The 69,978-nt window shown below is 43.3% G+C and overlaps 3 protein-coding genes across 3 annotated transcripts; 2 read left to right on the top strand and 1 right to left on the bottom strand.

The window, feature by feature from the left end:
• The first annotated feature begins 6,369 nt into the window (after positions 1 to 6,369).
• ACTR1A (actin related protein 1A) lies at positions 6,370 to 24,190 on the top strand. Its single transcript, XM_056849634.1, has 11 exons — positions 6,370 to 6,469; positions 13,894 to 13,958; positions 14,440 to 14,515; positions 15,624 to 15,749; positions 16,797 to 16,921; positions 17,553 to 17,769; positions 19,622 to 19,714; positions 20,845 to 21,019; positions 21,752 to 21,813; positions 22,693 to 22,733; positions 23,838 to 24,190. Exons 1-11 carry the CDS (start codon positions 6,422 to 6,424, stop codon positions 23,938 to 23,940), a joined length of 1,131 nt encoding a protein of 376 aa, XP_056705612.1. The 5' UTR covers positions 6,370 to 6,421; the 3' UTR covers positions 23,941 to 24,190.
• An 8,604-nt stretch (positions 24,191 to 32,794) lies between these two features.
• MFSD13A (major facilitator superfamily domain containing 13A) lies at positions 32,795 to 43,168 on the bottom strand. Its single transcript, XM_056849647.1, has 9 exons — positions 43,063 to 43,168; positions 41,069 to 41,340; positions 39,860 to 39,939; positions 38,585 to 39,034; positions 37,227 to 37,344; positions 35,587 to 35,683; positions 34,415 to 34,586; positions 33,697 to 33,890; positions 32,795 to 33,045 (listed from the first exon to the last, which is right to left on the bottom strand). Exons 2-9 carry the CDS (start codon positions 41,231 to 41,233, stop codon positions 32,795 to 32,797), a joined length of 1,527 nt encoding a protein of 508 aa, XP_056705625.1. The 5' UTR covers positions 41,234 to 41,340; positions 43,063 to 43,168.
• A 13,490-nt stretch (positions 43,169 to 56,658) lies between these two features.
• Positions 56,659 to 57,415, top strand: C5H10orf95 (chromosome 5 C10orf95 homolog). Its single transcript, XM_056850200.1, has one exon. It carries the CDS (start codon positions 56,746 to 56,748, stop codon positions 57,388 to 57,390), a length of 645 nt encoding a protein of 214 aa, XP_056706178.1. The 5' UTR covers positions 56,659 to 56,745; the 3' UTR covers positions 57,391 to 57,415.
• Positions 57,416 to 69,978: the final 12,563 nt, after the last annotated feature.

Raw genomic sequence — 69,978 nt, 5'->3', positions numbered from 1 at the left:
TTCAGCCACTGCTGATTTCTCAGGTTGGCCAAGTCTGCAGTATCTTTCATGTTCTTTTATCCTTGTTTGTATGCTGCGTTTTGTGGTCCCGATGTAAACTTCTCCACAGCTGCAAGGTATACGATATACTCCTGCAGAGGTGAGGGGGTCTCTTTTGTCTTTTGCTGATCGTAGCATTTGTTGTATTTTCTTGGTGGGTTTAAACACTGTTTGTAGGTTATGTTTTTTCAAAAGTTTCTCCATCCTATCAGTGACTCCTTTAATAAATGGCAAGAATACCTTTCCTATGGGAGACTGTTTTTCTTGAGTTTTCTGATTTTTGTTTGGTTTAATGGCCCTTCTGATTTCATTCTTGGAGTAGCCGTTTGCTAGCAGTGCGTGATTTAGATGATTAGTTTCTTCCTTGAGAAACTGTGGTTCACAGATCCGTCTTGCACGGTCCATTAATGTTTTGATTATTCCTCTTTTCTGTCGGGGGTGGTGGTTGGAGTTTTTGTGTAAGTAGCGATCTGTGAGAGTTGGTTTCCGGTAGACCTTGTGACCTAACTGAAGGTTTGATTTACGGATGACAAGGGTATCAAGAAATGGGAGTTTACCCTCAATTTCCTTTTCCATGGTAAACTGAATGTTTGGATGGATATTATTAAGATGGTTTAGAAAGTCCATTAATTTTTCTTCACCATGGCTCCAAATGGTAAATGTATCATCTACGAACCTGAACCAGACTGTAGGTTTGTAAGGTGCTGATTCTAATGCTGTCTTTTCAAAATATTCCATGTAAAAGTTTTACATGGAATATTTTGAAAAGACAGCATTAGAATCAGCACCTTACAAACCTACAGTCTGGTTCAGGTTCGTAGATGATACATTTACCATTTGGAGCCATGGTGAAGAAAAATTAATGGACTTTCTAAACCATCTTAATAATATCCATCCAAACATTCAGTTTACCATGGAAAAGGAAATTGAGGGTAAACTCCCATTTCTTGATACCCTTGTCATCCGTAAATCAAACCTTCAGTTAGGTCACAAGGTCTACCGGAAACCAACTCTCACAGATCGCTACTTACACAAAAACTCCAACCACCACCCCCGACAGAAAAGAGGAATAATCAAAACATTAATGGACCGTGCAAGACGGATCTGTGAACCACAGTTTCTCAAGGAAGAAACTAATCATCTAAATCACGCACTGCTAGCAAACGGCTACTCCAAGAATGAAATCAGAAGGGCCATTAAACCAAACAAAAATCAGAAAACTCAAGAAAAACAGTCTCCCATAGGAAAGGTATTCTTGCCATTTATTAAAGGAGTCACTGATAGGATGGAGAAACTTTTGAAAAAACATAACCTACAAACAGTGTTTAAACCCACCAAGAAAATACAACAAATGCTACGATCAGCAAAAGACAAAAGAGACCCCCTCACCTCTGCAGGAGTATATCGTATACCTTGCAGCTGTGGAGAAGTTTACATCGGGACCACAAAACGCAGCATACAAACAAGGATAAAAGAACATGAAAGATACTGCAGACTTGGCCAACCTGAGAAATCAGCAGTGGCTGAACATGGACTGACACAAACAGGACACAGGGTCTTATTCCAAGACACTGAAAGACTGGACAATTCTACCAACTATTTTGTCAGATTGCACAGAGAAGCCATTGAAATTCATAAACATCAGCACAACTTTAACAGAAAAGAGGAGAGTTTAAGAATGAATAAGGCTTGGCTTCCTGCCCTGAAAAACCTCCAGACAAAGACAATATTCAACAATAGCCATACAGATTAGCTTTGGATTACACACATTAACAGATCACTTCAGGATACAATGGTTCCATATTAACATACCATACCCTCATTAGCACATTATCTTGATACTTACAGGACAATACTTTTGCAGGACAATACTCAGCTCAAACCCAACCCCTTTCTGACTATATATTACTCTTCCTACACCCTTGACACTGAGAGACACTGTCCTTCAGTGTTACTACTCTGAAGATGCCTGCCACAGTTGCTGGCGAAACGTCAGGAAAGAAAATTCCAAGACCACGGTTACACAGCCCGGATAACCTACAAGAACCAAAGAATGCATTAAGTTTCAGTCGTTCAGCTTCATTCTGTGAGGATGCTAATTGGCCTAAAATACATGCAAACCAATTACCATCTACAGCAATGTTACCTATGGATGATAATTCTGATAACATGCCAGAGGTGAAACAGGAGGTGCAGTCACCAATACATGCAGACTCTGAGAGTGTGCAAAGTGCAGATCAGAGAGTAGTGCCAAGAGTGTCCTCTAGATCTACAAAAGGTATTCCACCTCAAAGGTATGCTGTAACTGCTAACCATGTGTTTGTAAAAGTTCCAACTGATTACAATGAAGTGTTAAGTCTAGCCTCAGAAGAGAGAAATGCCTGGCTGCAAGCCATGGAGGTGGAATATAACTCATTGGTGTCAAATGAAGTATTTTCCTTATCTGAATTGCCAGCAGATAAGAAAACTCTGAGTTGCCGTTGGTTGTACAGACTCAAAACCTTGCCAAATGGGAATGTTAAATATAAGGCAAGATTAGTTGCAAGGGGATTTACGCAGGTGGTCGGACAGGAAACATCTAGGCCCAATTAAGAATTACCTAGTGGTGCAAGTCTCCAGAAATGAGAATGGTTGGTGTGCACTAAGCCAGGAGACTGAAATTTTTGAATACTGAAAGGTTTCAATACTTGAAGAAATGGCTGTGTTTAACAAACGTTTGACTAGGGAGGCGTGTCAACATATGTCAAAGTTATGCCTAGTCTGCAGTTTGCTAAACAGATCATACTGATCAGAGTGACAGCTAAGTCATGTGATGAGGCTGGTCTGATCCAGTTTGTACAGCCAGGAATGGGGATTTCCAGAATGACTCATCTCAGGTGAACTGTGATTGGTCATGAATGTGTATATAAGTCTGTATAGTGAATGTAAGTTACCTATTGCCTGAATTATATATGCTGGCGGAGCATGCTGTTGCTCAGAGCTGTGAATGTTAACAGCCGAAGGACTCTGTGTAGATATTGTAAATAAACTGTACATAGCAGAACTGCGTGGTGTGAAGTTGCTACCAGTAAACTCCTGAAGTCCAGACAAGCTGTGCGCGACATGAAGCTGGGTCTTCCAGATCCTAGTCTGACAATCTAACCATGGTTCAGCACTGGCTCTTGTTCCTGGCAGCAAGCATGATGATGAAGTATATTATAGCAGTAATCTTCTGGAACTTTTTTATTGGTCTCCTTCAAGAGTCTATCCACCCCTTTCTTCAGTGTTCATATCAGACCACTCAGCAACAGAGTTGCCTCCTAGGAGTTCTTCCGTTTTGCATTCCTTGGCCTACCCACCCCCACTCTTCTAGTAATTACCTACCCCTTTCAACGGGGTAGTTCATGTTAGCTTGTTGCAGCAAACTGTGTCAATTGGAGATTGTCTCTAAATTATAAACTCTAGGTGTTTTAAATTTTGCCTTCTGCAGGTGTCAGTGTAAGATGTGGGGTCACAAACCTAGGATTCCATATCATTTTTCACTCCTCCCACATCATATCCTGTCATTTCCCCTTTTGCAACAACATAGTTCCAGCAGTTTAAGGTTTATGACAGCAGTAGTCTCCCATAAGCACATGGGTATCACTATACTAGTACTTTCTCCCCACCAGCACAACATTGTGTTCCACTAGCACCCCCTCCCACCCAGGCAGCATCATGCAAGGATAAGATTTTCCTTTTAATTAAGAGTATTGATCATGGCCCAAAGCATCTGATGTCACACACTTCTCATGCACTGCATCAGCTGTGTTCTTTGAAAGAAAAAATAGATGCAGCATTATATTATTTCAGGATTATTAGTACATTTGGCAGTCACTAAGAAACTGAGGACCTGGACTTAATTTTGGGTGTGTGATCTTGCTGGCTTAAGTTTTCCAGTAGCAGATCCATAGGGTTAAACAAGAATTTGAGCTCTTCAAAGCATATTTTCATACTATAGCAAGTTGGAAGATTTTTTGTAGAAGTTATTTCTAAATAAGTTTTTTACTATGATGCTTAGTTAACAAGTACTTTATGAAGTTGTTGACTCATCTGTTCAGTCAGGAAAGTTTTGTGAATCATGGCAGTAGGTAAGTTGGAAACTCTCTTGGAGAATCTCAAGACTTCCCGTACGACCAGGCTATTTTTCTCATCTTCAGTGGAAGATTATTTCATGATCGCTGGAATCCAAGATGCTGCCTTTCCCTTGTTGCTCCTGAATACTTTCCCTAGTATTAATTTACATAGAGCCAATGTGGTACTGAAAATGAACTTTGCCTGGGGAAGGGTTGCCTGGAGGAAACAAAATTCTGTTCCTTTAAGAGAGGTTTAACAGGACATTGTTTACTAGGTGATATTCTTTACCTCCATGCCATGAAAAGCTTCAGCAGGCCATTTCTACACATGACAGGTTTATTAAATGGCTTTTGGCAGCCCTAGCTTGAGGAGATCTAAATGTAAATACTCTTCCATAAAGCTCATTGGCAGTGCAACCCTAAGCACAGTTACACCATTGTAAGTCCACTGATATCAATGAACTTAGAAGGGTGTGATTCTGGCTGCCCTCTGTCAAATGAAAGGATTTTCCACTGTAGGATCAGGATGGCTGATAAGCACCTAGGCTTTCCTTAGGCAGTGTGAGGTTTCATTCCCCCTTCAGGATTTCCTCCTTCCCAAGAGATGCAAGCAGGGACATATTGGCTCCACCTTCTGAGGCAGCCATTTGTGGTTTGTCTCTGCCTCCCGTAGCAGCCATTTGGGGTGGAAATCACTACCTTCTTCAAAATTCCAAAGATGTCCACATGTTCAAAGTGGGACTGTTTAATCAGTTGTTATACACCTCCGTGCTATGAAAAACGTCAGCTGCCCATGTCCATACCTTAAGCCTTTACTAAAAAGACAGACAGAGCACTAGTCCTATTGGCCACTGTACTCATAAACCTGGTTCACAATGACTCCAGAGTAATATAAACAATGTGTACTTACAGTGCCCTCTAGAAACAGAGTTAGGAGTGTGGCTTGTAAGGGTTGGTAGGAGGGGCTAAACTGAGGGGTGGTGCTTATTGATTTCATTCAGGGACCCACTACCCTTTTCTCTTGTAATTCTACCACCGTCTGGTGGTGCCTCCCCCCCCCCTTAAAAAAGGTAGTGCCAGATTTATGAACTTTGATGAGAGAAGCCATCACGCCATATGACAGTGACTGGAAGAAGAGAAGGCATGGTTGAAAAGAGGGTGTTCAGTTGGGCAACAGCATCTTGCTTTATCCTTCAAATGGCTATGGCCTAGAACCTGTATCATGATTCAATGGTGGAAATGTTAAGTAATAACTGTTAATCTACAGAGGAATCACAAATAAATTTTATGCGTTCAAGGTTATGGCTAGGTGGGGGACAGAGCGAAACAGGGATGGAAACTTAAAACACCACGTTTTATTTTGGCAATTCAGATGATAAGAAGCCCTGTGGTGGGTTATAAGCACCCACTGTCAGTCAATAAACAATCAATGAGTTCATCAACAAAAGCACCTGGTTGGCCACTTTGTGAACAGACAGCTGGACCTGATGGACCTTGGTCTGATCCAGCAGGGCCTTTCTTATGTTCATAACAGTCAGTAACATAGGCCTGGCCATGAGGATAGTTTCTTATTTCACAACAGATGATACTTTTCTGCCCCCAAGCATTTCCCCTCTGCACTGATCAAGCTAATTGCTGTGCACCTTGTACCCTCGCATCCTGAGTTCCTTCTTTGCAACACCCCCTCCCTAGGCTTGCCAACCTCCAGGTGGTACATGGAGATCTCCTGCTATTACAACTAATCTCCAGATGACCAAAATTAGTTCCCCTGGAGAAAACGACTGCTTTGGAGGGTGGACTCTATGGTATGGTACCCTGCTGAGCTCCCTCCTATTCCCAATCCCCAGGCTCTACCCCCAAAATCTCCAGGTATTTCCCAACCCTAAGCTGGCAACCCTACCCCTCCCACTTTCTGACTGGGATATAAGGACTCGGAGATGTCCATTCCAACTCATATCTTACAAAGGGATCTTTGACTCTCAAAAGCTTATCCCCCCCCCCACCTTTCTGGTATCTAAGATACTACTGGACTCGAATATAAGGGGCCTGGCATAGAACGTAAGTTTCGACAAAGGAGCCCAGGCTCAACACAGCAGACAGCGGAACTACAATTCCCATAATCCACTGCCCCCCGCAACCGCCGCAAGGAACAGAAGCGGCCGAAGGCAGGGCTCTTGTTTTCTCTATAGACTCGTTTTCCCAGAGTGCCCTGCGCTACCTCTTGAGCATGCGTGCCGCAGCCTGAGCTGTCGCTTCTTTGGCGGTGACTTGAGGCGGCGGCGCTCGCCATGGAGTCCTACGATGTGATCGCGAACCAGCCGGTAGTGATCGATAACGTGAGTTCGTCCCTAATTGGGGCCCTCAGAGCTGGAGCGATGAGGTTGTGGGTTTAGGGGAGGTACAGTCGAGATCCCTGCGGGCTAAAGCCGTTTCTCCTCTTTATAATCCAGTCGGTGGTTTCTTTTGCTCAGAACTCCTTCCTGCGATTCCTTCGGCCCTTTTCCTATGCCTGCTGAGCATCGGTCTCGCTTTTCCCCATCTCGATGACCCACCCCGCGTTCTCATTGGATGACTCACTTGTCATTCCGTCGTAGAACGGCGCAGTCTGAAAACGTCACCGATAGAATTGACGGGAGTCCTGCCGGTTTAGGCGTCGTTGTTCTCTGATTGGCTATTTCTGTTGGCAATCTCAAGGGGTTATGTTGTCAGGAAGCATTTCCCCCTCCCTACGGGAGTTTGTGTGAAACTGTTGGCTTCCAGATTACCTTCCCGTTTGACCTGTTAGTTCTTCCCAGCTGTTACGCTTGTTGTGACTGGTCAGATGGAGATGGGTGAGAGGAGGTGGATCTTAGGTGTTCTTAGAGTATAGCTAATGAACGAGTCACTGGAAAAGACAATCATACTAGGAAAAGTTGAAGGCAGCAGGAAACGAGGAAGACCCAACGTGAGATGGATTGACCCTATAAAGGAAGCCACGGCCCGCAATTTGCAAGACCTGAGCAAGGCTGTTAACGATAGGACGTTTTGGAGGACATTGACTCATAGGGTCGCCATGAGTTAGAAGCGATTTGACGGCACTTAACACACACACACAATAAATTCTAGAAGTCTAGCTGTGTGAGTCTTGTGGCACCTTAAAGATTAACAAAATCTTATTTTAACATGGAGTAGATTCACGTCAGATGCATGAGGTCCTCACTTCACAGACATATACATGTGCAGACACACACACAAAATGGAGGAGAAGATCATAAGCAGCAGGGTTAAAAGGCTGTGGAATGCAAAAGTAACTTGGGTGTGACATTATTATTCAAATACAATCAAGATAGTAATAAAATGTAATAAAGTACAGTGACCAGAATAGCAGTAATTGGTGATAATGCTATTTCTCTAGCAGTGGCAAACAGATTAAGATCTAGTGGCTTCACTGATCTTTATTCAAGCCTCGGTAAACGCAGTCACATTTCTTGAAAAATTCAGTGAAACCTCTGAATTAGAGGTTATAAGTAGCTGGATTGGTCCAAAGGAAAATCCAAAACAAGACGTGCCATACCTCTTATTAAGGCCAGCCAAAGTAACACAAAAGAGTGTGCAACCTTTTGAGTCTTGCCAGAACTCTTCATCAGGCTGGACATATTAATAAGGGGGGGGGGGAGATGTTTCTGGCTCTGAACATGAGGCTTTTTGTCTATATCTGGTGCTGAATGCTCTGCAAACTTCAGTAGATGAGATGGTGCTGGATGAAGCTGGTACTGAGTTGCACTTGTAGTCTTATGGGAAGCAAATCACTGTTTGTGTTCTCCCATCATGCCTTTTCTAGAGTTAGGTGGCTGTAATGTACTCGAAATAGTTCATCTCTTGCTAGGTCCTCTTTATACTGTTTCCTGGGTGGACTTTAAACAATTGTGACTCTTCAGATCTGTGGAAGGAGTGACAGAGGTCTCTTCCTCAGCCCATGGATACTAAAGGAATATTTCAAAATGAATGATTTTCATACCAGATTATGCCTGAACTACCACCTCCTCCCCATACCTTTGGAAGAATCATGTGTGGCTATCAGTGAGCCTTTTTGGTTGCCTGCAGCTACAGAAGGGGTTTCCCCATTATTGTATGAGTATCTTATTTAAGAACAAGGCAGGCACCTTTATTCAGAAATGTAGTCAGTTCCAATCAGAGTTGCTTGCAGATATTTAGGATTGCAACTATCGTTTTCCTAACCATGCTTTATATTTGCAAAGTGGTGGATTGGCATACAGACATCTACTGTGCCTAACTGGGGAGGAGGCAGGATAGAGGCATTATGTTTTATTTCATGTGGTTTTTTTTAGTTTAGAAAATGGATATTCTGCATCTCCAGAGACCTGCTTGAGGTGGCTCACGAAAGTAAAAATACAATAAAATCCTAATTCACAGTGGGTAATAAAATCCTAAAACAGCAACAAATAGCAATCAGTTCTTGAAATTTGCTACTGTTGCAGAAAAATAGTAGAGATGGACTCAGCATCTTCAGCCAGGCAGAACTGGGAGTTTGGGTGAAAAGAAGACAGCCTGAAGTCTGGACCCTAAAGCAGGGGTGGGGAACCTCAGGCCCGGGGGCCGTATGCGGCCCCCGAGGACATTTTTTGTGGCCCTCGGGAGCTCGGGGCCGAGGAGAAACGGCACAGGGCGGCCCTCCCTGTTCCTGGGGCCACGGCTTGCAGGGGCGCTGCGGCGCCCTTTGGACCTCCTCTCGCCAACTGACAGCTGTTAGTCGGCAAGAGGAGGGGGAGGGACACTTCCCCCAATGCTGCCCCCTATAGCCGCAGCATGCAGGAATGCCGGGGCACACTGTAAGCCCCTCTTGCTGCCTGTCGGCTGTTGAGCAGCGAGAGGGAGTGGGGGGAAAGAGGCCTGCGGCTCCTGGTGGCAGAGCATGCACGCAGGAGCCGATCGGGCTTCGGGGGGCCTTTTGTGGATTCTGGGGTGGGAGGGCATGGAGCCTGGGGCCAGAGTGCGTGGGGCTGGCGGGTATGTGTGGGGGGCTCTTCTCTCTCCCTCTCTTTCTTTGTCTGTCTCCCTCCAGCCTTTTCTTTCTCCCCCTCTTTCCATTTCTTTCTCCCTCTCTCCCTTTTCCTCTTTCTCTGTTTTCCTTCCTTCCTTCCTCCCTTACTGATTGACTGTGGGCTGCGCCCCCAGCACCTCGTTTGCTCGGGTCCACCGCTGGCTGCCCTCCCTCCTGGGAGGGGGGAGGAGCGGGGGAGCCCCCAGGCCTTCTCTGCATTGTCTCCCCTGTGGTTGCCAACCTCCAGGTGGTGGCCGGAGACCTGGCAACCCTAGCCTCCCCCCCCCCGGGAGATCTACACCTGATATGGCCCCTGAATGATGTTATAAATGTGCAAATGGCCCTTGGCAGGAAAAAGGTTCCTCACCCCTGCCCTAAAGGGTGGGGGGAGAAATGGCTATGGATGATGGGTACCTGCAGTTTGACCAATTTTTGTTCCCCTGCCCCCAGGATACTTTTAGTAAGAAAAGGGGCTGCCCATTGCTGCTTAAAGAATGGGGGTGGATGTTTGGGCTTGGATAATGCACTTTCCCTGAGCCCTATTGCTCCCTTTATCTTTAAATTTTCACAACTCCTAATTTTTCTTTTCAGCTCCTCAGTGTGAAGGGTATCTTCTGAGGGCAGTTCATTATATTGCAAGTTTTCAGAACTGACTCTGTACTTGATTTGCTGCCTATTGAAGGAACCCTTTGCCAGAGAGAGTGCAGGTCAGGCTTCTCTCTCCCTCCTTGTGATCCTCCAGTGTCCTACAGCATGCCCTTTCCATTGTGGGAGGTAGTGTGTAGTTCAGTCCTTCAGATTTAAGAGCCAGGGTCCTTGTTTCTTGATTCACTTCTCTTTGGCTTTGACGATTTAGTTTCAAGATTATTTTCTTTTCCCCCAACAAGCTCAGAATGGCAATACAGTGCTACCCTTTTCCTATTTTCTTTGCTACCCTTTCCCTATTGCTAATATGGCTATTTAATCTGTATCGACCTCTGAAAACTTGGGAAGAAATGCAGTTGCTTTTATAATATGTGTGTGAATGGTTCACATGTATTCCTCCCAAGCTTTGTGAAGATGCATGCTTCATTTAGTCCACTTACTATGTATTACAATCAATTAAAATTCTTTCCCCCAAGTTCAATATCAGCGAAATATTTGAATAGTCAATTCTTGTAAGATCAGCATTTTTGCCACTGAGGAGGTCATCTGGAGGTTTGGAGCGAAGTGTCATCTTTATGCTGACAACACCCAGTTCTGTTTCTCCTTTTTAGTCAAGCCAGGTGAAGCTGTGGATGTCCACTGTTTGGAGGCAGATACAGGCTGGATGAGGACCAATAAATTGAAACACAGTCCAGGCAAGACTGAGATACTGTTGGTCAGTTGATGAAGGTTTAAAGAACTGCAGCCTGTTCTGAATGGAGTTGTGCTGCCCTGGTGGAGCTGGTTCATAGTTGGAGGGGGATGCTGTCGCATCCATGCTTAACAAAAGGAACTTTAGATCCTCTGTAAGATGTAGTGTCTTTGCCCAGCTTTGGTTGGTGGGCCAGTTGGTGCTGTTCCTTGATTGAGAGGATCTGCTCATAGTTATCCATGCTCTGATCACATCTGGATGAAACTAAGCACTGCTCTTTACCTGCGGCTGCCTTTAAAGAATGTACAAAAGCTTCTGCTGGTACAGAGTGGAGCAACAACTCTTTCCAGCTACATTGATTATCTGTGCAGTTCTGGGCACAGTTCAAAGTGCTGGATATTATCTTCAAAGTGCTAAATGAGTTAGAACCATTGTATGTAAAATCCTACTCCCACATAAGCCTGCTTAGGTCATCTAAGGGCCTTTTCTGTCATCTTCTGAAGGAAGATAAGTGGCTATACCAACAAGTTCCTTGCTGTCTGGCACCTGATCTTGTCCCTTTCCGATGCCAAGTTAAATTGTGTCTATTTAACCATACGTTTGGGTTTTTTCTCCTCCTAAATCTTGTACTTAGATGTTATTTGTTAAAATGTTTTCCGTATGCTCTTTTAAAATGTAATCCTTTTGTAATAGTTCTTAATAGTTTTGATCTCTGTTTATTGTTTTCTAATACATGAGCTTTTGGTTGAGGGGGCTGCATATCTGTTGCAGGATTTTATAAAGATTTCAGACAGAGGTTCATGCTGGGGATCAGTAGTGATATAAGCTTTCCAGAAATTTAGAACTGGAAATCTTTCAGGAAAAATATATAATACCCTAAATAAAGAGCGATCTGATTTAGTTTTTTTTAAATGATATTAAATAAACACATTTTATGTTTTAAAAGTAACAAATACTTACATGAAAATATATGATTAGGGAAAAATCAAGTGTGGTTTCAATGTATTTAAACAAATTCAAAGCTTAACGTGGACATTGTTTTTGCTGTTTAAATTTAAGGAGAAGAAAACCAAAAGCACTGAAAACAGTAGACATGCTAATTTCAGCACATCTTGAGAACAATGCTTAATATGCTGTGGAGATGGTTGGCCACATCTCTTTCAACAGAATTTAACTCTTGTCCATGGAAGTCACTGGGGCAGATCATCATTTGCATTAATTTTTTAGATCCATCTTAGATTGGTGACTGTAATATCCCTTCCACCATGTGTGAGGAGACATATAAATAAGAATTCTAGCATTGGTTTTGTACAGCCACTGAATTCATAACTTGATTATTATATATACTGGTGGCTTTATCCCCCCCCCAGTTTATAAATTAATAAAACATGCCTCTCACACAAGTGTAATGCAAAAAGCATTAATTAAAACTTTGAAACTAATATTGTGTAGGCAGTGACTTCTATTCATTGGTATAAATTGTATGAAATGACAAATTTTGAGAAATGTTTTTCACTCTACATCTCTGGTGATGTGGCTCTGCACCGGTGTGAGGAGAGATCTGGGAAAGGAGCCTCGGCAAATTAAAAGAGCTCCAAGAACAGATTGTTACTCCAGACTTCCTGTAGTTCCTTGCATGCAGGTTTTTTCCAAGAGTTTTGCCGGGTAGTTTCAGCCTGCGGGGAGAAAGGAAGCTATGAGGCTGTGCTCCATAAACTATTACGGGATGTGATCTGCTGCCTTGTGTAGATCGTACAGCTGGCCCATACATATTCCCTGGATCATGCATGTTCTTTGTCCCTCCTCAGCTACTTGTATGAGCTGAAGCAGAAGCCTCTCCTTTGTCTGTGCAGTGCTTTATGTAGATTCTTCAGTATTTTTTCCACAATAATTACCAGCTGTGTTAAAGAACTACTCTGCAAGTTTCAGGCTTAAGAAAAGAGGCAGCAGAAAATAGCATCTGCTCTCTCTAGCGATCTCTTGGAGACACTGCTATTCCAAGCACTTTTTTTGGCCTTGAAATGACTGCACTGTAACAACTTTTTATTAAGGCCAACGAAACTGCCAAGTGCAGTCATAGACAGGGGTAGAAGGTCCACAACTACCATTCCCCTACTTCCTATGCCTGACACCCTCCCACTCATCCTCCTGAGTCTCCAAAAAGACCAATACTATTAATAACAAAGACAATAAAAGCAGAAAGGTAGAGGGGTTTTGACGGGCATGGTCGCAAAACGAATGGTACAACTTTTCCCTATCCGCTCCCTCCCTTTTCCCCTTTTTCTTTTTCTTCTTTTTCCTTCTTTTAGAAAAGAAAGTAAGTAGATAACATAACCAGTTATATGAACATGTAAAATGTTTTTGAATATAATAATGAAAAGGACCAACAAGAATGCTCATCTATTGCAGACAGAATGCCTTACCCTTCCCTTTTTCTTTTCCTGTACCCCATATCTATAATGAAATAATAAAAAAAAATCTGCCACAACTTCTTGAGCGAGCTTTTGAATCCCCCAAAGTTCTTCATCGGGTTAGACATTTTATATTGGCATTGCAAAAGTAGCCATTCTTTGCTTCTCTCTTCCAGTAGCCTCTGGTTTATCTTAGGGAAGGGACGTGGCTCAGCGGTCGTGAATCTGCTTGGCATGCATAAAGTCTGAGGTTCCATCCCTGGTATCTCCAGTTAAAAGGATCAGCCAATCGGTGATGTGAAAGACCCTGGAGAGCCGCTGCCAGTCTGAGTAGAAAATACTCACGTGGATGGACCAAGGGACTAATTCAGTATAAGGCAACATCATGTGAAATCTGTTTTGTACCCAATACTATGTACTCTAATTAAGGCTGTAATCCAGCACACACTTTCCTGGGAGGAAGCCCCATTGAATAAACTTTGATTTTGTTCTGAGTAGACATGCATAGGTTTACACTGTGACTCTGCAACACTTCCTGGACTCCATTTCAAGAAGGTTATAAACTGTACATTACGGAACTTTCATGCCCAGAAGAATCTTTTTCATTTCCCCACCTTGTTTGTTTTTATTCTAAATATCTTACATGATTAAAAATTCTAGGGAACTCAAAAAAGCCCCATCACAACCATCTAGCAATTGTGTTGGTCCTAATAAATAAGGTCATTACACTTTTGTTGTTTTTTAGATTGCTTATAATGGACCATCTATCTGTTTTTCTTTTCCAAGGACAAAATTTAGTGGGGGGTTTTCTTTTGGGATTTCAGGGTGGTTAGACCTAATCCTGTATGCAAAGTTTAAGCTGCTATTCCTGTTAATTTACTGCTAGCAGAAGTACTACAGGGCCTGAAGTACTCCATGGTCCAAGTATGACTTGTTCTCACACATTTGTCTTGTGTTTGTTTTTCCCCACAGGGCTCAGGAATGATTAAAGCTGGTTTTGCAGGGGATCAAATACCCAAGTACTGTTTTCCTAACTAGTAAGTATTCTGGTATTTTAAAGGATGTTATGGTCTGTAATATTAACTATAATATATATGTGTATGTATGTGTTTAGGAGAAGATGTAAAGAACCTACATACGACCTGGGAATTAAAATGACTTTCTAATACTGGCTGTGACTAGGTTAGTTTTGACTTTAGGGATATATGGGATCAGTATTCTTTGGCATCTTTAGAATAGTTTTGAAACTATGGGGCATTCTTAAAGAGGGCAAGTAAGCTACAACCTCTTGATTCTATTTTACAACTGCAGGTTCCTTTATTCCTGCCCTGAGATTTAGAGAGAATGAATTGTCCAAGGCGAGGTCATGAGTTCACTGCTAATTTGAACTCTCATTTCCAGTGCTCTAAGTGCAGCTTGTTTTCCAGGATTTCTATAAGGGTCTCTTTCTAGTGAAATCAAAAGTCTTGAATTGTTAGGTTGTGAAAGGAGTGTTTAGCTTTGTGCAATCCATTTCAGTGTGGGCAGACCAAAGCATGTTCGTGTCATGGCCGGCGCATTGGAAGGAGACATTTTCATTGGACCAAAAGCAGAGGTAAGGAAACCATTCTTATTGGTTCTCTTGTGGTTAGATGTCTTTAGTCTGAGCACCTCACAAGAAATAGGATGCTTTGAATCCAATGCTGGCTTTTGACCTTTTTTGTTGTGTTGCTCAAATAGTCCCTTGGGCAACATCAGGGTTGAACAATTTGCTGAAAACAGTAACTTATATTAAAAATACTCCATGATGCTGAAGGCCTTCTGCTAATCTGAATGCCTCATGTATGCATGATGAGCTCGCATATAGCATGTTTGCGAGTTCATTAAATGATAGATCACCTCTTAATGGATTGTAGTACATTATTTGTGTTAGGTTACCTGTATGCAATTTCCAGTAATTTCTGTTTGTAGGGGTTTGGGGAAGTTCTTGTAGGTCAATCATGGATACATTTAAGATTAATCATGGAGTGTCTTTGCTTGCCAAAGTTCATGTTTTTCACAGGATTGATCAGACCTACCTTTTGGAGCTGATTTCTGACTGCTAGCCAAGGGTTAGGTAAACAGAGAGTAATGGACTATCATTGTGCTGGGTTTTTCTTTTCCTGGTTTGTTTTGCTTTTCTTATCTTTCCCAAGCCCGTGTAACTCAGAGGCTGCCCAGTTTGGGTGTGTGTGCGTGTGGGGGGACGACAACTAATACCAGGCAAACCCAACACATTCCCTCTCCTCAGCTTCATTCTACTGCCAGATTAGCCCCAGTGGTGTGAAAACATCTCAAGTCATATGCTCGTAACTGAAAATCAAAGAAAGAGAATGAGATTCTTATTGTTATTTGTTCATTTATTTATTACATCTGTCTTATCTCCTTTTGCTGGAACTCAAGGCAGGTTTCCAAGCTGTCTCCCATGCAGACCCAGTCGGCTTCTGCAAAGTTGTGCCTTCAGACTGTATGTTCTAACTGGAAGGAAACAGTTTGCCATCAAAGTATTTTGCCTCCTCTGTCAAAAATTCATTCCCACTTTTTTTAAAATTTAAAAACAGAAGCTGAGGGTTATTTGGTGGAATTCCTGGGGAATAGGTTGAGTGTCAGAGCTGGGATAGCCACTGAACAGGGTAGGGGGTATATGTGGCAATTCATCTGGCTGACTTGCTGTCTTGGACTAGGAGCACCGAGGCCTCCTTTCTATCCGCTATCCTATGGAGCATGGCATAGTGAAGGACTGGAATGACATGGAGCGTATCTGGCAGTACGTGTACTCAAAAGACCAGCTCCAGACTTTCTCCGAAGAGGTGAGTTGACCCACAGTCCCCAGAATACCAAACAAGATGGCGTCCCTTATTCCATTTGGCGGTGCTGCTTTGCTGTCTTGTCAGCCTCCATACCAGCACCAATGCAGTCTTTTCACAGCCTTCCTTGTGCTGAATGTTGTGCATACGGCTCTCTGCTCGCTCACCCAAATAAGTGGAGAATGGGCAGATTTTCACTGGAGCAACATGACAGTGCCAGAAGCCATGCCCAGAGATCACTGAAAAGAGTAGTTTCATGACCCTGTGGTGGAACATGAAGTGTTTTTCTTTGCCTGCTCTGTAGTTCAAATGGTTCTGCGGCATCCTTCCCCTTCCCCCTGGAAGGATCTCCCCAACACCACACTCCAGCTGAAATGCAAATTCAACCTGATGGGATGAATAAATGTCCCTGTCTTGAACCTGCCTCCCACGTAGCCCCTCGAAGGAAAAATCCACCCTCTGAATCCTTTGGCAGAGTTGCCTACTGTCTCCCTCTGTCTTCTGGGGCACTTTGCCCCTTTCTCAAAGCTGCCTCATAGTATATGATTTCTGACAACCCAGCTAATGAGACATTATTCTGCAGTTGACTAGCAGGAAGTTGGATCTGATGACCTTAGTGCATTCATACAAGGGAAGAGTTAGATGCTGTTGTGTCTATGATCCGCTCTCCCTTAGAGTGGCTGATGTGATTTCCAGATCGTTTCCCATCCAATCTCTACTCAGAGATTAGCTTACTTCTAGCTTAGCTCTAGTTTGTTGATACAGGATATCCTGTATTTTCAGATCATTCTCTGAGCCAAACTCTTTCCTCTGGATATCCAAAGTATACTCACCTGGGTACAATAGCTGCTTCCAGTTACTTCCCAAACCCATAATCCAGGGATGTTCGCTGCCACAGAGGCTGGGGGCCTGCCTGGTGCATCTGATGGTTTATTTTTTTTCTCTACTGTACAAAGTTCCTGCTGGTGTTTTTTGATCAAGGGCTGGAAAAATCTCTACAGGCCCTGGGGAGTTCTACCCAGCTGAGTCTCTTGTGTTCCTAACCGCCAGCATCCCGTGCTCCTGACAGAAGCTCCACTGAACCCCCGAAAGAACCGCGAACGAGCTGCTGAGGTTTTCTTTGAGACCTTTAACGTGCCAGCCCTCTTCATCTCCATGCAAGCTGTGCTGAGCCTGTGAGTACTTTCCTCACTTCTCACTTTTTCGAGACTTGCCTTTGGAGAGGCAGCCAGGGTCTGCAGTATAGAGCATTCGTGTTCCTGGTGGTATTTTGCTCAGAAGTAAGTCCCATGGTTCAAGAGGACTTACTCCCAGGTAAGTGTGCAGAGGGTGGTGGTCTTACAGCGCAATTCCATGCAGAGTCGCTCCAGTCAAAGCCCATTGAAATCAGTTAGGCTAAAGTAACTCTGTATGGGATCATGCTGTTAGGCTTGTAAAATATTTCTTCTTGAAGATTGTGCACTTGGGCTTTGATGACAGATATTCAGATCAGGAATTATTGTTTTACACATAGATAACAGACTGAGTTGTGACTGGTGGTTCCTGTGAGAATTCTTTGTGGGTTTAGACAGTGCCTCGCTTTTTTAAAGGATGGGTCTCTGATAGAAACCTTCCCCTTTTGCTGCTGGGTGAATGAACAATCACCGTCAGTTTTCAAAATAATCCCATAGTTATTTTGAGATAGTAAAGCAAGTTTTCTGGGAGTAATCACTGCATCGGCAACTTCTACCATGTGCCCATCAGTGTTAGTTTTTCTACAAAGTCCTTTCAGTGTTTAATATTCTGAAATGTGTTTCTTTTCTGTAGTTATGCAACAGGGCGAACCACAGGAGTTGTGTTGGACTCTGGGGATGGGGTCACCCATGCCGTTCCTATTTATGAAGGGTTTGCCATGCCACACTCCATTATGCGAATTGACATAGCCGGCCGTGATGTCTCCCGTTTCCTTCGTCTGTATCTTCGGAAGGAAGGCTACGATTTCCACACGTCATCTGAATTTGAGATTGTAAAAACCATAAAAGAGGTACCTGCACGTCCCTATCTTTGCCTCGGGGGCATTTTCTTCAGGGAACATAGTAGTGGATTAACTAGGCTGCTACCCCTAAAGTATCCTGTGGTTTCTATGGATTTTTCAGTTATGGTTACAGGAGGAATATGATGGTGGCGGGGAAGAACTACTTAAACTGGAGCTACCTTTTCAAGATGGACTTTGAGCCCTAATCTGGAGCTGCATTTTCTCAGCATCCCTCAGCTCCTACTTTGCTAGGTTGGGACCCTTCTTGCTCACATACTGGCTTTCAATAGAAAGTATTCAAACATGTGATTCTACTACTTCTGAAATGGTAGTTCCAATAAGACTTCATCACGTGGTCCTTCATAGAGTCACAACACACATCCTCTCAGAATTGGATGTGACATCATATAATCTTCCTTGTGCTGTGGACAATAAGAGGACCTCCAGTCGGTAGACCCATGTGCATAGTTATATTTTGCCTGGGTTGAGAGATCTGATATAATAACAGCAACAACAACAATAATTTATTTATATCCCACCCTCCCCCAACAGAGCCGGGTTCAGGGCAGCTAACATCAATATACATAAGCTAACATATAAAACAATGATAAATAATATAATATACATACAACTTTAAAACCATTAAGTTTAAAATAAAGCTGAATATAACAGTAGATCTACATGGTGCCATGATCGTTCCTGCAAGGAGTGATGTTATTTTGGTGGCTGTCAGTCAACCATGATGTCATGGTTTTGTCATTTTAGTCACCCCATAATGTCATGCTTCAGGGGGAAGGAGATGGATAGGAAAAATTACAGGGAATTGGAAAGGAAGAGGGGGGAAAGGGGGAAACTTTGTAACCAGGATTTTTAGGGGGGTTATAAGCAGTTGGGCAGACATGGGTGATGGATCCATTGGATCTGTTGGAGACATGCAAGATTCCATGATCCCTTCCTACCATTGTCAAAAAGACTGAATGCCCGTAATACAGACTACCGTTCTCATGGATCCCACCTAAGCAATGGCTTTGGCATTTGGGGTGGGATAATTGTCACCATGCCTTGGAGCAGCTGACCAGAACTCCCAGATTGCTTAGTGGAGAAGCCATTGGGCTGGTGACTTGACAACAGCTGCGCTTCACTCTTTGGTCTTCCCTGTGGTTCTCACCTAGACAAAACATTGTTTAGCTATTTCAGTGAGGTTTGATCCTTCTGGGATCTCTAATAACCCTGCCCTGTGCAGAGTTGTACTGAACTCCATTTAGGATTGGGCTGTTATTTTGCCATATGGCCCTGCAAAGGTCTTTAAATCAATGCCCAGCTTTTGCTCTTGGAACACTTTGTTACAGTGTAAATTTCCCAGAATCCTGCATTTCATGATCTTGCATTTTATTGAGGCTTGTAGTTGTACCAGCATGATGTAGTGCTTAAGAGCGGTGGACTGTTATCTAGAGAACTGAGTTTGATTCCCTGCTCCTCCACATAAGCGGCAGATTCTAATCGGGAGAACTAGATTAGACTCCTCCACATGCAGCCTGCTGGGTGACCTTGGGCTAGTCACAGTTCTCTCAGAACTCTCTCAACCTCACCTACCTCACAAGGTGCCTGTTGTGGGGAAGGTGACTGTAAGCCACTTTGAGACTCCTTTTGATAGAGAAAAGTGTGGTATAAAACCAATTCTTCTTCTTCTACTACTGGGGCTGAAGATGGTGACATTGCTGCCACTTCGAAGAGGGGAGTAATTCCTGTTCTCTGCTTCAAGGAGTTTGCTGATGCCTTCCTAGCAGAATATGAGCCCGGTTTGTCTTATGAAAGGACCCCTTTGACATTAACCTTGTTTGTGTTTGCCATTCTTTCACAGAGAGCTTGTTACCTGTCAATAAACCCACAGAAGGACGAGACATTAGAAACAGAGAAAGCTCAGTATTACCTTCCAGATGGAAGCACCATTGAGGTTTGTGAACAACATGGAAGCCAAATATTGTTAAATAAGCCTTAGTTATTCTCCTGCAAATCAGCAAGAAAGTTAAAGCCAGTATATTTCAAAGGTAAAGATAGTCTCATTATAGTAAGCATCAGAGCTATTTATGCAACATATCGGAGACATTCAAAATTTATACTGGTTGAGGAATAGACTTTCTTAACAAAATTAAAGAACTATGTGTTTTAAAAAGTTGAAATTTGGGTGTGTGTGTTTAAATTTGAATGCCTTTTAATGATTTTTATTTTAAAAAATCAAATAGTTCAATGGAACAACTTTTTAACATGTTACTAGTTGGAAATAACATTTTAAAATGTATTGGCACAAAAAGATGAAAGCCAAGACCCCAGGCGAGGCTGTTCTTTTGAGAGAGTTCACTGGCACCTGGAAAAATGTAAGGTTCTGACAGAGAGTACCCAAGGCTCTTAATATTGTGCAGTGCTGCACGAGCTAGCATTCAGTGTCATCCTTCGGTCTTTTGTTCTTAAGAGATTCTAGCCATTATATCTTCAAAGAGTCCCCCTTGAAAGTGTGTGGGAAGCTCCTACTGAAATCACAGAAGCTGGGGAGAAAAAGGAAGTAGGAATCCTAAGTAGGTCTACTGGGAGCCAGAGGCTTCAGCGTTGTGATTCGTCTCTTTTCATGGCCAGTGGAAAAACAATAAGAACAAGCAAAGATATACTGATGCACAGAGTGTACACTGATTATGGAACATTATTTAATGTCTAACATCAGGCTCACACATGACTTGCGAACAAGTTAATCTGACGTAAGTCACGGAGAAGGCAATACCTGACCAAGGGGGTCCTGTTGCTCTGCTTGGTCCACGGTGTTCTGTAGACCCACGTCTATTTGTCATTCAAATGCTGCTCATTCTTCAGACTCTTCATGACAGTACTGAGGTTCCCTGAGTTCCTTGTGAGGCCTTCCAGAGTGCCTCCTTGGTGTGAAAGTGTTCTTTACAGGGAATGCTACTTTGATTTTCTCCATTTGAACGTTCAATTTTTCCACTCTGAATCATGGCCGAGTAGTACTCCCTTGCTATGAATATATCAGTCTCTTCCCTTGTAACAAGAACGTTGATGCCTTTGTGCTGTTTGCAGATTGGCCCTGCCCGATTCCGGGCCCCTGAGCTGCTGTTCCGACCAGACCTGATTGGGGAGGAGTGTGAGGGGCTGCATGAAGTGCTAGTGTTTGCAATTCAGAAGTCTGATATGGACTTGAGGCGAACGTTGTTCTCCAACATTGTGCTCTCCGGAGGCTCAACACTCTTCAAAGGTTGTTGTTTTTGTTGCTTCTTTGCCCTCTGTGAGATCCTTGGTATTCTGATCTGAAAGTTTAATCTCTTTCTGGTCTTGTCATCTTGGAATCTAGCAATGCTTATGTGAGCCCCCTTGGGAGTGAGGATTGACAGGAACACCTTTCCCCTGGGAGCGGGGCAGGGGAGCTGTTAGGAAGACATTTGCTTCAGCCCAATTTGAGCCTTTATTGAAAGACTATTCTCCAAACTCTATATTTGTGAAAATGTTGTTTCTTCTGATCATACTGCTGAGACACTGCAATTATATACCCTGCTTAAATCTGTTCTTTTCTTGCATTTTGTCCTCAGTCTGATGTCTCTTCTGGCAGTACTTCACCATATACTATTCAGACATAGCCCCTCTGTTTCTGGTTTTCTTTCTGAGTTAATGCTTCTGAAGCCCTAGAAGCCTTTAATATGTCCCAGTTTGTTAGGGTTTCTTTGAATGGGAAAGAAAAGGGGAACTTAGCACTATCTAGAACAAAGGAGTCTAATGACAGCATAAAAACTAACGAAGTTTTATTCTAGCATCAGTTTTAATGGACTATCCACAAGTATTCCTTTTCACCGCCAGCAGACTGGGGGAGGGCAAAAAGTAAAGAAAGAGACCCCCCCCCCCTTCTGGTACACAGAGCCTTTGTCAGGTTGAAAACAATCAAGAATTAGAGCTCCTGCCTGGAAACTGAGATAGACTTTTATCATTTGTTCAGGTTTTGGCGATAGGCTTCTGAGTGAAGTGAAGAAATTGGCCCCCAAGGATGTCAAAATCAGGGTAGGTAGAATTCTACCTTTGTGTTCTATCTTCTTAGGGGAAGCACCAGGTTGGCTGGGCAAAACTGAGGCCCTGTGAAAGATGGGGCTACAACCTTTTCTCTGGAGTGGACATGCTAGTTTGTTTTGTGTAAGCAAACTAGGGCTTCCATTAACAGCCCTTGTTTTTAGGGTGCACTTCTCACTTTTTAAGCATCCATTTGCAGTAATGTACAGCAGTACGTAGAAAGCATTATAAGCCAAATCCACCCAAACATACCCAAAATACTGTGCTGAAGTCTACTTTTTTGCTTTTTTGGTGTTAGTCTAGTGCAGCCTTGTAGCCCTTAAAGATGAAAGCATTTATTGTGAAATAAGCTTTCATGGGCCAGAGCCTGCAGAATCGTATGGTTTCTTCTGAGAAGGCTGTATTATATTTTTAAAAGCTACCGTATATAGGATACCTCCCAATGAAAAGGATGCACTACTGACCACCTAACTCTTCCATTTCCAAAGCCTATGGACAAAGTGTGGCAGACTCAAAAGTAATCTGTTAGGGAGACAAATAGATCACAATATACATTCAGAGGTGGGGACCTGCCCTAAAGCAACATATAGTGGCAAAGTTATTGGCTGATACTGACCCAAATGTAACCCTCGCTGTGGCAAAAAATTTATCTATGGTTTTTAATCATACCTCTTTTTAACTGTACTGTTTAGATATTATATTTTTGTATGTATGGTTATTTATGTATTATGGAATGTATTGAATTTGTTTTGCTTATGACCTGTTGGTCCACAAGCATAAAGAATGGAATAAAGGAAAGGAAAGAATAATATTACGAGCCTAGCATGTGAAGAATGGGTGCTGCACCAGCTAAACCTGTCTCTTTTCTTTTAGATGTCTGCTCCTCAAGAGAGACTGTATTCTACGTGGATTGGGTATGTACAGCATGACTCCACTGCAGCAGAAATTTTAGTCCTGCTTGCCTTTTGATGGATTCTTCCAGATCAGCATCATCACGGACTTATACTGGGAGAACAGATTACTATAATTGCTATGGTGGCTCTTGGGAAGAGTCTGGAAGCCCTGGTGGAAGTCAGGTTTTCTGTCTTCCTAGAGGGGCGGGGTGGGCAGTTGAGGCTTTAGCCATGTGGTTTGCAAGCTGTCTGCCTCTTGGGAACTGCCGTCCACTAGGGAGCCAACTGCACCACTGCCACACAACCCTTCTGTGTTGTACAAAGAAGCCTTGGGATGGGTTCTGAGGCACGGACTTGGTTCATGCACAGCACTAGCCCAGCTTTTGGGGTGAATGCATCCTGGGATACACCCAACATCCACCTTCGCACACGCTTCATGAGGGAAACCTATAGAGGTGGTCAAACTGCCTTTCAGGGAGGCTTGGCTGCTATTACTGGTCTTTTACTGAAAGCCACAAAGGGGTAGCTGTGTTAGTCTGTTGTAGCACAATAACACAGAAGTCCAGTGGCACCTTGAAGACTAAGAACATTTGTCTCAGTTTGAGCTTTTGTGAATTCCCTTGGACTTTTCCCTTTCCCATTCTTGAAGAGCCTCTTGTATGCCTCAAAGGAACCTTAGGGTCCCTTGAAACACTGTAGTTAAATTTTGGAACTCCCTGCCCCAGGATGTGGTGATGGCTGCCAACTTGGAAGGCTTTAAGAGGGAAGTGGACATGTTCATTGAGGAGAGGAGTATTCGTGGCTACTAGTGAAAATGGATACTAGTCATCTTGCATACCTATTCTCTCCAGGATCAGAGGAGTATGCCGAATATATTAGGTGCTGTGGGACACAGGCAGGATGGTGCTGCTGCAGTCGTCTTGTTTGTGGGCTTCCTAGAGGCACCTGGTTGGCCTCTGTGTGAACAGACTGCTGGACTTGATGGACCTTGGTCTGATCCAGCACGGCCTTTCTTATGTCCTTATGAAAACAACTACTGTAATAGTGTAGCCTTAGGCGGAAGAGAGAAAAAGCCAGTCCCCCCACAGACTATCCAACTAACTTGCTTGCTTGGTTCCTCTTCAGTGGCTCCATCCTGGCCTCTCTGGACACCTTTAAGAAAATGTGGGTTTCCAAGAAAGAATATGAAGAAGACAGTTCCAGGGCGATCCACCGGAAAACCTTCTAACCCATGTGCATCCTGGGGTCTCCTTGGAGATTTGTTCTTGTTCTCAACTCACTTATCTGAGTCCAAGTGTCTGAGGAGCTGATCATTTGTGTGTGTGCGTATGGGTGGATGGTGCCAGCATTCTCCGGACTTTCCCAGAGCGAGAGGAAAGGCCGGCGTTTTGACTTGACTTCTGATTGCTCTTGTGGGAGGCAGATGAGAAATTGGAATGAACCTTGTTGGAACGTGTTCTTTTTCAGTTGGTCCTTGAACATTTTTTTTGAGGGGGAGCGCGTTTTCCCACTGAAGATGGGAAAAGGATGGCTTAGAAACTGACCAGCTAAGCCAGATGGGAACACGAGCATTTGTAAGCCAGTCCTTGTTTGGGCTCCTAATGGTCAATCTAGGAACATGAGCCAGGTTGAAGATCTGTCATGGAAACTCTGAGCAGAGAAACTGTCCATCACCTATCTCTGTTGCTCAGCAGTCGTTTCTTTTCTTTTTAGGTGGATCACTTTCTCCCCTATCCCTTTTTTTAAACCCAAAAGAGAATAAGCACATCCTAAGTTGTTAAAAACTCCACCTACTACTATGTGTGTGCAAGTGTGTTAAATCTTGAAGTTGGTAGGTGAGAATCTGAACTGCAATGGGATGGTTGGAGCAGTTAATTTTAGGAACTAGTTATAATGCATGGCATAGAACAGGAACACCCTCCCCTCTGGTCTATTCTGGACCATCCTTGTCTTAGCATCCTGTAGTGGAGACAGTCGCCTGTCGTGCAGCCAAGTGTTTCTTGACCCTTTTCCCTCCATCATCCTGCCTCATGAGTAGTCTAAAGATTTGATGCTTTCTCTTTATGCCTAGGCTGCGTACCCTGCACACGGGGCTATTCAACCATCCTTGCAGGGAAGCCAGGTAATGGTTTTTAGTACTACTTTATTTATTGAAAAACTTTATGGCAACTGAATTAACTAGGCCAATCATTTGTTCCCTGTTTTCTCTCACGTACAGTCCTATTATGCTATCTTCCCGCCCCTCAATACTGTTTAACACTAACACTGATATTTTAACAGTATAATTATTTAGTACTGTTGGGTCAGCCATGCAGCCTTTCCCTCTTGGAGTACCTTGTTACTGCTGGAGGAGCTGGTTTCCATGAATGTACCACAGGAGGGAACAATACTCTCTGCCGGAATCCTTCAGAAGTTGAGTAGCGACCTCCTGAGGGAGACGGCCATTCCAGAGTTGAGTTCACCCCAACTTACAGAAATGGAAACGATCATATGTCTGCTTTGAATTGCGGATTTTGTTTTTATATTTTTGTTTTGTTTTTTTACATACATATGTTTTGGTGCTTCTGATTTTAAGCTTTTTAAAAAAACACTGCTGCTAAAAACCAAATACTGTATATTGTTGGCCATTTAAGTATTAGAAAACAATGCAGCAGGATTGTCGCCTTATGACTACCTATCGCCAAATGTTGGCAAAAGAAAAAAAACCTGCAATAGGAAGCAAGAATTGAGGGACTTGATCTCCCAGATGTTGGCAAAGCATTGTCCTGTGGGCTACTGACCGTCACTGTCTTTTGGATGTGGTCTAGTTTGTCTTTTGTTTGCAAGTCTTCGTTTTTCTCTTGGAGGTCCTCACCATTCCCAGAAAACCTCCTCAGGGCTGGAATAGGCAAGCTGGACTTCAAATTGCAACCTGCCTCTGTTTCAGGTGTTGTGTGGAGGGGAAAATCTCATAGCCTGTCCTGCAGAGGCAACGCGAGCTTGTGTGTTATGCAATAGTTCTCACAGTGTTTTTAAAAAAATAAAACCCTAGACTAAGATCTTGAAAATGTGAGATTAGCAGTGCCATCCTAAATGGAGTTAGACACTTCTAAGTCCACTCAAGTCAACTGGCTGAGAAAGGTGTAACTCTGGTTTAGGATTGTACTATAAAGCTTTCCCTGTTCCCTAGGTCCTTCCTAGTATAAGAGCAGATGAACCTTAGTAGTTACTGGAAATCTTAGGTATTGTTTCAGGTTAACTAGCTGGCTCTTGGGGAAGAAAGATGGAAGATACATAGTTGAGCTGAATGAGAGATGCTGAATGATCTCACTGCAACCCATCATATTTTGTGTTTACCTAAAGGATATCTGTTTCTTCCTGGGTGCCTCTTCCTATAAGGAAGATGGTCTTAGACTGAGTAGCAATGTGCTTTTGATGAGCCATGTTACCACAGCCATTTCCCTTATTTTTATGTCTAAGTAGCATGGCCAGTCAGGAGGCTCATTGTGAAGAAGTGGGGAGACTCTGCCCAGGCAGCTAATCCCAGGGATGTATTGGCACATGATTCTGTAATAATTTTTTTTGTTCTGTAGCCATGCCTGGTGTCTGAATCTGCTGGGGAAATGAATTGCTGAAGCACTTAGAGCAGGCATGAAGCCACTCTGCAGTAACATTCTCAGACCCTCATTTGTTTTAAAAGCATACTCAGTGCTGACAGAAGTCAGATATCTGTGTTTCACCCCACCCCTTTTCCTGGTGTATTTATAATACTTTAAGTAATATGTCAGGGACTAACTCATCCCAGATGCCCCCTGGGCATCTAACAGTGCAATTCTGTGCACAGTTAGTTCAGTCCAAAGCCATTGATTTTAAAGGGCCTAGACTGGGATAACTGTGCAGAGGATTGCCCTGTAGGTAAGCTGGCATTGCCATGACAGTGTACCCTGTCTGGTGACTTTAGGAGTTGTCTACTGATCCACAGTTGTCTTATCCAGTGATTGCATGAATGCCACTTCACTTTGTTTTGTTTTAATTCAGAGTGAAATGAAGCTTCTCCTGGAATAAGCCCAGTAGTGCAAGTAATAGTGGTATCCAAACCTTACTTTAACCACTTTCAGCTGGATTTAAAGGTTTGTTATATCCTTGGCTGAGAAGCTGGTCTGCATTGGTGCTTAGAGGTTCCGCCCAGCAAGCATGCTGTTACTATGGCAGAGACTAAGGCTAGAGTGGCCAATCTGAATTTGAAGGCAGGCAGATTCTTTGCTTTGACATGTTATGTTTACCTAGCAACAGCCTGTAGCTCTTAAACTGTTTGGGGTATTTTTGCCAAGAGCACTGAATGGTAGGCCTCAGGTGACTTTCCGTGGACCAGTTACCAAGGAGATAATCCTGATTATTAGCTTGTCAGTTTATGAAACCTACAGACTGTCAGCGTCACCTGAGATGTTTTATGGAGGACCGTACTACGGCTTTCTCCCATAAGTAAGGGAGAGTGGCTTGCCTTATGATACAAGAATGTTGTGTTTTGTTTGAACTTTCTAGGTGTCTGGTATTTTAGAGGCCTTGATTTTTATCTGGAGTGTCTTTCTATGCTTTCTAGTAGTTGCATGAAAACAAAGGAATTTGTACTTTTAAAGACATTTCCAATTGTTCCCATAGGGAATAGTTACTAACAATGTGGGGCCAGTGCATGGCACCTTGTACTGGTAGAGGTGACGAGCAACTCTTGGCTTAGTGTAGTCCATGTTTAGGTTGGTAGGTATGGGAAAATAGAATATTATTAAATCTCCAAGTTGGTTCCTACCCCTCCTTTAATCCCTTGTGACTTTTTCCTTGTTTTGACATCCGTTATCAGAAGCAGCAATGTTGACAAACTGACAGGTGCTTTTTACAATCTAGCATTGGTTCTATCTGCTTGACACTGTACTTTGCACATATGTGCAAACCACTGCTGGATGCTGCCCAACATACTTAAATAAAGTTGTTAATATACAAAGTGTTATCCTGTTTATTACTAGGGTCATAGAACAGTTCCTGAAATATGAATGAATGGGACTATTGTCCTTTTTACATGAACAGTTGCTGCAATTCCTGGAGCTGATACTCTTTACAGTGAGTGCCAATACATACTTTCAGTGTACTCCTTAAGAGTTTATCCATCTATTTAGTGCTTACCCTGGGAATACAGGAAGTTGCCTTTTACTGAGTCAAACCATCAGTCTATCAGGATCAATACTATCTGCTCTGACTGTCAGTGGCTGTCCAGCCCTTCAGGTAGAGATTTCTTTCACATCACATACTACCTGATCTTTTTAACTGGAGAGGCTGGGGACTGAACCGGGGACCTTCTGAATACAAAGCGGATGCTCTCTATGCCTTAATCCAGTTATGTCTCCCATCATTTTGTAAGCCAAAAAGTACAGAACTCTAAAATAGAAATGAATAGCAATAAGGTGGTCTGAAACAGCGAACATACAGACAAATGAGCAGGAGGCTGCCTGCTTTCCTTCCTATGACCACTTTCTCTGTTTCACTATGGTTTCTTCAGGGAGAAAGTACTAACATGGATTAGTCAAAAATTCTCCTTACCTAATAGCTCCATGTTCCTTGAAGAAACTCCAAGTAGCTTGATCTGGCTTTTCTACAGCAAGAACACAATTAGTAGAGATGTAATATTTCTGGAAGTTTTAAAGCCAACCCGGGGGCAGGGGGATTTGGGGTATATGTGTGGAGGAAAACAGAAATGTTGAGGGGAAATTGAAATATATGCTATACTTACTTGCCTATCAAACCTAAATGACTTTTACTGACTGAGCAACATAACATGCGCCATTTATAATTTGGCATATACTTGTATTAATAGCATATTTATGGAATTTAAAAGTATAAATATCTTGATTTTGTATCAGGAAAATTGCAAGTATACCCAGTACTTGAGAAATAGTTGCAAACTGCTGCACCCTATGCTACCATAACACACGTATCTTTAATTTATGTCATTTTAGGGGTTACTAGGAAACATAACAAATTCTGTTGTAAAAAAAAAGAAAGTGCAGTTGGACAAACTGTGTCAAAGTCCCAATAGGTAGAACTGCCAACATTAAAACACTGAATTATTTGATAATATATTATAATTAAACACATTATTAATTGTTGCTGAAATTATTTATATTTAAATGTCTCTAATATAAGGGTTTTTTTGGAGAAAAATTGAGAATGTCCTCACTCTTTCATTCTATGAATCTGGAATGAGTAAAATATTTTGTAAGACAAGGTTTTTCTCACTCAGGAAGAAAGAATACTAATACTTTAATGATACTGCTCATTTAGCCTACAGGCCTTGAGCAATGTCACACTAGATACAACAAAAAATAATTTAAATAACCAACCATAGGAATTTTTATGTTTTCCCCAAACTTGCCAAATTTTTTGGCAGAAAAAAATTGAAAACCAAAGGGCCCTGGAAAAGAACAGAAAGGTCTTTTTTGGCCAAATGTTTCTACTCCCCCCCCCCCACAAGACTCTCACATATCGAATCAGGAGCAACAAATTTTGCCTGAGTAAATAGAATACTGATCCCTTCAGGGCATATTGTTTAAGATTATTCTTGGCAGTGGCATTTAAATAGTTCAGCTAAGTTTCAAGTGGAGATGGTGACTGCAGACCAAGTGCTGGATCTGTTATAGTCTTGTGCAAGTAGGCTACAGCTTGGTCCATAGGAGTGTTTCTGTAGACCAGAAGGGTTTCCACCTGCGCAGCATGACCTCCTCTCCTCCCATGGCAGCCCAAAATGCCCACTTGTATTTGTTCCTGGCAGACAGAGAACAGAACGGGGATATTTTCAGCTGCAGTAGGGAGAGGAGATGTTCACTCTCCATGTGGAAATGCTGTGGTGGATCCAAAAGTGTATTTAACAACATTTTATTTTCCCTGCATGCTTGGTCATAACAGTCAGTAGGAGGGAATCCCTTGCATATACAGTACCATCCACATTAAACGTTCCTGTTGTCTAGAAATATCCCCCCCAGTACATACCTGATTTATAATAGAAGCTTGAGGGATCTGAACATGATCAACAACTCCCAACCTCCAGTTGCGTACCTGGGTTCTGCTCTTACACTCTTTTTGGAATCTTCAGTATGACAGATATACAGTTGGAAGCACAGAGAGATCTTTAAAATAGCTGAGATTTACTTATTGACCATGTGAATCTACTTTACATTGCATCAGGGCATTGGTTGGTCTAGTTCAGCATTTTCTGCTCCCTCTAGCAGCAGTTCTGAAGAGGCCAAGAAGTCTCTCTCAACACCTGCTCTCTTGAGTACTCAACTGGAGATAGTATAGATTGAGGTAGGACATCCTACATGCAAAACACATGCTTTACCACTGAACTATAGCCTACCTCACTAGGTTAGATGGTAGTAAAGTAGAAAGCCAAGGCTGGGGATCATATTGGAATATGTGGGCAAAGAATCCCAAAAGCCAGACTCCAGCCTGCTTCCTGATCACCCCTGGGGAGGACTACTGGACAGTCACTCTCCTGGCTGCAGAGCCTTCTGTAGTTGACTAGGTCTTTCTGTCTGAAGAGCTTCCACTTCAGGGCTGGCTACTTTCCAGAACAGCCAGTTTTGGCATCTGCATACAGGCAGGAAGTTGAAGTGACAAAGCGACATTAGACACCAGAATGGCGGTGGAAACACTGCCACAGGGAAAGGCCCTCCACAGTGGCTTAAGGTACTGTTCATCTCTAAATCGGTTCCAGTATTCATTGCCACTTGTATTCATAAGTAAACACAGAAACAGGTTTTTTTAAAAGGAATGTATGTTTTTTATGAAATGAGGAATGATGCACATGGCTTGTTAAATTAGAATAAATTACAATGAGATCATCAAATGATACAAAAGCCTTTTGACAGTAAACATCATATTTTCTGCCACTCTAAAGGCAAAATGGCAGTTAAAAGCAGTCGGTGCTTTGGTGGCCTGTACAACACTGCAGTGGCAGCACCTGCTGCTTCAGCACCCAAAACAGCCTGCAAGTTGGACCGAGGAGCTCCATGTTGTTCCTTCTCTGCAACAGGAGCCCAAGGGAAGAGAACTCTGGCCTCACCCCCATTTCTTCCCTTCTCCACCCCAACAACCAACAGAGAAATCAGCGTGAAAGCTCCTGGGAAGTCAGCAACTGTGATTCACAAGCCTCTGCATGCACCCTTAAACATGCAGTGTTCAGTTTTACTGGATCATTGCTCGTCCAGGGCAGGATGTGGTTTCTGCTCCCTGGAGACAACGCTATGACTTCAGGGGAGCCTGGCACTGCCCCAGCTTCTCTCATGACTCATCATATCAGATGGTGGGGAACAAAGCAACAGTCTGCTTCAAGACAGCATATCATCCTGGAAGATGGAGGTATCTTTCCCATACTTTTGCTAGGTATAGTAAGCTGGCTATGCCATCGCCCTAATAAGTCGTGTGGACCAGCATTGCCTCAGATCACCATAGACGTATGGGAGGGGCAATGGACCTCTATTTTAGTCTCACAAATCAGCAGAGAGATGCCCAAAAGCTCCCACTGTTGACAAGTATGAGAAACATTGACTACATGACAGCAAGTTCCAGTTCAGCAAAAAAAAAAAAACAAACCCTAGGATGACTATCATCCAAGGAAGGATAGCACTTGCTCCATAGAAAATGATTCCAACAGCTCTTCAGGGAAGCCCCAGAACATGTTTCATCCAAAGATTGGGCCCATGGCCCTAGAAAACTTGATGTTGCCAAGTACCCCTCTTGAATCCCTCCCACTTACAGCCCTGTATCTATTTCAGGGCTTGCCCTTTTAGCACAAAAACCTACATTAACTGCCAGGATCTAGCAATGTGGTTCCATGTGCTCTTTTTTTTACAATTATTAGTATGATGATCCTCCCAATTTACAGTACAAGCTCAAGATGCAAGTCCAGTGGCACAAAGAACAAGACTTCCATGGTATAAGCTTTTGAGAGTGAAGCCTCTCTTAGTCAGTTTTGACTCTCAAAAGCTTATACCATGGATGTCTTGTTGGTCTATAAAGGTGCTACTGGACTTGAACCTTGCTCTTCTGCTACAGAGCAACACGGCTACCCACCTGAAACAAAGTACAAGCTCAGTTTCCCTACAGGGTGTGCTTATTTTGCAAGCACTGAATACCATATTCTGCCTTAGTGAAATAACAACCTTTCACTGAAAACTGGGCTGCCTTCAAGGTTCAATTTTATTCCAAGAGGGAGAGAGAAAGGGATAGTTTACTGAATAGTCAATCCACTATAAAGAGAAGGTATAGGAAAAGTAGGAAATTTTAATCTTGCCTTCTCAGTACAAGATTGTATACAAATATTTGGGAGGAGGGGAGGAAATGAGATAGGTCTCAGAATGCCTCCCTATTTTCAGTATACATGGTTTGTTCAGGCCTCAGAATGCCTCCCTATTCTTCATATACATGGTTTGTTCCCTTGCCACTGATTTTGCTATTCTTCACAATCAGTTGCAACCAGAAAAGTGTAGGAAATTTTTCACAAGGTAAGTTGCTGACTTTTTGTGGCCTAACTTCTATATATGAGCAAATTTTTAAGTTCCCAAGCATTATTTAATGCTAGATGTGTCTTACAGGAAATTCAAGACAACTCAGAAGTTTCCATTTTCTTCACTAATCACAGTTGGCTCAATTAGGTATCAATTTGCCCTTTTCCCTTTTAGGGCTAGGGTATGAAACTGTGATTGGATAACCGCCAGCTGCAATTTAGCCTCAAAAAGCAGCCTGGGGGGCTAATTTCACTGCGGAAAGGCATGGGAGGGGTGCTAATACCCTTTCCTGGTGCCATGGTCCCAATCCTCCTGCTCCATAGCTGCTTTTTGATGATCAGCTACAGACTGAGGGATAAGGTAACATCCCCACATCATCTGTAGCTTGGCCCTTACTCAAGTGCCAAAACAGCACACCACCATATACCAGTCCAGATATACGGTAACTTTATATCCCCAAGTTAGTAGCTGGATTTTCTGCCCTCTTGATGAATTTATCATGCAAATTACATATGGGGAAGTATCACTGCTGCTGACACCCCCCGGCAATTAAATTGTTTTGATCTCTTGAGACCAGTTCTCTGTTTTTTGACGCTGAGACTTCACCGTCTGGAGGCGCTTTCCATGCAGGTTGAACTGTGACCAGCTGAAGATCTGAAGTAATGCACACGTGATGGGGACAAACACAAGAAGGTAGAAGCAGCCCTGACGAAGGGTTGGTTCCCAGGCCACTTTTGAAGCCAGCTTGGGCTGAGCGCTCACCACTTTGTTCACAGGATCCTGCTGGAAAATGTCATAACCTGGGACAACAGCACCAAGATAGTAAGTGTGACCCACTTATACTGTATAAGGATTACGGTTTTGATATTTTGTTTCTAACAGCAAGATGACAATCATGATCTTTCTTCAAAACAAAAGGCATTCTACAATCTACATTAGGCCTAAATGTAATGGTCCCTTTTCATCACTTTCTATTTGCAGTCTTTTTATATTTTGCTCCTTGCAAGGAGAAAACTACAACACTTCCTCAAGGATGAAGTCCAATTGACTAGAATTTGGTCCAGAGGATTTGCTTGGGAGGAAGGATTCTACATATGAAATGTTAGGTGAAATCTTCTCCCTCAAGCAGACTCAGTATCAGGAAGGATTCCCATCCTGAAATGGCAAACTAGGACTTTAACCTGCAATTTAGGGTGGCAACCTTCCTAGTTTGCCATCTAGACAGACAAATCAAAGAACATTATGGAGAGAAGGTCCTTTAATGAAATGTTCGCTACACTCTTCCCAAGAGAAACTGCTGCTACAGCCTAACCTACAATTAAAGCAAACATAGCAATATCAGCTAGTAATATAATCAAGGATATTAATATTTTTTCAGAAGAGACAGGAGCAGCAACTGTTATATCAAGCCCTACTCAACTGCTAAAGAAAGTGCCCTGCCCATCACCTACCTGTGTAAGAGCACAGAAGCCAGGTGCCAATCAAGGGGGCAAAGGTCTGGCCAGGCTTGGTTACCAAGGCAACCATGCCAAACAAGAGGGCTGAGGCAGCCTGCTGCCTATGATTCAGCACCAAGTCTTCATCTACCAAGTCGGTGACCACGAGATTTAACAGCTTGCATGTCCCTTCAGTGAACACACGGTTACTGGTGAGAAAAACAGAAATTCCTGTCGGGATTTGCCAATAAATGCTCAGTGCAGAAAGCAAATACAGTAATGAAAGTAAAAAATAAAGAACAGAGTAACTAGGGTTTTTTTCTGTACTCAAAATAGTACCCAGAAGGAGGGACAGAGTAAGGTCCTGCCTTTGACCACCAAAATTTTCACCTGAACATCACCAGCATCCCTGGTTTCCAAATCTTCTGCATGGAATTTTACTATTCCTTTAATGCTGATTTCCCACATTCTCAAAGGCTAGATTAAAAGTGAAATAATCACTGAGTTTTTCAATATTCTGGACTCTTATGTGGCCATGCATGTATATCTAACCCCCTTCTAAATAAAAGGACTCTGATCAGTCTCCCTGGGTTTCTCTGCTGACGCAAATAGCTAAGTGCATAGCTGAGAATCAAGACTCTGGATTTTCATTTCAACACTTAGTCAAACATCCCAGTGCACTCAGCCCACATCCAGCCCTATTCCTCAGGGTCATACTAGTTAAGTGGTGTACCTAGCTATGAAGAAACAGAGGAGGTAGATCCAGTCTGGTCCAGCAAGGAGCATAATCACACTGAGTAACAGTTTCACGAAGAACAGCCCCCGCACCACAGCATACACACCCCACCTCCGGCAGAGAGACAAGAAATAGAGATTGTTGAGATGAGGGGCTACGTAGGAGACACCTGAGGAAAAAGGCAAGCAAAGAGGATTGAGCATTGCATCACTGCAGTCACAAGATAATCATGAGATACAGATCTTTACCCTTAGCAGGAAACATGGCTTCTCCAGTCAACTAGAAAATGGACTTTGAGATCATATAGTCTCACTACTTACATGCAGATGAATAATGAGTAAAAGCATCCCAGTTAGACTATAGCACAGTGGAAGCTCCTGCAGCTAGTTATTCTGTTTATATAGCAGCTGCATTTCAATTTTTCACTAGAGCTCTATGAATAAAGGCTCTCCCATCCTCTCCCAAGGAAAACCCCATCCAAATCCCCTTGGTTTCTGATCCTTCTGCAGTTCTTATGGATACATCAGCCATCTTTCATACGCAGCCAGAAACTTAACTGCAGCCACTATTATGCTACCACTGTTTAGTTCTGCTTCTCTTGGTCAGATGCAGCTCTTTCTCTCCTTATCTCCTCAATCAGCTGTAGGTCAGGCAGCCTAGCCTTCCTGATAACTGTCACACTAAACTACTGTCCCTTGTTCCACTGACCAAGACTTTTCCTAATCTGAAATGTAACCAAAAGTTTATGATAAATTTTGCTTACTCTTGTTCTTGTGTCTGAGCATATAGGGCATGTTTGTTCAACTAGACCAGCCCCCTTGATCCATGAAACTTATTTCAAAAAGACAACACACTCAGAATTCTAACAAAGTAATACATAAATACGTATGCTGTAAGTATGGCTCTGCTCTTCATCAACAAATAAGAGCTATAGTTTGTTTGCATCCCACATCCATAGCCACTGTTCCAGTGGTCTCCCCTAAGTATTATGTATAAGCCCTGTGCATGTGTGGGATTCCAGTCTAAGAAGGAAGATTGTTCCCACAAAATGGTGGGGGCAGCTGAACTGGGGATCTTGATACCTCTGCCAGTGAAGAGAAGTGCCATTCTGTAGTCACTTTCTAGAAAGCAAGAACCAGTACATCTTCAAATTCCCACCTTGGACTTACCCAGCAGAAATGATCCCATGGATAGAGAAATGCGATCCGACAGCAGATGCTCCAAAAAGAGAGGGAAGAAGTTGCTATTAAAGTGGCAGTGAAACACCTGTGAAAGATGACCCATGTGAAAATGTAACTATTAAGGAAGACAGCAGGACTACAAGCAAAATATTGAAAATAATAAAATTCCTAATATCAGTCACATGTACAAACCATATAAATGGGAGTGGTTTCATTTGGTTTATGAATGGAGGATGCAATTCTTTAATTATGTAATTTAGGCCAACAGACTATTAAGCGCTTGGTAACAGATGCCTCTGTTAACTTAGCAAGTCTTCCTGTTAAACCCAGTTAGCCAGAGGATAAATATCCAGAGCAGATCATTACATGTAATCACGTAGAATCAAATTATTTCTCAGAGAGCACTGCAGCTGAAGATGTCATGCCAAGTGGCTCAGAGGTACACAAAGACCTCCCAACAGAGCCTGTGAGTAAAGCAACTATTTAAATGGCAAGATGGAAAGCAGGAGGTTGTACATGTTTTAACCATTCTAAAATGCCATGCTGCAATAAGGTGCCAAGCACACCTAATCTGTACATACTGTATATAGCTCTTATATCTAACACTCAACTGTGTTGTCTACACTGCTACAAACTGCCTCAACATCTGAATGTAACTAAGAAGAAGAGTTGTTTTTTATATGCCAACTTTCTCTACCACTTAAGGGAGAATCAAACCGGCTTACAATCACCTTCCCTTCCCCTCCCCACAACAGACACCCTGTGAGGTAGGTGGGGCTGAGAGAGCTCTAAGAGAACTGTGACTAGCCCAAGGTCACCCAGCTGGCTTCAAGTGTAGGAGTGGGGAAACAGATCCAGTTCTCCAGATCAGACTCCACCGCTCCAAACCACTACACTACGCTGGTTCTGCTGATCACATACCACATCATTCCCAAGTTTTAAAATACTCTAATTTTTCTTCCTGCATCAGAGCTACAGGTTTAGGATCAAAAGACAGTATCAATCCATATCATCTAAAGACTTACTTTGCTGAGGCAGAGAAGACCAGGGCGTTCAAGAGGAAGTTCTCTATTTTCACAGGGGCACAACATAAAAGCCCTTCTTTGATTTTCAGGAAAATCAGAGCTAAGTTCATGGGATGGAACAAACTTAGCACGAAACTTCTAAGGCTGGTCTCATACCATGGACTGATCAGTGAAATTCATGTGTCAATTCCTGTGTGTGTGTGTGAAGTGCCGTCAAGTCACAGCCGACTTATGGCGACCCCTTTTTGGGGGGGTTTTCATGGCAAGAGACTGCACAGCAACCTCGGTATTCCTTGGTGGTCTCCCATCCAAATACTAACCAGGGCTGACCCTGCTTAGCTTCTGAGATCTGACGAGATCAGGCTAGCCTGGGCCATCCAGGTCAGGGCCTATCACCTTCTAATCTATACTGTGCCAAATGTTTACTGGACATGGTGGACAGAGCATTTGCTCCAGGACCAATAAAGGCCTATTTTGATCATGTAAGCAGGCCACCTTGACTCTATTGGGTTGGATCTCTACAGGCCAGCATGTGAGATGGCGACCTATCTAATCTCAGCAGTCAACAATATGATGTTACAGAGAACATCATGCTACACCTACCTGTATAAGGTTCATAGACACAAACCAGAGGAAGTTGCGATGCCTAGAGAGCTGTCTGAGATACTCTGCCAGAGTGATCCTTTTCTCCTGCTGCACAGAAGGTGTGTCTATGTACAGTCTGGAGGAACAAATGACAGATAGTGTGAGGATAACCTGGGGCAACTCCATGTATGGCACATTAAGGCCTCTAGCCTGTGTGGGTTTTACAAAACATTATCTTCTGTTTGTGATTGAAACAAAAACTGCTTTGAAAATAGTCATGTGTATGTTTAGGGGAAATAGATATTGCAGGGTATGGAGGAAAAGCTGAGAAATCTGTAGCTTAATTTTAAGATGTCATATAGGAGGTGTTGCAATTTGGTCCACGTCAAGTGCAGAACAAATTTCAGATGGCACAAAGGCTACTTAGTCAAAATAGCAAATGGTGGCTGTTCTTCCTTTGAAAACATAAAAACCAACAGTAATTCAGATCAGCACTAATAAATAAAAATGTAGCTCTCCTTAACTCCAGCATCACAGTTTTAGGTGGTGGACTAAATTGTCAATAGAAACCAAATTAGGTAGTAATAGCTAATGATTGGAGGGCTTGTAACCCTTCCCTCTCCCAAGCAAAGTCCGATCAGTAGGTAGTACAAAATTGTCTTCCTTCTATTTTAGGACCCTGATTATGAATAGCTACAATTGGTATTTTGGAGGGGAGGGGTGACTGGCCAAAGTTGCAAATAGTCATGCCAGTCCATTGACATGACTGCAGTTTTTATATATGTTATCTGGTAATTCTGTAGTGCAAAAGCCCTCCAATGTGAGAAATCATAATCTCTTTGCTCTCCCAACTAACAATGTACAGAACCTAACTTTATACTCAAAGGAGGAAAAGGGGGTCTCTGCACACACATTCTGGCCAAATCACTCTCTCCAAACCTTGAAGTTTTTACTCTTGCTCTATTAAAAGGTGATTGACACACCTCCATACAAATGCTGGACATACAGATGAAATTGCTGGCCTCTGCCTACAAGCCACATCCATTGGGCAATAAGAAGAAGAGTTGGTTTTTATATGCCGACTTTCTCTACCAATTAAGGGAGAATCAAACCATCTTATAATCACCTTCCCTTCCCCTCCCAACAGACACCCTGTGAGGTAGGTGGAGCTGAGAGAGTGTGACAAGCCCAAGGTTCCCCAGCTGGCTTCATGTGGAGGAGTGGGGAAACCAACCAGGTTCACCAGATTAGCCTCCGCCGCTCATGAGGAGGAGCAGGGAATCAAACACGTTTCTCCAGATCAGCTCTTAACCACTACACCACGCTGGCTCTCTGTTTAAATGAGGAAAGAAATTACACAACCAGATAGAACTCACTCTTTTAAAACTGCTCTTTCATCCCATTTCACTTGCCCTTCAGTCTGAAACCTCTGTCTCAGCAGCCATGTGGCCACAATGAATCCAACCGCTGAGCCGAGAGTCAGCACCACACAAAATATCCGGAAAGAGAAGAAGTCCTCCTTGTTCCACACAGCGTAGGACATGAAGACCGAGAGGGAGCCAATGGCACTGAAGAGCGAAGAGTAGAAGTTGAGTCCAGTCCTATCCTTTGCAGACACAGCAAGGTCAGCAAGCAAGGCATTCTGGTTGAGATCCACCATGGTGAGGAAACTATCATACAAGCAGAGGCAGATGAGGAACTGTAGACCTGGGTGGGCCCACGCAATCCAGAAAGCCAGGAATGACAAAGCAAAAAGGGGGCCATTGCGGTTTAGGGCCTTGAGTCTCTTCAATACCACTTCTGGAGCGGAGATCTCTATTCCAGACCTACAGGAGAATGAACACATGAAAATTGGTTGGATTCATTCCACAATCTGAAATATACCTGCTGCTAAAAGCCTAGTGCTTTCTCCCTTGTCAATCTGCATTTATTCTGTCCTCTCTGATGCCAGCATTATTCATCAATGTTAAGTGATCCAGTGGTGGAAAGTGCCGCCAAGTCAGAGCTGATTTATGGCAATTCCCATAGGGTTTTCAAGGCTAACAGAAGTGGTTTGCCATTGCCTCTGCTTGGGCTGAAAGGGTTCTGAGAAAACTGTGACTGGCCCAAGATCGCCCAGCAGGTTTCATGTGGAGGAGTGGGGAATTGAACCTGGTTCTCCAGATTAGAATCCACCACTCTTAACCACTACACCACACAGCTGCTACTTTATTTTTTTCTTTGCATCAAAGTTTGTGTTCTTTTATTACCAGTCCCTCTTTCCACTTTTTAAATAAATACTCAAGTTATTTGATTGCATCTATGTACATATTCACTATACTTCCTTCAGGAGAAGCTACACTTGGCTACTTCACAATCCCATCTCACTGTGGAAATTCAGCATTCTTTTAACGGAACAAAAGAACCAAGTCTTCAGTTCCCAGTGGACTCATACATACTAGAAATTCCCAAAGATTAACGTTAGAAAGAAAGGATAATACAAAAAGTGCTGGTCTTGGATGCATGTGCAACTGAAAGGGTTAAAAAGTACTAATTTCCAATATGCTTGTTTTGGTTAGTTTGCCATGCTAGTTGGCCTGTTTCTCTCAACTTTTCAAAAGCTATTAAGCTCTCAATACCTTGACCCAGGACATAAATGACACTCTGCTTACTGTTGTGTGCTAAGGAAATCCCGGTCACTCAGCCAACCAAAGAGAGGATCGTTGAGACTATTCCAGATCAGAAACACGGTCTAGAAGGAAAATATGGGATGCAAGCTGAAGACAAACGTTTCAAACATTAGAGAATGATTTGATGTTAATAATGCCCATCTTGGAGACCACCAAAAGCAATAACGGACACACTCATCAACACAAATACCCTTTCTATGCTTAACCCACTACCAAATCCCTCCATACTCAGAAGCAGTTTTATCATATGGCTAAAACTATAACAAAAAGGGGCAAAATCCACCATTATCCAAGTAGTGAGTTTGGCTTTTCAGCCATCCAAGGAGAGAAGTGCAAGAATTACAGTCAAACCCCTTTCATGTATCTGCTAAGAGAGATGTTCCATAAAGCTTTGAGGAGCATACACAAAAATATCTCTCATCAACACAAGGGAAAAAATCCACTGCCTTTCCCAGGCTTAGAGTGGAACAAAATCCCTCTGAAATATACTAGCATTGGAAGACTATTCCTACTATGCCATTTTTAAGAAAGACCATATTCCTCCCCTGCTACAATACTCTAGAGGAGAAAAGATTTATTCCACCCACCTCCACAATTACCTGCCAATCCCACTGAGGAGAAAGTGCCTTTCTGACTCTTCTGATAAATCAGCCAAATGAGGAACAGGCAATATTTGCTCTGCACATAAGATCCTCATGGGAGGACTGCATAGCATATAGACTTTTACTGGAAAACTGTTGTAGTGAGTTATCATCATGTTTGGAGTTGTAAAAGGAAAAATTTGCAACATGTCCACAAAAGTATGTGCAGGAAAGACTAAACATTTAAAGAAAGGCAGTATTGGACAAGCCCTTACCTCAGCCCTTTAATGGGAAAAATACAAGAGTATTACATTTCTAGAATGTTGTAAGTGGCGAAACTTGAGAATTGTTTGAGAATAATGCCTATGAATGCCAGCAACGTGACATGCTTGCAGTACCTCTTACGCACAGCTAGAACATGCACATTTCTTGCACCCCTCTAGTTTATCATCACCTCAAAATTAGACACAAGGCATGAGATTCCCACCCATTCAAGAGAATACCCTTCTTCAGTTCTTCAACAGCAGACCACTAGCCTATTAACAGCCACAGACTTCATCTTGCTGCGTAGCTCTGACAAACACATTAACTCTCAAAGTTCAAAACCTACCTCTCCAATCCAAAAGGAAAGTTTATCAATCTTGTAAACAGAAACAAAGGTGTCCACGTAGTAGAGGAGAAACACGTTGTGCAAAATGGAAATAAAGAGCGACAGGGATCCATAGACCACTGCGATGGGCAGGCGGGAGAGACAGGCCAACAGCTGGGGAGCCATGGTGGTACACTCAGAGCCCTTCGGCTGCCCTCATCACCTCCAGTTCCAGTGGGGCCTCTCCCTCCAGCACCTACTATTTCGTTGTTGGGTCCAAACCATCATCATTTCTGTCAGAAAGGTAACAAAGTCAAATAGTTCATGTGCATTTTTCTCCTGAAGAAACAGGTCCATTTAGTCTCCAATAAGAAATGCTACTGTAGACAGTTCTGTGGTTCAAAAAGAGGACCACTAATAGGATTGGAAAGGCTCAGGCTATCTTAGGGTGGTAAAGTAGCATTGTTAAGCCAAAGCATCATATGGCAAACAGCCTTCTGACCAGACACAGAGCTCTCCAAGATATCTGTTCACACGGAGAAGTACTTAGTGTATTTTTATAACATGCTTTTAATGCTTAATCGCCAACTAGAAATAAATGACCAGTATTGATATATGGACATTTCCCAGGGCATCTAGTTCCATCAAGACAACATATCCCTTCCCAAGACAAGGGTGCTTTCCCAATGAAGTTTTCAAATTGCAAGTCCCTCCAAAGAAGTCTAGCTGTATGGACAAATTGCAGGCTATAGGTTGACCCTTAAGATACCAAGGTGCTTAAAGACACCCCTTTTCTTTTGTCAGATTACAACCATTTTTTCACATTTCCTTCATTCTGCTTAAATCTAAGTTCCTGCATTAGATGTTATATAAAGTACACCATACACCTCCAGCAGAGTTTCTCACTGTTTCTAACATTATGTTTCCCTTCTAAATTTAGTATATCTTTCATCCTCCACTCCCCCTACCCTACTGTAGGCAGCAGAGGATAGGACTCACACTAATGGGTTTAAATTATGGGCAGAAAGGTTATCAGCTGGATACTAGGGGGAAATCTTTTACAGTAAGAGCTGTTCAGCAGTGAAATCAGCTGCCTAGGGAGGTGGTGAGCTCCCCCTCACTGGCAGTCTTCAAGCAGCAGCTGGACGAATACTTGTCAGGGAAGCTTTATGCCTGGGGTGTCAAACTCATTGGTTACAAGGTTGTTTGAAAAACATGAGGGCATTTTCAGCACATACAAATAATTCACTTAAGTCTCCCCCTTTTACACCCCCAATCCCTAGAAGCTGGGGGAGGGGGTCAGATGGCATTAGCAGAGTGCTATTTCTCTGCCACAAAGCATTAATGAAAGCTGTCCCCTTCTCCCTTCCAGATAAAGGCTTTAACTCTGGGAGGGCAAAAGAAGTTCAGCACTCAGAGCCTGACCATCACTATGGAGATTGAGCACTGGCTCTCACAGAAAGTACCTAGAAGCCTAGCTCATTTGCTCAGGTGATGGTATTGGCTTTGCCTGGCTTGACACTCTCCAAAACAAAGAAAGAAAGGAGGAGACTAGCTCTGCTTAATTTGCCTGATTAGGCAAGCACAGAAGAGTAAGATTCTGCTTTTCTTTCCACTCCTCTGCTAGGGAGAGAGGAGTCAGTCTATCCAGCTGCAGAATCTCCCTCCAGATGTTGCCCTATTATATATAGCTCTACTCTGTAGGAGTCTCAACCTTTCTTCTCCCTCTCCCCTCTTCAAAACAGAGACAGAGCGCACAGCAGGCAGTTTTCTGAGGCAAGCCTTCTTTATTTTGAAGAGAGCACATATAGATGTGCTATCCCCTTCTATAAAGTGAAGGGAAAGCCAGCAGCACCATAACATGACTTCCAGAATTATAAAGCAACTGAACACATACCTGATCACTTGGGAGGCAATTTCTGCTTGTCCCAGGCAACCCAGCCAACAGTGGCTTCCTTTCACAACAGCACACTCATGTCTAAAGAAATCAGTGAACATGTAATGTTCTACAATACCTTGTAGAGAAGACACACTGAGAGGAAAATGCTTGAAGCAGTTCCACTGGTACATCTGTAAGGTCACTGTCTTAAGCTGAAGGCATTAGCAGGTACCATCACTAAAAAAAAAAATGAAAAAAAAATCCCTATAATGCACTTTTGGGATATTCAGATACTTACCTATTCCTATCATCATGGCTTGAATGGGGTTACTAAAATTAGTTAAAAATAAGAATTCAAGGACAGGGTTCAAGGCTGTATTATTTATTATTTAAGAACAGGAGACAAAGAACTTTCCAGACACATTTAGAGAACTATGAGCAACTAGATTTTTCATACATTCGCTGACTTGAGACTACAATTTAAAAATACCACCATTGTAAACTGTTCCATGAAGGATTTACTGAGAGAGGCCACACACTGAAACAAATAGAAAGTTGTCCTCACATTTCAGCAATATCACCTGATATACTTTAACATATTTGTAATCATTTCCTCATGCAAGGAAGTACAGTCATAGCACTGACCAATACTACAGACAGACTTTTAGATCTATGCAACCACTACTCAAAATGTATCTAAGAGAACAATCCTAATCAGGTCTGCTCAGAATCCTGTTCGGGGTTCCTCCCTGCAAAGTGTTCTTAGATTTGTTCTGAAAGCCACTGCTGAGAAACTATGTTTCCACATAATAGAAAAAGGAATCCCAACCTCAGACCCCGAGAGCTGTTGCATTTTATGAATATAGTAGGAAGAATGTGGCACTCTTTGCTGTGTGACATTAGTGTGAATGCTGGAGATAATGAAGAATCTGAATGTAGACGCCCACCTCAAGAAAAAAAGCACTTTACTGCAAAAAAACAGGATGCTGTTTCTCGTTCTATTGCTAGCAAATCATTGGGGGTTACCGCACTTGCATTCCCAGCGATGTATTAAGAGTTTGAAAACGTTATAAAAAATACTGTTTGCACTTTCTGTGTATTCCCACCGATGTATTAAGAGTTTGAAAACATTATAAAAAATACTGCTTGTACTTTGTTTGGCCAGTGCCTTCCTCTGCACAGCAACCCTGGCCTTCCTTGGGGGTCTCCCATCCAAACACTAACCCAGGCTGACCCAGCTTAGCTTCTGAGATCTGCCGAGATCAGGCTAGCCTGGGCCATCCAGGTCAGGGTCTCCCTCTATATATACATATAATCTTTAAATGCCAATAAAGGTTCTGTATTCTACATAAGAGAGAGAGCAGACCCGGGCTCCCCGCAGAAACCTAAAAGAGACCCATGCGTATTAATAGGGGGGAGTGGTCACCAGTGAAAAGGAAGCCAGCCTCCAGTCCAGCTGTGCGTACAACTGGAAACTAGACAAGCGGAAGTGGAAACGGCTTCCATTATCGTGAAGGAACTGACTGTCGAGGGGCGAAATCCTTCCTTAAGCAGGCAACAGGAAGACACCCTAAGCGGTTGACGAGCGGAGGAAAGAGGAGAACAATAAGCCACAGAGGAAGAGAAACGATTCAGAATAAAAGTCTATAATGCCCAGAGGATAATCGGGGGCGGGGGGGGGGAGCTAGGCGAGAGCCGCGGCGCGCACCCACCTACCGACCCTTTCTTACCTGTAGCCCCCGCCCGGCTTCAGCCTTGAATCAGCTGGCGCAGGCGCGCTGCGCTTTCGACGGTCTCATCCGCCCACAAAGCGTCAGGTGACGCCCATTTCTGGCACCGAACGCCTACGTCTTTGGACGCCATCTTGGATGTGGGCACTGAGGGAAATTATAGCAACTGGCCAATCATTGTGCCGCTTTCTATGGGAAAGGGAGGGGGAGTTGGAGTAGCTGCTGGAAGCTTCCCAGTTCGGCTGACGACAGGCTAGTTGGTTGGGTTTGCGTCCTTGCGCTTTGTTTCATTCTCAGCCTTCAGTAATACATTGTATCGCCCTTGAAAATATGTTAATCCGAAACGTTTCCTTCAAAGAATACATCTTACCAACGTTTCAAAAATAAACATCATGGAATACAAACAAGATCCCACAACTTCAAACAGGGTTAGACAAGTCCCTAGAATATATTACTATGGCACAATTTACAGAATACATGAAAGGTAATACACGAGAACCGAATCATGAGAGAGGGAAATCTTTTTATGAATGTATTAAAAGCACCAGACAAAAGAGCTAGTCAGATCAAATTGCTATTAAGTTAAGAAAATATGGAAGACGGTATTATAAAGAGGGGTAGAGATTGTTAGATACCAACAAAACGACATGTAAATAATATTATTTTCCCTTTCCCTATTTTTCCCCTCTGTATATCTACTTATTAATGAAAAAATAAAAAATATGTAATAAAAAAAATAAATATATTGGAGGCTGTCATGCATATTGGGAGTACAGTGGAATTGTGTCTGTGCATTTAATACAAAATAATCATTTAGGTTCAGGAATCTATTAAATTGGGCTAGGTTCAGTTGTAGCAGGGGCCCCCCATAAAGCAGGACAATTTTACTGACATGTAGCTTCAAACACAAGTCCTAGCTAACTCTGAAACTTTAAAAACTCCTAAAATCACAATACATTCACCAGATCCTGGATCAGTATTTCGATCCTCTGTATATTTCAGTTTGTTTATTGATTGGGCTTTGTTGGGGCTGCTGAATGTTGCCAGTTATTGTTCACAAATAAATGTTGCTATGGAATCTAAGCTGCAGTCCTGAATCTCAGTTCCATTCTGATGAGATCCCATTTCTTAATGTTACAAGGCTATGTCTCAACACCAGAATAATCTAAAAAGAATGTGAGACATAAAGGAAATAACAGCGGTCAGACAATTCTTTAACATGCTTGTTAACACTTCTTGAGAACTCAGCATCATAGGTGAGTCATAGAAAGCCAGTTGTTAAGTTCCCCTTCATATACTCTTCCCACATTCCTGCAAACATGCTAGGGCCTAAGTGTGAGTTTCCCTTACAAGAAAAGAGCTTTGTTTACTGTCATCTGTGCTAATACTCCAGGTGTATTACATTACATAAAAAGACTGAAATACAACATAGAAGAATTCCAACAAATTTAAAAGTAGTCATAGAAGGGTCACAGCCTAGTGAAATCCTAGAATTCTGTCTTTATATTTTACTTGCATATTAATCAGTGCCTTCTTTTCCTAATCAGGGATTTCTCAATTATCTCAGGTGTTTAACATAATGATTGATACAATTAGTTAATGGAAGCCACTTAGCTGCCAAATATATAAATCTGCAGTCAGCAGAAGAAAGAAGTGGATGTAAGTTACAGTTATTCAAGTGTGAAGCAGAAGTGGAAAGTGGGGTTTTGTTTGTTTGTTTGTTGGGATAGAAAAATTGGGTTATAAAAGGTAATTAGTTTTTTTAAAATAGTAATGGTGTTGATCAAGTTGTTGTACAGTTCTTTTAGTCAAAACTTATATATAAATAATCAATTACTTTAGGTATTAGTAAATGTATATTGTACTATTATTTCTGACTTCCTGTGGTGCCCTTTGCAGATATACATGATGAGTTCCTTATGAACAGAAAGGTGTTGCTAAAAGAGGTTTGCTCACTCTTGTCTTGCAAGAATGATGCTAAGTTTAATTTTGTAATATAGCTGGTGAGCTGTGACCAATGGATAGTACTAATTCTGAAGATATTTGTTTTGTTAGGCTGTTGTACATTTAACAGCTCTGCCAGAACAAAAACATTCATCATGTGTGACTTTCCTTGTTATGCAGTTAGTAGAGTGGATCTGTCAATCATGTGACTATTAAAGATACTAAACTTTAACCAGGGGGTAAAATTGGCACCTGTAAACATATTAAGGGTGTTAATTACAGTCTTTAAAGCACTTTATGGTCTAGGACTTGCATATATGAATGCAGGAGTTAATTTTGACAAATTATTTGCTCCTCCCAGGAACTGTGACATAACTAATCTTTTCCATATTGCTACACTGTTAACAGAAATCTTTAGGAGGTGTTGTAAGGCTTTATTTTCTTTTTCTTTTTTTTTTGCTAGTGCTTTTAATGGGATTTGGGCTTTAGGATTGTTCTTTGGAGAAGCAAGATGCAGCTTTTTGTTGTAGTCTTTATTCTGTTTTAGAATTGTATGCTAAGTTGAGCTACAAGGGAAAAATGGGGATAGCTGCTGTAATAAATAGCACTGAATCATGTTAACTAAATGTTTTAAATGAGCTGTTTCTTCTTAGTAATAATTCTAAAATGCAAGGGATTTCTTTTTCTGAGAGGCAAGTTGCATATTTCTTTAATTAATCTGTACCCCATGTTTTTTCCTAGTGGGGACCCAAACTAGCTTTACATTGCTATTCTTGCCTCCATTTTATCCTCACAACAACCCTGTGAGGTTGGTTAGGCTGAGAGAATGTGACTGGCTTGAGTTGACCACTGTTAGGGTTGTCAGGTCCCTCTTTGCCACTGGCGGGATATTTTTTTGGATGGAACCTGAGGAGGGTGGGGTTTGAGGAGGGCTGGGTTTGGGGAGGGACTTCAATGCCATAGAGTCCAATTGCCAAAGCAGCCATTTTCTTCAGGTGAAGAAGATCTCTATCGGCTGGAGATCAGTTGTAATAGCATGAGATCTCCAGCTATTACCTGGAGGTTGGCAACCCTACTTCATGCCCTAACTACTGTGGATTATCCCATTGTATATGACAAAAGGAATGGTAATGTGTCTCTACAATATAGATATCTCCTTTGTGAGCCTTAAGAAGAACAGTTGGTTTTTATATGCTGACTTTCTCTACCACTTAAGGAAGAATCAAACCAGCTTACAATCACCTTCCCCTTCCCACAACAGACACCCTGTGAGGTAAGTGAGGCTGAAAGTCATGAGCGAACTGTGACTTGCCCAAGGTCACCCAGCTGGCTTCATGTGGAGGAGTGGGGAAACCAACCCAGTTCACCAGATTAGCGACCGCCACTCATGTGGAGGAGTGGGGATTCAAACCTGGTTCTCCAGATTAGAGTCCAGTCCACTGCTCCAAACCACTGCTCTTAACCACTACACTATGCTGGCTCTTATAGATGGCTCTGGGCAGCTGCCCAAGAGGTGATCCCCCTATCGGCTGCAGGGAGGAGGTAGGTATGTGTCCCCATGAAAAGAGAGTGCAGTTCAGATTCTAAAAGTTGCAGCGATAGTGCTATGCTTTGGCTGAAACGCCCTGAGGATGCAGGACTGCTGGGGATTACCTAAGGGTTAGAGGACATGCTGCCCTGGAGGAGCGCATCTTTGTTCTAGTTTTATATTTGTAAATAAAGTGTACAAAAATACCATGTGTATCTCCTCCAAAGGAAACCAATTCAGGTAAATCCTACTGCTGGAACTTCTCAGTGGTCAGGGAAGTGGAATGTGTATAGCTTAGCGTCGCAGTGGGGGGGGGATGAGTATAGCTGGAAGTTAAGCTCTTCTGAGAAAAAGGCATGGTCTGTTTGGGGAGGCGAAAATGTTGCTGTGTACATAGGTATTTATCAGCCAGAGCTTTGGCCACAAGACTCTCGTTTTTGTTAAGATTGGATTCCATCTTTTGTTTCCTTTGGCTTTGAATAAGGCTTCTTGCGCGCTGCTCATGCTGTGGCTTGTTTGGTCAGTTATTCCTCTGACAAGCCATGGTTTGAAAATTGTTTCTGGAAACCATTCAACTGTGTAATCCAACCACTTAGCTCACTTAGGTGCCATACAGTGCTTTTGTCTGTGTGCTGTTCATCTCGGGTTATCTTTTAACCCGCTTTCTGTCACTCCAACTTCAAAACAACAGTCCTGAGGCTCAGCTTGCAGACAAGTGTTTTCTCAGCTTTTGGGAATAACTACAGAGTTGATGCATTTGTTTGCAATGCATGATCATATCAAGCAACTGAAAAGTTATCTTGGTGAGAACTCTGTGGTGACTCTACTGAAATCCAGAAGAAAACACTTTATCAACCCAAGCTTGATTATTGGGTAACGTTTGTATGGATGCTTTTTTAAATGCTTGCGTGGCAGATCAATTTTTTTATTCATGTAGGTGGAAGCTGAGACTGGTGCCATCAGCTATCATGACCAGGCAGTGGCAGCAGGAGAAGGTGATAATGGGCTTGCAAGCTTGACAGACCTTGCTAGTTACCTGCTGTGTGAAAGGTAACATAGCCAGCTGCCTGTTTCAGTAAAGCCACACACAATACCTCTGGCTATGAAAGATGGGATAGTGGACTACCTCTTACTTGGCCGTGGATCCTCTGCTGAATGTGTCTTTGGCCATATTATCATGGCTACTAGGTAGAGTTGTCAGCTCTGAGTTGGGAAATTCCTGGAGATTTTAGGGGTGGAGCCTGGGGAGGGCGGGATTTGGGGAGGTACAGGACCTTAGCAGGATATAATACCATAGGGTCCACTTTCCAAAGCAGTCAGTTTTTCCAGTGGAACTGATCTGTTGCTTGGAAACCGTTTGTAATGCTAGGAGATCTCCAGCCACCACCTGGATACTGGCAACCCTAGTTAGGGTTGCCAACCTCCAGGTAGTGGCTAGAGATCTCCCACTATTACAACGGATCTTCAGGCGACAGATCAGTTCCCCTGAAGAAAATGGCATTTCCCAACCCGGAGCTGGCAACCCTAACCCTAGTGCATAATTCCTCTGGTAGGTAAATGGCCAGGTAATGCCTCAGGATGTTTGCTTGCTGATTCATCAGCTTGGGTTAGAAGACAGCTGTGGAGCAGTTCCCCACTTTGTTGTATGGCAGACCCATTGGAGCTTCATGAAGATGACACCCTTCCGGCTGAACAACAAAAACGGCAGTTTGCAGGTGTGAACTGAAAGGAGAGCTGAGGGCTGGCTGGAGGGCATCTCTAGATGCAGAAGTAGCTCCTGTTCTGTCAGCTCACAGTATGCTGTGTGCTGTGTGCTGTGACTTAATATGTGTAACTGCTACAGAGATGGTGTAGTTCCATTTGGATGAGAGTACTGGAGCCTTAAACCCTGCCCATTAAATGTTTCACTGCTTGGGAAAATGGAGAGTCATTAATAATGTTGCCTCTGAGAGCCAGCGTGGTATAGTGGTTAAGAGCGGTGGTTTGGAGCGGTGGACTCCGATCTGGAGAACCAGGTTTGATTCCCCATTCTTCCACATGAGCTGCAGAGGCTAATCTGGTAAACTGGATTTGTTTCCCCACTCCTACACATGAAGCCAGCTGGGTGACCTTAAGCAAGTTACAGCTCTGTTAGAGCTCTCTCAGCCCCACCTACCTCACAGGGTGTCTGTTGTGGGGAAGGGAAGGTGATTGTAAGCTGGTTTGAGTCTCCTTTAAGTAGTAGAGAAAGTTGGCATATAACAACCAACTCTTCTGATACTGCTGGATTCTTGGCTGATGTATATGTGGGTGAGGGCAAATTCATCACACACACCCTGCCCTTAGTAGGCATTCGTGCACCACCATCTTCCTGTGCTGTGCTCATTCCTCTTCGTCCCTCCCTTTCCCCCTATCCATTCTCTCCAACACACACAGGGTTGATGGCAAGGCTTCATGGCCATAATAAGCCTTTTTACCTTTTTACCTTTTATCCCTTAGAAGCTCCTTGATCAATTGATCTTGAGCAGCAAGGCCATAATAAGCAGGGCCAGTTCTAGATTTTGGTGGTTGGGTAAGTTACCATTGGGTGGCCTCCTTCTCAGTGGCTACCCAGCCCCATAGGTTTTCAGGAGCCAGATGAGTGGCCATCATGGATGCTCTACTACTACTTAGCCTCCCCTCAGTTAAGGAACAGCTGCCACTACTTCATAGAAAAAGGAAGGGTAAAATACTGGGGGAGCATCACAATGGCTGCAGTAGTAATTAGCAGCTGGAGAGGGGCCATGGCTCAGTGGTAGAGCATCTGCTTTGCATGCAGAAGGTCCCACGTTCTGTCCCTAGCATCTCCTGCTGCTTTTTCAACTGGTGGTTGATGATGTGAAAGACTTCTACCTGAGATCCTGGAGAACCACTGGCAGTGTGAGTAGACGTTACTGGCCATGATAGACCAATTGCCTGACCTGGTGTAAGGCAACTTCATGTACACCACCACTTCCAGAAGAAGTGACCCAGCTGGTAGGTGGTCAGGGGTACTCTGATGAAGGTGAAGAAACATGATTCCTCCTCTACCAGAGTGCTAAGGTAAGCAATGGTGCCAGCTATATGTTCACCACTGTTGGTTGTAGTGGCAAGTTGAGGATGGGCTTGGTTAGAGTAGGCCCCGAGCCCTCATAGCTATCCGGTCTTGACAACAACCCTGCCCATACGTGTAATTCAGTATAAGATGGCAATGATGCCTATGCTTCAAACCCTAGAAAGAAGGGTTCCAGAACAAACAGCATCACTTCTAGGCAAGGTTCGACTCTGGAACTTTTTATTTAAGCACTGGTGCACAGTACATGTAATCTTAACTTCTGCCTACATCCCCACCCTGCCCACATCTGTGTGCTTCCTGTAGATGTCCTCTTACTCTTCTGCCCTGACTGCACTGTTTCCCCTCAGAGGTGGACTTCTCACATGGTTACAGAGTAGGGTTGCCAACCTCCAGGTACTAGCTGGAGATTTCTTGCTATTTCAACTGATCTCCAGCCGATAGAGATCAGTTCACCTGGAGAAAATGGCCACTCTGCAATAGGACTCTATGGCATTGAAGTCCCTCCCCTCCTGAAACCCCACCCTCCTCAGACTCAGCCCCAAAAACCTCTCACCAGTGGCAAAGAGGGACCTGGCAACTCTATTACAGAGGCTGCTGGAGCAGAACTCTGGAAGGGCCAACAGCAGCTGCTAATGAAGTAGCATGCAAAGTGACGGTTGCACCTTCTGGATCTTTTGCAGCTCCATAAAGAATATTGTGATGCTCCTGTCGCTTCCCCAAATATTGCTTGTTGGTGGGATCACTTCAGGGATAAAAGAGTTTTTCGGAGGTGAGGCTAAGTGGAGGCCTGGCTCTGTGTTCCTGCAGCCCAAACCCGCCCCTCCCATCACTACTTTGAAGGGGGATGGGGTGGTCTTCTGAGTTTATCTCCTGGGGAAATGACAGACTGAGAAATGGAGCAAGTGGGATGCCTTTTGTTGGGGCAACTTACTTGACTTTGAACCTGTATGTTCCTGGCTGTTCAGAGCAAAAATTAAAGGAATGAATAGTGTTTCTCATAGGAAATGTGTGTGCTTTCAGGTTGTTTGTCTGAAAGAGATCACTAGAGGAAACCTTAATGGGGAAACAGCAGATCTAACTTTTCCTGCACATACCTCAGCAGGCTTGTGGCTGTTGCTCTTTGTTTAGAAACCACATTTCCTTGGAACACGGGAGGAGTCACTACACTAGAGCCACCCTCTTCTTTGGGAGGTTTTCTACATCAAGGATGCAAGCTGCTTTTTTGAGAAGCAAAGCAGCCAGAGCCCTTGAGACTCCTCCAGCTGGATTTTCACTCCCCCACCCCATCCTTTAAGAGGCTGTGCCTGGTTGCTAACCATTTCCTTGTCCTTTGCTTCTGTCAACAATGCTTGAAACCTGAGCTCAGGAAGAGAACTGTTCAGGCAGGTGATTGGGTTTCCTTGACTACTTTTTGTGTTGGGGTGGTGACTTTTTTATCAGTGGTTGCTGGCTTACCATCGCTGCAGGTGCCAAGTATGGTGGGGGAAGTAATATGAGGAATTGGGAAGGGGGGAAACTGGGTGTCAGACAACTGGAGGGGGAGGGCTAGGGTTGCCCGGTCCCTCTTCACTAGTGGCAGGAGGTTTTTGGGATGGAGCCTGAGGAGGGCAGGGCTTGGGGAGGGACTTCAATGCCATAGAGTCAAATTGTCAGAGTGGCCATTTTCTCCAGGTGAACTGATCTCAATCGGTTGGAGATATAGCAGGAGATCTCCATCTAGTACCTGGAGGTTGGCAACCCTATGGAGGGCATGGTCTGATAGTAGAGAAGTGTGCTCAGATATTAGCCCTCCCTGCTCCCAGCGGTGGCCAGGAAGGACCTGGCAACCCTACTGGGATCTTGGCTGTAGGTCTCAGTGTTGAATTTATCTGTCTTCCATCATGTAGTAGACTGGAATTTGTAATCTAAGTAACTGTAGAGTCAGAAGGTGTCTCTTACCATGTCCTTCCTCAGAAATACGGTGGTGGACTGACATGGGAAGGATACAGTTTTGTTAAGCTGTGCTATTCCTGCCCCCCCCCCCATGGGAATGTTGCACTCTCCTCTGCCTGACATAACTATTGCTAGCATGCTACCTGCTCCCTTCTGTTGGCCACCCTCGTTTCCACTTGGAGATGGAGTTGGTATTCACAGTCTCATACAATCAAGGACTGACTTTACCACAGTAAGATAGGATTGTAAAGTCAACGCGAGTTATCAGTAATATCCTGGGGATGCTTCAGCACATGCCTGGGTGATTTGCTGGGCCGTAGCCTATCTACTCTAGAGTATAGAATGTAGGTATCTATTTGCATTGAGTCAGAGCACTCCTTGTGCCCTGGCAAAGTAGATTAGTGTAAATAGATTGCTTTGTAGAAAATGTTCCTTTGAAAGTGGAAACCAGCATGCTTATCAGTGGTTGGGGAAGGCAAGGCTTGTCCCAGCGAGTTCCAGTGCCATTTGATTATGGCCTGTACTAGCGCATCTGAAGCACACGTGGTTGTGCGAGCTTTCTTTGTGAGAGGACTCTGAGCCATTTGTGGTTGGGCATGTGATAAGCTTCTGGTATGCATCTTAGCACAACAGTAAGGCTTGGCTGTTCAAGGTCTCTGAGTGTAGAGAGTGTGCTGGCTGGATATGAAACTCCAGGTCTGCCTTCGTAAGTATGCCTTAACTCTGTAGGACTTGTTGAGGAATGTACAAATGATAATTGGACTTCTTGACTAGGGGCTGGTTCACATATAACACCAAACCATGGTTTGGCAATGTGTGACTAACTCTTGGTCCTGTGGATACTTCCACCTTCCCCCCACTCAACTTAGTTCCTATTTAGAGCATACTGTAGCTTACTAGCTCAGAAGAAAAGTAGAAACAAGTAACCAAAGCACGTAAGCGGAGATAGAGCATGTGAGTCTGAGGTTCAGGCATGTGATATCAAGCTATGGTTTAGTGCTGTGTGTGAACAGATGCTAGTTAATGTGCATGGTGTATGTACATTGGGAACCTATGGCTTGTCAGGGCTTCCTTGCACATTTGGGTTTTTTTGACTTAAAGTATGTACCAACATCTGTGATGACAAAACACATGAATTATATGTTGCTATTTATTCTGAAGCACATTTTGTATGTGCTTAATGTGCACATTGTGTACAGGGTTAGCCTGGTGCAGAATTCTCATGTTAGCACCCATGCTGCACCAACACAAGCTGGATTGTGCAAATTAAGCAAATACACATACTTCTGGCATAATTCTGCTTGAATCCCCACTGTGGCATGGAAGTGACCTTGGGCCAGTTGCAGAGTCTCAGTTTAACCTACCTCACTGGATTGTTGTAAGCATAAAACAGAGGAGAAGAGAAGGATGTATGCTGCTTTGGGTCCCCATGGGGGAAGTCAAGGTGTAAATGAAGCAAATAAATAAACCCTAATCCAAAGCAGGACTACAGCTGAACATAAAGAAGACAAAAGTAATAACTACAGGAGAATTACACAACTTTAAGGTTGACAAGGGAGAAATTGAAATTGTTGAAGACTTTCTATTCCTTGGCTCCATCAACCGAAAGGGAGACTGCAGCCAAGAAATCAGAAGGAGATTGAGACTGGGAAGGGCAACCATGAAGGAGCTAGAAAAGATTCTGAAGTGTAAGGATGTGTCACTGGCCACCAAGATTAGGTTAATTCATGCCATCGAATTCCCTATTACTATGTATGGGTGTGAAAGCTGGACAATGAAGAAAGCTGACAGGAAGAAAGTAGACTCCTTTGAAATGTGGTGTTGGAGGAGAGTGTTACGGATTTCATGGACTGCCAAAAAAACAAATCAGTGGGTTATAGATCAAATCAAGTCTGAACTGACCCTAGAAGCTAAAATGGCTAAACTGAGGCTATCATATTTTGGTCACATTATGAGAAGGCAAGAGTCACTAGAAAAGACAGTCATGCTAGGAAAAGTTGAGGGCAGCAGGAAAAGAGGAAGACCCAACAAGAGATGGATTGACTCAATAAAGGAAACCACAGTCCTCAATTTGCGAGATCTGAGCAAGGCTGCCAAAGATAGGATATTGATTCATAGGGTCGCCATGAGTCGGAAGTGACTTGATGGTACTTAACACACACACAGTTACACAGCAATTCATTTACCAGGAACCAAAATTCATTTGCCGATAACCAGAATAAACTAGTGTGGGTTTGAGATAAATCTGCTTTTATGCCATAGTACTCCAGTTATCACACAGGGCTGATCTTTTGCTGAGCTGAAGTTTGTACTGAACTTGGAAATCAAAGTTGCTCTATACCTAGCAAACCAAACGTACCTTATAGAAGACTTTCTGGCACTGTAGAAACTTGCATACTGATGATTGGGTAGCTGCTGGCTCAGTAGTAGAGCATCTGCTTGGCATGCAGAAGGTCCCAGGTTCAATCCCCGGCATCTCCAGACAAGTAGGCAATGTTTAAGACCTCTGCCTGAGACCCTGGAGTGCCGCTGCCGGTCTGAGTAGACAATACTGACTTTGATGGACCAAGGGTCTGATTCAGTATAAGGCAGCTTCATGTGTTCATGTGTTGATACGTTTAGTCTCTGAAGTCCCCCCAGATAGAAGCAGCTTTTGTTCTACAAGAGCTGAAGTATCCTTTTTCTTATTACCTAATACTTTCCATTCTTGTCATGTGTTGTGTGCGTATTTTATTTTATTACAAAAATCTTCAAATGTTGGAAAAATGTAAATGTTGTCTCAGATAAACTTGGGAAAACGCTGTTCCATGCAGCTTGTTCCAAATTGCATTCAACTCACATTTGTATCAAATATACACTTGGAATTCTGTGCGTCCCAGAAATTCAGGCTCACCCAATTCTGATCATAACTGTGGTATGGTTGAAGAAGGAGCATCAGCCTTCTCCTTATGCTGTGTTTGCCTTTTGAAACTGCCTTGGGGAGCCATTGTGTGCTCCATTGCATGGCCCCCAGTCCCTGGGACAGTTTCAGAACTCAAAAATAGCAAGGGGAGAAGCTGGCTCTATCTACACAATGGTAACAATCATAACTGGGCCCACACATGTCTGGAAGGTATAGAGTTCCCATTAGGGCTTGCCAACCTCCAGGTGGCACCTGGAGATCTCCCAGTATTATAACTGGTTTTTAGACTACAAAGATCAGTTTCCCTGGAGAAAATGGCTGCTTTGGAGGGTGGACTATGGCCTTACATCCTGCTAAGTTTCCTCCCCTCCCCAAACCCCACCCTCCCTAGGCTCCACCCCCTATCTCCAGTATTTTCCAACCTGGAGCTGGCAACCCTACTAACGTGTACAGGGCTTGGCTCCTGGATGCAAAACTAGTCATCTCCTGTGAACAAATCCTACAACAATTACTTGGTTTTTGTTGCACATAAAGGAGTAATTCCTTGGTTTTAAGATTTAGTATGTTCTTCTATAAATAGGCTATTGCATATGTACCTTCAAGTCCAGAATTTCACTGTCTCCACAGCTTTGGAAAGCACCAGGTGAAGTACTACGTGGGATACGGCTAACTTGCCTGAGGAGAAGCTGTCTTATGTACCATATGCCACTATGGCTTTATACTATCCAAACATGATGCAGACCTCCCCTTATACCTACCTTCCCTTTGGACCAAATCGTGTGCTTGAAACACAACCCACCGGCATGTTATCCCATGTTCAGATGCAGAACTTCTACAGCAGGCCTCTCGGTGTAATCATGGACCGTAACAATGCTTACAGTGATAATTCTGCAAACCAAATGGAGTACCATCACATCTATGGTGCCAATCCTTACCTCCACCCTTACCCTTACTGGCACTTCCCACAGATGAGCCCTCTTTCTCTGTACAACCCCTATGCAAACTATCGTCCTTGTGCAGCTTACCAGAGACCTGGCTGGGATTTATGGCCTGAGGGATTCACCCTGAGAGGGGAGCTCCGTTGGGGTAGGCTTGAGAGAGTTACAGGACCCAGGAGAGACGTACCTGAATTTGTGAAAGATGACCTCCGAAGAGTGTATGGCACTTATCCAAGGACTGATGTTTCCATAACCTACCACAATGGGGAATTTGTTGTGAAAGGGGACCCTAGAATAGGAGAACAAGAATACAGGATAGAGAAGAGACTCATCAGAAAGGAAACCACCCCAACTGCTAGTGAAGCTGAAGACAGCAGCGAAGACCGGGGCAAGAAGAAAAAGAAATCCAAGAGATGACTTTAAAAAGGAATGCTGACTGAACTCCTGTGTTGAGATCCAAGTGCCAGTGATGGCAGCTCTCCAAACCGGGTCATAAGCACGGGACAGAAAATAGCGAGAGATTCCTATGTAACATTTTTAGCTTTCAAATAGTAGTGTTTGTTAAGCCTTGCATAAGTCACTAATATATGCACTTTCTCATATCCTCTAGGAAATGTTATTCTTCTAGCACCTGAGATTTTTCTTTTGGGTAACTTGGGGTTCACTGTTGTAAGGCCTTTCCCTTTGACCAACCAAAATGCATGGCTGAATGGCGCTGCTGGTCCTGTTGCTCTTCAGAGTACCGCTATGCAGCCAATCACTGTAAACAATCTTCAGCCCTTCTCTAGAGGTAACCTTCCCTCCATGAACACTATCTGCTTAACTACTAATTATGACTCACTAAGAAGTTCCTTGGAAAGTGAACTTGAGGTGATGGTACACAGAATCTGTTCTCACGCCTGGAGCTGCAGATAAGTTGAAACATGGGTCTGGGTAATTTTTTTTGGTGGGTGTCAAATGTCATAGTAAGCTGTTCTTGCTAGTTGTAGTGTCGTATGCCATTGGGGTTCTTTCCCAATCTGAGACCAGTTTTATGAGCGAGTAGGAGTTGTGCCTGGCCAATGGACTGCAGTCTAATATGTATGCAAATTAAATGTAGAATTTTAAATAAAGAAAACCAAGCACATAGTGCTGTTTGAATCCCTCTTACTGTGAAACTTTCCCATGAGGGCTGAAACTAACATGGCCCAAATACTGTGTGTGTATGGGGAGGAGGGAGAGATTTACTTGAATCCATCATTTTGTGTAAAAAGAGTTCAACTTTCATAATGTTGTAACTGGTGCTGTACAGAAGTAAGATCAATAAAACTCACTAGATAGCAGTAGTCAATTCCAATAATTTCAGTGCTGTTAATCAGTGCTAAAAACAAAGCTGTATCTGGAGAGAAAAATCCACAAGTCAGATGCCACATTTCTAAAAAACCCTTTCTCAGTAGCCACCTGCCTGGAGGTCAACATCTGGAGAGGGGTCTCTAATACTGATTTCCAAGCAGCTTTGGATGGAAAGAGACTGCACTTGAATACCCTGTCACTAGTCCAGATTTCTTCCTTACAGGTCCACACGAGCATGAGATTGTGGTGTGTCTCCAACTGCAAACTTCATGAAGCAGTTTTTTTCCTGCTCCCCCCTCCTGCTTCTGCCCACTGACCCCAAATTTTGTTTATTGGGGGGGGGGCAGGGAACCACAAACAGCATAAGGTCAGGGTCTGCATTAGGAGGGAGGTAATTGCTTTCCCCATGAATGCAAATGCTATTCCATTGGAGGAACTACGTGGTTGGATTTAGGCTGATGTTAGTTGGTACTAGAAAAATAAATACATGCTAAGGAAATCCAGGCTTACAACCAAGCTGCTGTATTCTGAGCCAGTTAATTTCCAAACGTTTTTCAGAGACAATTGCATATACAATACATTGCAGTAATCAACCTGCGTATTTGCAAGACATGGGTAACTTAATTGCTGTCACCAAGGTGTGGGTTTGGTAAAATTACTCTGCAGACCCTTATTTTTATCCTGGGGGATTTATCTAGCTGGCCTTAGTGTCAAGCTGCTAGACCTCAATGAGGAATTCTCTCCAACTTTAGCCCAACCATTCCCTTTAACAAGCGGTTTATTCTGTGCTGCCACCAGAGGCCACTGGGAGCATTGCTTGTAGTCAAACTCTGGCCTTTTATGCATAGGTTATTTCCCTCGCATTCACTCTCCAACTTCTTCAGGGCTTCGTTTTCATTATGCACGTTTTTCCTGACCTTGAGAACTCACTTGCACGTTTTTCCTTGACCTTGAGAACTCACGTTTCCCCCACGTTTTTAGGATGTTGCTTTGCCACGAGGTTATCGTCTGGGTTGAGCCCAATTCGACGGCTAGTCCTGTGAATCGTTGATTTGGGTTTGTCTCCCCACACCCATTCTCGCCGCTCCCTTCCTCATCCAACACCTTCTCTTGAACCCATTTTTGTTTTTTGCCAGTGCAGGAAGGAGAGAATGCTGGGATACCATGAGGCTGAATTTTTGGTCATTCCACAACGAGCAAAGCTGGCCTGATTTTTTGTTGTTGTTAGGGAATGCTGGATTATCAAGAGATTGCCTAAATCAGGGGTGGGGAACCTTTTTCCTGCCAAGGGCCATTTGCACATTTATGACATAATTCAGGGGCCATACCAGGTGTAGATCTCCCGGTGTGTGGGAGGGAGAGGCTAGGGTTGCCAGGTCTCCAGCCACCACTTGGAGGTTGGCAACCCCAGGGGAGGACACACAGAGAAGGCCTGCACAGCGCCCCGCTACCCACCCCCAGGCGGGAGGGCAGCCAGCGGTGGGCCCGAGCAAACGAGGCAAGGGAGGAAGGAAAACAGAGAAAGAGGAAAAGGGAGAAAGAAATGGAGAGAGGGGGGGAGAGAAAGAGAAAAAGAGGGAGAAAGAGAGGGAGAGAAAGGAGAGTGACAGAAAAAGAGGAAGAAAAGAGAGAAAAGCCTTCCCCCCCACATACACACAATCCCGCCCTCGCCGGGCCCGCGTGACCGGGCCCCAGCCTTCCCCGCCCACACACACACACACAGCGGTGCACAGAGCCCTGCGCGACCGGGCCCCAGTCTCCATACCCTCCCCCTCCAGAGTCCACAAAACCCCCCCAAAAAACTCGATCGGCTCCCGCATCCATGCTCTGCTGCCAGGAGCCGCCGGCCTCTTCCCCCCCCCCTTCCTGCTCAACAGCCAACAGGCAGTGAGAGGGGCTTACAATGTGCTGCGGTGTTCCTGCACGCCGCGGCTGTAGGGAGCAGCCTTGGGGGAAGTGTCCCTCCCCCTCCCCTTGTCGGCCAACAGTCAGCGAGAAGAGGTCCAAAGGGCGCCACAGCGCCCCTGCAAGCCGCGGCCCCAGGAACACCCTCGGGGAGGGCCACCCTGCGCCTTGCCTCTGCGGCAGGGCCACGGAGCTCCCGAGGGCCACAAATGTCCTTGGGGGCCGCATATGGCCCCCGGGCCTGAGGTTCCCATCCCTGGCTTAAATACTCACAACTTCACCTATGCAGCTGCTTATTTCTCCAGTTGCCATTGAAAAGGTGGTGGAGGAGAAGTGCTTATGCCCTTCACTGGAAAGATGCCTCTTCCAAGCTATTCTTACTTCCTTGTGCCCATTTCCCCACCCCTCCCCACCCCTTTTATTCAGGTCCCCTGGCAACTCCTTAGAAGGTAAACTGTTTAAAGCCCACCCCCAATGCAACAAGTGTGGAAAGCAAAGGACAGAAGCTCTCCTCCTCTTCCCTTTCAATGGAGACTGCAGAAATAAGCAGCCACGTGGCCACTTTTTTTTCAACAGCATTGCGATCACCATTCTCCAGCTGCCGCCCCCACCTTGTTTTTGTGTGCGAGTGCAATTTTAGTGATAAAACGATGAAATGTAATTGCATCCTAAAGAGAAGAGCCGCCAAGGGAAAGACCCAGCGCTCCTGGGCAAATTCAATTTCCTGAGTTGCCCAAATCTTTTCCGAGTATGTGTTACCTTGGGGGGTAGCATAGCCATATTGGAGGAGATAAGTGTATGCAAGCTCTGTGACAGAAGAGCCTTGTATTAGACTTTAGCCTTCCAACTTTCCACTGTATGACACTGGTTTTCCTACCTTTTTTGTAAGCGGTCAAACTCCTCCTCCCACTAAGGGGTGCCACAAAGGCACAGGAGCCAACGAGTGGCATAAGAGCAACACATTACTCCCTACAAGATGGATGTCCCTCCATCCATTTTTGGAGGAAGATTTGGGATCCATCTTGTGTGTCAAGCCTTGGCAGGAAGGTGGTTGACTGCTGAACTTTCCCCCTGGTGTGCCTGGCTGGACAATGGGGATAGCTAATTCCCATTGGGTCACCCTAAGGTGATTCAAACAGCTTTCCAAGCAGAACATTACTTACCCTATCTGCACCCGTTCCAGCAGTCAATCAGTATTCAAGAGAATAGTCCAGGCATTCTCTTGGGTCCTAATGATTCATCATGCCTTTCCTTTTTGTTCAAACCCCAGAAAAGCAATCAATTCTTTGTCTCTGGCTTTCCTGCCAGCTTACCTCATACTGTCTCATGACCCATTTTAGGGTATAAATATTGGTCCTTTGGCCATTCATAGTGTATATGTGTATGTTCTGGATCCATGCATGTACCCCTACTTGCATGTGGGCTCTTCCTCTGCTCCTGGAAATGCTGGTTGTTTTCTTCTTCAGCGCCGCTTTCCCTGGACATTCCTTCAAGACCCATCCTTGTAACCTTATCCAGCTTCCTCACTTTTCTCTTAGCTTTTGTATGCTTTGTGTTCATTGCTTAAAATATATTTTATTACTTAATAAAACCAATTTTAATTATGCAACTGCCTGCTCATTTGAGAGTTTTCACCCAGGACTGTCCTGGTATACAGAGGTTATAGATCCCAGTTACCTCCTCTCGCACTCTATCCCCAGCTAATTCCCCCAACCAAAGTGGAGACTGCCTACTTACGGTAACATATCCACAGAAACTCTGTGGATCATGGAGCAATGCCAAGGTATTGCAACACCTCATCAGAGCCTAGGATGATGTATGTAGCTGCTCCGATGGGAAAGCCACTTCTGCTGTGTTAAGAGCAACATCTTCTGCTTAATACAGGCTATAGAGATGGATTGGTTTGTAGGTCCATCAGCTTTGACAGGTTTGCTTGGTGATATGAGAGGTCAGGCCCAGCTTCTTGGAGTTCAGTTGCTGTCAAGCTGTAGAACTGAATCCATGGGGCGTTTCTATAATCCCAAAGCCTATGGAATTCAGTTCTCAGAGCCAAACAGCTATGCCGGAGTTTTAGTAGTTGGAGTTTCCATCTGCCAGAGAAAGCAAAGTACAGTTGTTGCTAGAGATGTCTGATACGGAGGGGGGAGGAAAAACGTTTTTTAGCCAAACAGGAAGTGTTGGCATGTTGCCATTCTCTACATGGGGCCTGGAGTTCTCCTGGAATTTCACCTGATCTCCAGACTCATCAGTTCCCCTGGAGGGACATGGCAGCTTTAGAAGATAGTCTCTTCTAAAGACATTCCTGCTGAGCTCACTTCCCTCCCCAAACTCTGCCATCTCTAGGCTCTGCTCCCAAATCTCCAGGAAATTCCCAAGCTGCAGTTGGCAACATTTGAATGCCACTATTTAAAACTACATGCTATTCAGGACTTTAAGAAATAGGAAATGTATTTCATGTTAGCATGAAATACAGGAAGCACACAGAGGTTTTCAAATAAAAGAAGGGGTCTTTAGTGCCATCAGAAACCAGAACCTGTAGCAATTAACTCCACAAATCATTCCTAAGAAACCTGAAAGCAGAGAGCAGAGGGGGCCAACAACATATAAATGCCCAACAGTAACATATTTCTAATAGGATGGAGCTTCAGGCACATGCAAGTCTCTCTTCAGAAAGCCCAGAATACTGGAGTGGAAATGAGTTTTCACCCTTTCTCCAGATGACACCTCTGAGCCTGCTGAGGAGACGGGCTTTTCAGAGCATTTCCTTACCCAAGAGATTCAGTCCCAACAAGGTGCAGTTTCCAGGTAAGCTTTCATTTGTGACCTCGGGGGTAGAGACTAACCTAAGATAGCATAACAAATGGAAGGGGCTAGGAAGGTAGCTTGGCAGCAGGTTTAGAAGGCATTACATTGTATGAATTGCACTGGCTTCATTTCCTTAGGCATACCTTACCTACATCTGTTCATTGCAACCAAAGTTTATATTCTGCAGAGCCCACTCTGACTGCATACCTTTGCCTAACTTGCTTTGGGTTCGATCAATGAGGCATCCACAACTGCCATGTCAAGCAATTGCCTGACCACCCGAGGGGGAGGTAATGACTGAACAATCAGACTGTGCTCATGTACTTGAACCCTGAAAGAAGATGAGTAGGGAGAGTGAACAAACTTGTTCCTGTCACAGCTTTGATAATCCAAGGGCTTTTTTTCCTGAAGTACAAGAGACTTCCCCCAGATACAGTTAGTTGCTGTAAACAGTAACGTTTTTCTTGGTTTTTTCCCCCTCCTGAGGCCATTTTTTTGTGCTGCAATGGGAAGTAGCAGCTCTGAGCTCGGGGCTTCACACAATTTGGGCAGAGTGAAGCTGGTGAAGGAGCAGTATGCTACCCCTGGGTGCCAATTCATACAATTGGACCAGATGGAACAGTCCTGTGTGTGGATGAAACTTAAAATGATTTAACCTGTATTTAATGCAATGAAACTAAGGTTGTTTCCTCACAGGGCCAAAGTCCATTGTGCTCACTGCAAATGAAGAGACATTTGCAGTGGCTGCTGAGGGGCCACTTCGGGGTATCCCCTTGTGTCTGCCGTTCTTCCCCTCCTCTCCCCACCCTTGACACCAGAGTCCTTTTTGTAGGCTTAAAAATTGGTAATAGGTATATTGCTGTAGTGATATGCCCACCACCCTTTTTTAAAGGAGAAGAGAAGGCAGCATGGTATAGTCTGATCTCGTCAGATCTCGGAAGCTAAGCAGAGTTGGTATTTCGAAGAGGGACCACCAAAGAAGACTCTGCAGAGAAAGGCACTGGCATCTTCTGGCTGCCTCTGATTAATCACTTGCCTTGAAAACCACTTGCTGGGGTTGCCATAGGTTGGCTGTGACTTGATGGCACTTTACACACATTTTTAAGAGCCTGCTGGTGATGGGTGGTGGAGGAAAAGAAAGCCAGTAATGGTGAAATGGATGAAGGAGTTAGGATATAATATTGATTTGGAAAAATTGGAAAATTTATGGAAGAAAGAATTCAAATTTACAATAACCAATGAAATTAGAGAGAACCTATATAAAATGTTTTATAGATGGTATATAACTCCCGTGATGATAAGTAAAATGAAAAAAGGAGATATGGATTTATGTTGGAAATGTGGAAAGGAAAGAGGAACTTTTATGCATGCATGGTGGCTATGTAAAATTTTTTAAATTTTTTGGAAAGTAATAAATTTTTTTGATTAATAATAAATAATTTGATTAATATGAGAGTAAAAAGAAATCCAGCATTTTGTTTACTGGGGATTCCTCAAGAAAAAATGGATAAAAAAGACAGGGTCATTTGCTAATATAGTTTTGCTGCTGCAAAGTTTGGAAGCAAGAAAATAAACCTTCAATTAGTGACAGGAGAGAGAAATTATGGATTTATATGCGGATGGCCAAATTAACAGAATTCCTACATGGAAAAGATATGGAAGAATAAAAAAAAAACATGGGCGAAGGCCGTCACATATTGGCCTGAAATCATTATTTGCTATGGGAAATGTATTCTTTGATTTGAAATATATTCTTTGTAATCAATAAAGTATAATCTGCACGTATGAATATGCCATACTCAATATATAAGAGTTGGCATCTATGATTAAAGTTACACCAAGCACATATATGTTAAAGGCCTTGAGTATAAGAGGCCCAGCTTTGCTGTTAGAAGTTAATTAAAGAATCCATAGAAGGCCCCAGTGTGCTTTCATGAGCTAGCCCCCCCACTCATAAGGGCCAGCTAGGAACACTCCCTTAGTTAGCCTTGGCAAATGCCAGGATCCAAGATAAGAACTTCAGTAGCTTAGGATCAAACATAGCAGCACCTGACACTGTAGAGTCTTCTTGCTCTTAGTGGACATGAGATCATAACTTTCTCTGTAACCGCCTTCAAGTTGGGATAGGCCGGGTATTCTAATTTAGACTGTCCCAAGTATTGGGCAGTTGAGTCTTACGTGTGTATTACGCCTCTGTAACCACCCATTATCAAAGTCTATATTCATGCTTGCAACCCTTTGATGTGGGTGTGAATTGTCCTGCGCTTCAGGCAATTTTCACCAGGCTTTTTGTGTATTGGCCAATAAAACAAACTGCTTTGAATCATTCAACTTCCTACTGTTTTATTGTGATTGAATATTGATACAATAAGACAGGCTTATCATGAATAAACTGGCAAAAATGGATTTTACTATTTTAGTTAATGAGTTATAGAAATAAGTTTAACTTTTTTTTATTTTATTGTTAATAAACTGTTTAGTTTAATAATGTAATCTTTAAACTTCTCCGGAAGCCTGGTGACGGGTCACTTTTTCGGTGGGTGGTGGGTCAAAAGGATATTTTGAATTTTGTAATTTTGCAATTTTGATTGTATTAAGTAAGTCATATAATTGATATTCTTTTGTATTCTTTTTTCTTTATTGTATTTGTTTGTTTTGTTTTATGTGTTTATGTTATAAAAATAAAAAAATATATTTAAAAAAAGAAAGAAAGAAACCCTCACCTTCCCATCCATACTATGGGGAAACCTGCTTGACTCCAGTTATTTCTGGAAAGATTGAGGCAAAACAAGTTTGGAAGACATTGGAGGAAAGCCATGGAAAAATGATTGGAGGATGATGTTTTATGGATGCTTCACCCCAGCTTTAGAGCCAAGGCAGAGCAAATCCTCCATGCGGAAGCAGCCTAAGTAAGGCTCATTCTGGCAACATTTAAGCAAAAAAGGTAAAGAATACAGAGTGGAGATAAGTAATAGTATATAGGAAATGGAAGAAGTCTTGGAGCTCTTGTGAATCACTCTAGAGGCCAAACTAGCCACTGGAAACGGGGAAGATCCCATAACTGGGTATGTATGCAATAGCATTCACCTGTTGTTGCTTCCCTGCAGTTAGTATACAGAGTTACAGTACTTCTGAATTAAGGAGGTCCTTCCTGTAGTATAACTTCCAGCTTTAAGATTACACACTGGTGCCTATTTCCCACTCAATGTCCTACTATCTATCTCTACACTAGAGTTTTCAACATTTCCCCCTGGGATCTTCAGCACATGGCTCTTCCCTGATGACTGCAGCACAGGAATCTAAGATTGAGACCATCCTTTTAAATCTATATCCTCATCCCTTTTCTCCCCCTGCCCACAAAAATGAAAGAAGGCTTCGATCTGTACATGATATACTATTGGTTAAACTGTTCAGTTCTTGATAATCCTCATTTCAGTCAAGCTATCTACAAAACGTGTCCATTTTTATTCCCACTCTACAGATAGGCAACTGAGGCTTAAAATAGTGAGTTGTGAAGGCTAGGCCAGCCAATTCCCCAGTAAGCTTGGATTTGAATTCTTGTTCAAGGCATCCTCCAATAAGTACTAATTATACCCTAACTATCCCTTACAGATGTTTACCCAAACAGCTTAACCTCATTTTGTCATTTGTGCCACTGACTGACTTTTCCTATAGCAGGAAGCCTTTCTTTCCCAATAAATCTTTCCCCAAACTAACCTAAACAGTCCATCTTCCTGTATCTTGACACAGCACCTCTTGCCCTTCCTTCACTGTCCACAGAAACAATAGATCTTTGACAAATGCATCCTGAACCTCTGGTAAAAGAAACAAGCAAAACAAAAATACTGTTTGAAATGAGTATCCTTCTCCACAACTGGCAAAGCAGCTTAACGCCTGTCTGTATCTTGTGAGAGGAAATCTTTCTTGTTTCCTTCTTTCTTTTTATTTTGCAAGAACAGACTTGCTCCGTTAAGCATGTTATTTCAATTTGAAAAATGCTAATTGATGGCACTTAAAACAAAAATCTGCTAATTAAAAAACCCTCAGCTTTTAAACCTTCCCAAAAGTCTGGGCTCAAACGAAGAGGATTTGGGGGCAGAACCCTCACACGCATTGTGCTAGGAGCCCTGCGACACGTCATGTCTTGCTCCAGAGACAGATATGAAAACAGCACTTACCCTTCACTCCTGCCTGCAGAAACTCCAGTTGTTTGCTCCCAAACTGCACAAGAGGAACAGCCGGTGGTACTTAAATATGACAGGCTACTTACTCACTTCTCTTCCTGGACTGCTGAGGCATGCACATGGTCTGAGCAACTTCCACTGCCCCCTCCTTTCACCTTTTGGTTTCCAGGCTTTTCTGAGAAACGAGGAAAGCGTGGGAGGGCAAGTCAAGCATCCAACAGAGCAGAGTCTGCCAGGATCCAGTTCTCAAGAAACTCACTGGACCTGTCACTGCAGCTGCTGCTTCCCAGAAAAAGAAAGCACGCATGAAACAGAAAGTTGAGCAGGAGGGCAGGGAGCCGCTTCTGCCAACCAAAGAAGGTTCACGCAAGACTGGTGGATTCTGCCGTCTGTTTTTTCCTTTAGCAGAGGATGCTGAACATGATGCCTATTTATTTTAATTTTTTTTGCTAGGGAAATGCTATAACCACATTTGACAGTGCAGGTATAGATTAGAACCCCTGATAGCTCAATTGGAAATGGGGGAGGGGAGGATCTACAGCTTGTTCCAGATGTACTGTAGCCTCTATTGTGGTCAGATTCATATTCTAGTTCATATAATACCAGAAACAAACATGTTAGTTTTCACAAGTAAAAAACAACAACACAAGTTGCATTTCTCTCAAGTCCCTTTGCAAACATTTGTATTATATATGTATGCTATTGAAGGAACTGGATTTGGACTTAAATCTATGATGAATGTACACTTGATGGCAGATATGAGTGTGCCATTGTATACTAATAGCCCCTACAGATGGATATACCTTTTTTTGACACACTGAAGGGTACAAATCTGCATAGGGTTGCCAAGTCTTGGACTTCAGGGCTTATTCTCAGGGTAGCAAGCTGAAATGGGTTGCTAGCCATCTTACATAGATAATGGTTTCTTAGCTGCATATCTGCTTGTAGTAGCTATTGTACAATTAAATTAGAGTTCAGCTATATTTTATGTTTAGTACATAGTTGATCTCAGAGTTTTCTGGTGTGGTGAATAGCCTGGGATGGGTGGGGTTTGGGGAGGGGTTGGGACCTCAATGGGGTATAATGCCATAGAGTCAATCTTCCAAAGCAGCCATTTCTTTCAGGAGAAATGATCACTGTAGTCTAGAGATCATTTGTAATTCTGGGAGACTGGCACATTCCACCTGAACGTTGACAATCCTGTTGTGACCGTGTCAAAATCGTACTACCATGTCTTTTTCTCTTCCTTACCAACTACGATTAAACCAGTTTAGAATCCTAGTTCAGAGGGAAGAACACAAACCATGGTGTGTGATTTAGGGCTTAACTATACTTTACAAAGTTCTCAACTTGTGTCCTTGTCTTCCATGAGACCTTTACATTAGAAGTGAGTTGTGAATTTCCTGCTGGGAACTGAGTTCCCAGGCACACGTCTTCATTTTGGTCAGGACACTGACACCTGGGTAGAAGATACTTACGGTAAGCCTTCTCCCCCATGCCCTGTTTTCTGAGCTGAAATGGCTCCAGGAGGTGCTATTTGCCTTGTTGGAGACTTCATGTGCTCAGACGGGGGTACAGACAGGTTTCCTCAATAGGACAAATATCTCCTGGGGCAATTTCAAGTCAGGAAGATAGCATGGGAGGAGGACCTAAGCATTACTCCCCATGTGCCATGGTCCTGATCTGAACCAAGCCCCATGCACCTTGGAACTGGGTTCCTAGTGGGGAACTTGCAACTCATGTCTGATTGAAAGTCCACATGGTGGATTAGAGCTGACCACAAGCTTTGTAAAGTGTTGCTAGACCCTCAGGGGCAGAACTCTGGTTTTCCACAAAAGTGGCTGTGCATGGAAGGAGAGTGTGAGACCAAAGATCCCCCAGGCTTATTCCCATAATAAAACCATGCCAGGTAACCCTTTGGATACTGGGTTATAAACCTAAGTCTTCCCTGTCTAACACTTTCATCTGCCAGAACATTTGCAGCAGCAAATTATTACTGCCAGAAGGCAGTTCCAGGACATGCTACTCTGTAGACCAGTCTCTGAACACTAGATGTACCCAAAGTTCCAGGCCCTGCTGTAGTTAGGATTTATTCTTGCTTTACTGGCTATATTTTCACCAGCATCTGCACCCATACAAGCAAATCAGATTAAGGTTTTTGAAAACATGGAGAGAAAAAGTTGAAAAAGGCTTTTCCTGCTGAATTTCTGCATCCTTATATGATGGTAGTCACTGTAATCTGTGGCATTTACTTCTAAATAAACTTTTAAGATCAGGCTGAGTGCAGCACTGTATTTTTAAATATCTGAATTCAGTATTTTTAAATATCTGAAGTCATAGATCCTTGCCCAGTTTATCCATCATTGGCAACTATTGTTATTGTTTAAAAATTTTACTGACCTAACTCATGTTCAAAATGTCACCATCTGTACTGTAATATTTGCATAGCTCCTAGGATGACTGACTTTCCCCCAAAAGTGTTTCCCTTTGCTGGATTGCAGCAGTTTTTACTCCAAATTCCAGAAAACTACAAGTTACCGCATGTACATTTTCTAAACAATAGATTGCTCTATATTATAGACAAGGGAAAGAATAGGGGTTTTCCTAGTCTCAGATATTACATCCCCTACTTGGGTTCCCCTCCCCCTTAAAGCAGAAGTGTCCAGTTTCTCCATTGTTTTTTGATGTGTTTCGTTTCAGTTTGTGGGGAAGAAATGTTTGGCAATTCCCCAGTGTTCTGTATTGGAGATACAGGTCTCTCTTCTCAACCGGCAGGAGG

Source organism: Euleptes europaea, chromosome 5 (genome assembly GCF_029931775.1).
Source record: "Euleptes europaea isolate rEulEur1 chromosome 5, rEulEur1.hap1, whole genome shotgun sequence".
Classification (NCBI taxonomy): Eukaryota; Metazoa; Chordata; class Lepidosauria; order Squamata; family Sphaerodactylidae; genus Euleptes; species Euleptes europaea.
This window is presented reverse-complemented; position numbering and strand designations above follow the sequence as displayed.

Excerpts from the sequence above, each read along its gene's own strand:
- C5H10orf95 (XM_056850200.1), top strand. The coding sequence starts at position 56,746 with ATGGCTTTATACTATCCAAACATGATGCAGACCTCCCCTTATACCTAC.
- ACTR1A (XM_056849634.1), top strand. The coding sequence starts at position 6,422 with ATGGAGTCCTACGATGTGATCGCGAACCAGCCGGTAGTGATCGATAAC. Across the intron at positions 15,750-16,796 it reads TCCAGACTTTCTCCGAAGAG|CATCCCGTGCTCCTGACAGA; the intron begins GTGAGTTGACCC and ends CCTAACCGCCAG. Across the intron at positions 17,770-19,621 it reads TTGTAAAAACCATAAAAGAG|AGAGCTTGTTACCTGTCAAT; the intron begins GTACCTGCACGT and ends ATTCTTTCACAG.
- MFSD13A (XM_056849647.1), bottom strand. The coding sequence starts at position 41,233 with ATGGCTCCCCAGCTGTTGGCCTGTCTCTCCCGCCTGCCCATCGCAGTG. Across the intron at positions 39,035-39,859 it reads GATTTCCTTAGCACACAACA|GTCTGGAATAGAGATCTCCG; the intron begins GTAAGCAGAGTG and ends ATTCTCCTGTAG. Across the intron at positions 33,046-33,696 it reads GCTTCTGTGCTCTTACACAG|GTTATGACATTTTCCAGCAG; the intron begins GTAGGTGATGGG and ends CTGTTGTCCCAG.